At 35.3% G+C, this 60,948-nt stretch overlaps 3 protein-coding genes across 3 annotated transcripts; 1 reads left to right on the top strand and 2 right to left on the bottom strand.

Moving 5' to 3' along the window:
• Nucleotides 1–3,355: 3,355 nt before the first annotated feature.
• On the top strand, nt 3,356–4,885 carry LOC145107346 (tRNA (guanine(9)-N1)-methyltransferase-like protein). Its single transcript, XM_079044215.1, has 3 exons — nt 3,356–3,938; nt 4,092–4,451; nt 4,580–4,885. Exons 1-3 carry the CDS (start codon nt 3,441–3,443, stop codon nt 4,775–4,777), a joined length of 1,056 nt encoding a protein of 351 aa, XP_078900341.1. The 5' UTR covers nt 3,356–3,440; the 3' UTR covers nt 4,778–4,885.
• Nucleotides 4,886–5,272: 387 nt separating this feature from the next.
• On the bottom strand, nt 5,273–7,999 carry NF-YB6 (nuclear factor Y, subunit B6). The gene is made up of 2 exons (XM_079044216.1): nt 7,942–7,999; nt 5,273–5,868 (listed from the first exon to the last, which is right to left on the bottom strand). Exons 1-2 carry the CDS (start codon nt 7,997–7,999, stop codon nt 5,273–5,275), a joined length of 654 nt encoding a protein of 217 aa, XP_078900342.1.
• Nucleotides 8,000–9,034: 1,035 nt separating this feature from the next.
• Nucleotides 9,035–11,313, bottom strand: LOC145107345 (Homeodomain-like superfamily protein). The gene is made up of 2 exons (XM_079044214.1): nt 10,886–11,313; nt 9,035–9,992 (listed from the first exon to the last, which is right to left on the bottom strand). Exons 1-2 carry the CDS (start codon nt 11,242–11,244, stop codon nt 9,176–9,178), a joined length of 1,176 nt encoding a protein of 391 aa, XP_078900340.1. The 5' UTR covers nt 11,245–11,313; the 3' UTR covers nt 9,035–9,175.
• Between the last annotated feature and the right edge of the window lie 49,635 nt (nt 11,314–60,948).

Below are 60,948 nucleotides of genomic sequence, written 5' to 3'. Positions count from 1 at the left end.
GGAAAAGTGATTTAAACCTTGATTTGTACTTTGGAGCTGAAGGGGTAAAATGGAAAAAGTAATATTTCAGACTTTTTGCATGGATTATGGTTTTAGTTCGGCATGTGTTAAGCCAAAAGTAACTAGATAGAATTGTAAGGTTCGTCTATACTTTTTTGTGCATATAAAGAACGTCGAAAACAGAGTTGAAGCGAAAAAGTTATAATTGTTTGAAGTTGAATTGGAAATTGGGAATTTTGTCCTACGTTGAGAGTAGGAAAGTCCCTATGCTGAGTGTAGGTGTTGAATTCTGGACGCGAGTTTAATGACCTACGCTAAGCGTAGGTTATGTTACGTTGAGTGTAGTCGCTGCAAATCAAAACCCTAACCCTAAGGTTTTGAGCCATATTTAAGGGATCTAACTTCTTGGGATCATTATGACCAACCTCCATCACTTCATATCGTTACTTTGAAACCCTAACCACCAATTGCGAGTTTTGGAGTTTTTAGAGAGTTTTGTGTGCTCTTTGAAGGAAGAAAATGTTTGTAGAACCAAGTGGGAAGCTTCAAGGTGTGTAGATCTGGGATTTGCAAGCCAACATATATCTCTGGAGGTATAAAGCTTTCATCTTGATGCTTGTACATGTTAGATCCAGTATGGTTGTGAGTTTTATGCTTTTGTCCCCATAATCTTGGTCCTTGTGAGTATGAGTTACTCTAGACCATTTAAATGCCTCCTTCCGATATTTTTGAGGTTATAGAGTCATAATAATGAGATCTTGGGCACTCTCATCCATCAATGCATGAGTTCTTGAGCAAAATGTGACAATATAGACTTAGAGTTTGGTTTTGTGCTCTTCTTGGCCATGAAAAGGGATAAAGTCAAAGACTTTATCTATAAAGACATTAATTTAGATCAGATCTGGAAGTTTGAGGGTTTGGCTTGCTGTATTAGGAGCTTAATAGAAGTTTTTGGGAAATAGGGGCTCTACGCTGAGCGTAGCCTTCTGTACACTAAGCGTAGCTCTATGCTGAGTGTAAGTCAACTGAGGGTTGCCCGTTGACTTTTTGATCGATTTGACTTTTGGTCAAGCATGTTGGGACTTAGTGTAGGAATGGCAAAATGATATTTTGCCCCAAAAAGGTTTAGTTGTGAGCCTAGACCTTTTAAGAGTTGGTTATTACCTTAATTGTTAATTATGGTTTTATTGTGTATGTTTAGCAAGAGGAGACTTGTTATCATCGGTTCGAGTGTGTGGTTTATCTTGTCTTCAGGATTCAGGTGTTTCTTCTCACCATACTACCTAGGATGTTATTTGTCTTTATGATACTTGCATGGAAGACCAGGTGGTGGCCCCTAACATATGTATGAAAGACCAGGTGGTGGCTCCTAGCAATTGTATGCAAGACCAGGGTCTGGCCCCGACATATGTAGGATGCTAGTTTTCTTTGTGATGCTCGCATGGAAGACCAGGAGGTAACTCTTGTCACTTAGATGTAAAACCATGGTTGGCTCCTGACATGGCAAGGAAAGACCATGATTCGGCTCATGACTGATAGTGATTGTAAGACTATGGTTGATATATAACATTGCCTATCCTATGTATGGTATGCGGTATTTTGGGGAACTCACTAAGCTTTGTGCTTACGGTTTTTGGTTTAAACATTTTCAGGTACTTCCAGTTCAAAAGAAAGAAGGGCCCGACTTGAGTACACAACATCCCATGATGACTTTTTCCGCACTGATTGTTATTGTTTTATTCTGATGTTTAAAAGATACATTTTACCCTGATTGATTTTGGAACAAATAGTTGTATGGATTTGATGGTTTTAAACGGAATTTTTATCGGTATCTTTGGGACGTTACAAAAGCTATTTTAATAATAATATTTCTTTTTTTCAGAAAAGATAGTTGCTTGAATATTTAAAAATAATTTAATTTTAAATATAATGTTAAATATAAAAATGAAATCCAAATATCAAAATTTACACACAACTTACAAATAGATTACATTTAATTATTACAAAAAATATGTAAATAAATTGATTAATTATTGATAGTTAAAAATTGCTATAAATAAAAAAATAAATTTATTTTTATTTTTATTTGGAACTTACAGACATCGGCTATTGAAATCGGTGTTTTTATACATGTATATTTTTATCATATTATATGAAATAATTAAAATATGTTATAACAACTTAGGTGTTGTTTGTTTTTTGCCTGCAGATCTTCTTGGCCTCTTCTGTCCGCGCCTCGCAGGCTACGCGCAGACATTAGGCTTCGCATATTGTTTGTTTTTTTGAAGACTGCAGACCTAAAAAGATCTGCGCGTCCTCTTCTCGGTGCAGACGTGGATCAGAGTCTTCTAACATCTTCTAAGCTTAAAAATTCACATATATCTTTGTTTTTTGTTTTTTTAACTTAGATTTATTCCAACTTTATCTATGATAAACAATTTGGAAAAAAATTGTAATACTTCAAGAAAAAAGGTTTGACGACAAAAACATGACATTTGTGACAACTTTATAAATAAAAATTTAATTACAATAATGGTCGTTAGAACTGTTTATATAGATATAAAAAATTCTAATATTATCTTTTATTTTTTTGAGCCAAATTTTATAAAACATTATATAATGAAGTATCATTCATTTCTTGGGAAAAATATTTATAGCAAGTTTTTAATTGATTTAATTGAAAAGGTAAAATGGAAATTTTCATTTTAAAATCGAAGTTTATTTCCATCCATTTTATGTGTCAAATTCTTTGATCCTTGATTATAATGTTTATATATAACTTTGCAACCAAAACATGTTGGCTTTTATCAAATACATACATTAATTCGTATAATTTTATTTTCACTTTTATACAATAATACATAAAAGTGGATCTATATTTGTTAATCGGCTATAATAAAGTCATAAAATTATTGAAAAATCTTTTAATTTTTAAAAAAATCAGTTTATTTAGATTTTAGCAGCCCGCAGATGTTAAAAAACAATCAGTCTTCTTCTTTCAGACTGCAGACGTTTGGTCCACCTCTTCTACTGCAGAGCTCTGCAGATGTGGTCTGCAGACTACATACATTTTGCTTCAGAAAAACAAACAACACCTTAGTGTAAACAAGTATTAACTTATTTTTAATACCATATAGTATCAAAACTTAATTATATTATTATATTTTATGTAATATATTTGCTATAGTTTAAACAATTATTAACTTATTTTTAACATCATATACATATCAAAATTTAATTATATTATTATATTTTATGTAATATATTTACTATCCTTTAAATCAACATTTGCGCAAGCCAGAATTCTCCTAATATGCATAATGTAACAACTCCGGTCTCTTAGGCAACAAAACCATTTGGGCCAAAATTTGTTGTTGGATATGTTGGCAATGTTGCCATGAATCCAAAATCCATGAATCTCCAATAAAGAATAAGGAACCATGTTCACTCTAAACAATCTATTAACCTCAGGGCTCTTTAACCGGCAAAACTACCAAGTTAAAATCGCAAGAATGGATGCCATCGCCGCCGACGACCAAAATCTTGTTGTCAACCACTCCAGCGATAGCGCAAGCCACCTTTCTCCACCACCACAACCATTATCTAAAAACGCACAGAAGAAGCTATTAAAGCAACAGAGATTTGAAGCCAAAAAAGCAGAGAAAAAAGCCGCCATTAAAGAGGAGAAGAAACGACAGGGTGAGAGGAAACGGAAAGAATGGGAAGAAAAGCTCTCGAATTTATCAGAAGAAGAGAAATTGAAGATGATAGAGACAAGAAAAGGGATGAGGAAAGAGAGAATGGACCAGAGGACGGAGGAAAGAGAGAGCAAAGCCCTCAGGCTATCGGAGGCTAAGAAACACGGGCAGAACATCGTTATTGACCTTGAATTCTCCGATCTCATGGCTCCTAATGAGATTCATAGCCTCGTTAAACAGGTAATTCAAGTTTACCATTTCATATGGCTGTTTATAAATGTCATTCTCTCACTAAAGTTGCTAATTTGCATCTCCTATTGTTGTTGGTTTTGGTAGCAATTATCTTGAACTAAAACTTTCTTGTGTGGATGACTTATTGACATTTAAATACAGATAATGTATTGCTATGCTGTGAATGGAAGAAGTGTAATCCCATCTCATCTCTGGTTGACTGGGTACGAGGGCGAAATTGGAAATCAATTACAAAAGATCCCGGGATTTGATAAATGGATAATTGAGAAAGATAATGGTCCATATATCAATACATTTGAAACTCAAAAGGAGCATTTGGTGTATCTAACAGCAGATTCTGAAGCTATGCTCGATGAATTAGATCCAAAGAAAATCTATATTGTAGGTGGGCTTGTTGATAGAAATAGATGGAAAGGGATAACCATGAAGAAAGCTTTAGATCAAGGAATTCAAACAGCAAAACTCCCCATTGGCAACTACCTCAAGATGTCTGGTTCTCAGGTATATTGATGATTTTGGTTTGTAGAATGTTTTTTATAATGGAATTTCCATTTAATTAAAACTATTCGTTACCCTAGAATTGGCAAATTGGATTTGGTCTAATAAATTGTTTGTGTCTCTAAATCTAGGTCCTTACAGTAAATCAAGTGATGGAAATACTTCTCAAATACTTGGAAACTAAAGACTGGAAAGCTTCATTCTTCCATGTGATTCCTCAAAGGAAAAGATGTGAAACTGAAGCACAAGGGTCCCACGAAGAAGAAGCTGAAGAGGAAGAGGAAGAGAAATTTGATCAAGAGATTAAAAGGCAATGCATTGAAACATAGGTAGCTTTTCGCTTTAGGGGGTAGCGTTCTATTGTAACTTATTAATACTTTTGTTGTTTTCATATTTTGATTTTGTGTTCGAAGTTACAAATTGGTTTTGAAGCCTTCTATTGCAGATATTTACCTAAATTTGGGGTAATAAACAGCTAGATGAACTAATAATGCATTTGTAAAAGCGAATGTTAACCCATAATTCGATAAAACATTTAAACCTTAAATCTGGAGATTATGTTTCAACATATAGTGCCCATTATAGGTTATATTTCATTTTATTTGCTTTCAGATCCATTCTATAATACCAAACAGACAATTAAAAATCTTATAAAGGAAAGCAGATTACCACTACTTAATGAGCATGTTAACCGTTTTACATGCCTTTCCAAAGTGACCCAATGTAATTTTGTTTCACCATGAACAAAAAAAGAAAAAAAGAAAAAGAAAAAAAGAAGCAACAACAAACCACATGCATCATAATCTCATCATCACCACCATTTCTCACTCTTTACACTGAGCATACGGTTCAAAACCTGCAACAGTAGCTGCTCCAGAAGGCCCACCACTTGATGGGTCCTTTAAGAACCCACCAATGCTAGCAGGACCAAAGAACCCATTATGATGATGACCCATATGAAACCCATGCACAAAAGGACCCATCCCATATGGACCCGGGTCAGCGGTTCGTTTAATCAGTGGGTCACCCCTTATGGACCCACGTTCACCACCATCAAACTCACGGTAGCGGTGGAGATACACAGTCAGTGGCTCGATGTAATCATCAAACCCTAATTTGCTCATGGCCCACAAGACATCTTCAGCTGTGATGGTCTTTCTTTGCTCACGTTGGCATCGGTCATTGGCTTCACCAGTGACAAAGCTTATGTATTCGGATACGCATTCTTGGATTGTTTCTTTTGCATCATCGGAGATTTTGGCGTGTGGTGGGAGGATTTTTCGCATGATTCGGATCACGTTTGCTATTGGCATGAAGCGGTCTTGTTCTCGGACTGTGCATTCGTTGTCATCTGTGGATGTGTTGTTGGTGGTGTTGGAGATTTCGGGGAGCTTGAGCTTCATGTCCGGTTGTTGCATCCCTGTAGAGTAGGTAGTGTGACAAGTTTACAGATTAGACAGGAGGTGAGAATTCATAAGAGAACGTGAACATGTCTGATTAAACAAAACAGGTGGTGAGAATCCATAAGAGATACATCGGATTAGACAGAATAGACGGGAGGTGAGAATCAATATATTGTAGAGGCCAAGTCAACTTCATCTTTGTTAAGATGGAGACATAATTTACCTTCATATTTTGGTTGCAACGGGTGAATATAACCTTCTCATCATTTGTAAGTAATATAACAAATGTGATAAATCAATTAAAGATAATGATGGTTGATGGGTTCGATGGGTTTCTATGAGAAGCAAGAAATTTAGAATAATGTAAAAGGAAACATGGAAAAAAATATATGTAAGTGAAAATACAAAAAAACGTACACAACCTATTATCCAGCTATATTCGAAACAAAACCCATATATTATTTTGTTGTTTACAGAAAAACACACATTATTTTTACCTATTGATTTTATCTATATTTTCGGAAAAAACCTATTAATCGGTTAAGTCGACAATTGTGGATGATGACATGGGTGGTCCATGTCATCATCTGACATTTATCACGTATCTAGAAGAAAAACTTAGTAGAAATATAATGTGACTGATGACATGTTCGATAATCGAGTTATACATTTCGATATGTTATAAGAGTCCAAAGGATGTCATGGACCATCCATGTCATCAGTCACATTACTACCACGTCACTTATATCAAACTGATTAATAGTTTTTTTTTTTTTTTTTTTTACCAAAAATGGATAAAATCAACTAGTAAACGATAATGTCTTTTTTTGAACAAGAAAATAATATAAAAATCAAGATGGTATTGAAGAAACCAAAAAAAGTTTGGAGACCATATCATGAAAACGGGCTATAGCTAGGCAGTGACATTTTTTTTTATTTATTTATATTATTTATTTATTTATTTAAGAAAAGAGCTGGCAATGTGCTTTGGTAAATACACCAACAGATCGAGTATAAGTGAATTTACAAAGTGTTGTGTTCAATAAGGTGAAAACTATCTATAAATACAAAACTAGCTATAATTTTATTGACATCCGTCGTCAAATTCAAGATTTGAAGAAACTAAATTGAGTTTAGATACCATATCATTAATGAAATGTCCCTGAGATGTAAACTTATAAAGTATTATGTTTTTTGAAGTGAACATACTTACATTTTAGAGGAGGGAAATTAACATTCTTTCCAATACTTGATTAAAACATCAAATAATAGATTACTATCATTTGGTCAATTGTTAAAAGTCGAGAAATTTCGAAATGTTACAATGTAAAATCATATTAAATTATTAATACCAAGTCCTCTCTTACAGATTAAAAATAAGCATGGATTAAAATGGAGAAAAGCAAAAGGAGGTTGAAAGTTGAAAGTGGAAGGAGGCAAAGTGTGCAAATGTGACAGATTCGTGGTGTCAATATGAAAGACAGATAATCTTGCATGCATGCCACTTGTTCTACACTATTTGTCTTCTGCAATTAGCACATTTCACAGACTCAAGAAGTAACGAAGAACAGATCAAACAGACTTAATTCCATGGCCGATGAACAACAATACTTGCTCATAACACCTTAAAAACTTCAAACACACCCATCACCAATCCATATTATATATTATCTCTCATTAACACGATCCCCCAATTTATTTCTCGTTTGAAAAGTTCATTTTGTTTACTCGAAACAAAATGTTAATCCAGGGTATCTTAGTTGTCTGTGAAGTAATAAAGAATGTAGACGAATCTCTGAAAGATGTCGACATTTGTATATTAATTAATCGTTCACTTTACTCACAAAACTATGAATCGAATTATTGTCTGTAAGTTGAAGCACAACACTGAGGAATTAACGATACTTGACAAGATTGAAAGAACACATTTTGCATGCAGAAGTTAAATCAAAAACCCAATTCAAGATTTCTTGAAATGAATAAAGAAAAGACATAAGCAGGCCAATGCAGTTACAGGAAAAGAAAGATCCCCAGTAAAGTAGCAGAAACATTATATATTTATAAATATATTTATAGAGTAAATATAGTACCAGATGTAGGGTGGATGGGGAGCCTGTGGTAGCCATGGAAACCTCCTCCACGTTCCATCTCCTTTCTCTCTCTAGAAAGCTCTCTTTCTCTCTCTAGAATTTGAAAAAAAATAGAAGCGTTGATAACAGATAGAAAAGAGAGAGAGAGAGAGAAAGAAGAGAGAGAGAGAGTGCATGTTTTCTTAGGCAAATGTAGATGGTGGGGTGGTGGGAAAGATGAAGACACGTGGCATGGAGGCGCGGTGAACAAGAACAGTGTATTCGCCGGAGCCACCCCTTCGCATTCACTGCGCATTTGACCGCCACCCTCTTTGGCTAATGCATGGCCACACCTACCCTTTTTGGATTTATATGCTCCACTCCTCTGTCGTTTTACATATCCAAAAATCTCATTTTTCCAATATCAATATATATTCCATCTATGCATGCATTACTTTTACTCTTCTTTTCATAAAAACAAGTAAGAATTAGCAATGTGCTTGCGAATTGAGAGATTAACCATTACATTACATTATCATATCTTGATATTACAACAATCCATCTTAGAGAAAAACAATATTGATACATTATATTAATAATGGATCAAAGCGTTTAATTAAAATCACCAAACAAACACCACAAGATACAACGAATAAATTAGAATCAAAAGAGGAAGAAGGGAAAACAACAACAAAGGTAACAACGACGATGATGAATCATCATTGTGTTGCATATAATGAGGAAAGAACAACCCCGATGATAAAACAAGAAAAAACATCAACATTACTGCAACTTTTCTCTCATTCATCCGATTCCTTCCTTCTTTTTCCTTTCTTTCAATAACTTCATCCATTCTTGTTCCTACCATGGTGGTATCAACAGCCGCCGGAGATTAGGTGAGATGGTGGTGTTGGTGGCGTCGGGTGGTGGTTGGGTGAGTGTAACCAAGGAGAAAATAAAGAGAGAGAAGTTAAAATGTGGGTCAGTTGAAAAACTTTAAATTTACCATTACGTTATAATGTATGAGCATTAAATTGCATAAAAGTCAAAGGTCACCAAACTGCATTGTACATTGTATACCATTAATACCATCTTTTTTGCCATTAAAACAATATTTAAACCAACATCTCATACACTACTAGTATATATATAAAGTCTTTTTAACTTAATTTTAAGTCTACAAAACTTGATACACCAATAACAACAATGTAATACATATATGAAAATCTTCTTCTCGACTTCTCATACAACACCCCTAGTGCAACTCCTTCATGGTTTGATTTTGATCTTCTTCATGAGAATTCCCTGAAATAAATCCAGTTTTATACAACATTTCCAACTCATTAAAATACGTGCACACTTGACTCTTTCCACTACTCTCCTTTCGATTCTCCATTGTTCTTCTATAATACTTGTTAATATTATCCCACTTCTCTTTGCATTTTTTTGGAGTCCGATTATACCCCATACCAGATAATCCGGCAGCCACCTCCTCCCAGACACCACCTCTGGGGCATTTTCCGGTGAACTTCTGATTCAAAGCAGCTCGAACTGTTATCAGTGCTTGTACTTCAGATTTTGGCCATCTTTTCATATTTGAATCACATTGATCATGTTCTTCAAGATTACTACTACTGATTGGATCATGACATATGAGTTCTACATCATTATTATTATTACCTGGATTATCAGATTTACAAGTTTCTTCATTTTGATTTTCTTGGGTTGCATCAAGATTAGGGTTTGGGATTTCGATGGTTTGGCCTAATGAGTTTTGAATGAAGGTGATGAGAGCTAGGCTGCGAGATATTTCTTGTTTTCTGGCTTGTTCTTCCCGTTTTGCCCTTTCGAGTTCTTGTTTTTTCCATGTTTCTTCTCGTTTGATTCTTTCGGTTTCTTTCTGTTCTAGAATCTCCATCAGTTGTTTGTGCATTTCTTCTTGCTTTGCTATTACTGTTTTCATCATGGATTCGATGAATGACTCGAGTTTTTTCCTGGATTTTCTCTTCCTTTTCTTCTTGTTTACGGGTTCCTCAATGGGTTCTTGAAGTTTGCTGCTTTCATCTGATGAACTGAAACAAGAGAATGGAGTTGATGAATTGGTAATACTCAAAGAATCCAACATGTTTTTGGTTCATAAAGTTCTAAACTTGATGAACAGGAAAAAACTCTGAGACAATCATGAACAGAAGACATAATTTACTATTACCAGTTGTGTGATTGTTGATACTAACATATAAGCAGAAGAAATACATGAATCTACATTTATTCTACAATAAAAAAAAGTTCGATGCAATTCCCATTCAGATATAATATAATAAACCAAAAACTACAACACAAATTCAGCATAGCAAGATTATAAGGGAAACTTGTAACAATCCCAAGCTTGATAACCATTGGATCAATTCCACATTGATTCAACAATTTCCAATTCTATATGAGAGAAAAATCAAAACTTTCTTTTGGACAAAGAAGGAATTTCAAGAATCCCCTGTCTCAAAACCCCCTCTGACTAAGAAAAGAAATTCATGGCATATAATGCTTGCATAGTGAAAAACTCAAAGACCTTGCAAGTGCCAACATCTTCCATGTCAAGATCAATCATGAGAACTAAAAGAAAACATCTCGAGAAATAAGAATTTCCTCTGTAACATTATCCAGAGCATACTTTCTTTTCCTCATCTTTCATTGATCTCACTTTTAGAATACTTGATGTTAATGGAGTTGGATACATGTTTATTCGAATTCGAGTTTGAATTAATCAACCATTTGATGAATCTGTCTTCAACTAACTGAAGAAATGTCGAACATACTCCAGTCAAAACCCTATGTTATGTCTACGAAGAATATTTAAGGCACATAGTGGTAAACGGGAACACTTTAGTAAAGCTCAAACAGGGTAAAACCTAAAAATGAAATCGTGTACATGACTTAAAAGATAAGAAAATATCAACAAAAAAGTTACCTTAATGCAGCCTCAGTTTGACATTCTTTAGATGACAAACCTAAAGTAGAAGGCTTTGGGGGAATAAAACTACCATCGCCCATTTCTGTATTATAGAACTCAGCCTCCGGCTGCCAGCTAACCGGCTTTGTATCAAGAGGATCATCTGAAGCACAACAGTCAGTAAAACTGCGCCCATTGCATCTTATTGGACGGAGCTTTTGTGGCGGCTGCGGAGGAAGAAAATGGTGGTGGTCGATTGAGATTTTATGCTGATCGGTGAAGGCATCAGTTGTGGGTAGAGTGAAAGGAGATAAGTGTGTATCTGGGAAGAGGACGCCGTCGCTTGGCAGCCCATGGTCGCCGGTAAACACTTCCATTTGCCCCGTGGGGGTGAAAAGGTAAAGCGGCTGCGGACTGGATTGGTGGTGACTTTTTGTGTGGGTAAAAATCGAAGTTAAATTTTGTGTAAAGAGGCAATATAACCCCCTTTATTTTTCTTGTAATGTGCATAACTGACCCTGATATGAAAACGACCACAATAAGGTTAAACAATTATTCTTCAATTCGTGAAAAGTTTTCCCGACCTTTATATAATCCAATTGCAAAATCATTCACATCATGGTAAAATGGGTAAAGACTTTGCCTTGCAACCAGTGGTGAACAATTTTATCTAGTGGGGCACTAATGATCATTATGTGATGGAATCAGATTGATATTTTTAGCTTAGTGGTATAAGTGTTGTATTTTTTCTTGAAGTTAAGGATTCAAGTATCCAGGACATTTGAAATTAGAAGTAGTTTAGGAATATGTTAGATTTATCGTTCAAAAAAAAATCTTGTCAAAATCATTAATTTCTCGAAATATGGATGGTTAACCCTTTGATGGAGTCGAAGAGAATGAAAGGGACAAACTGTAGTCTACAAATAACCAGAGAAGCTGTCCAAACAGACTTTGTATATGAGGTAAGGGTGCAAAATCATCGAAACCGAACCAAAAACTGAAGAAAAAAAACCCAAAAAACCGAAAATCAACGGTTTGGTTTTTGCTATTTATAAAAAATGATTTTTTTTCGGTTCGGTTTTTTTTTAAATATAAAAATGAACCGAACCGAACTACCAATATATATATATATATATATATATATATATATATATATATATATATATATATATATATATATATATGTTTTAGTTTATTCCGAGATGGATTTGATTGTGATGTTTTTCGTGAAAATATTCTTGTAATGTTCTTCAAAAAATTTCGGCGATTTTTTTTTAATCAAACATCCCTTCAACTTCATGCATTAAAGTATTTATAATTTCCAAATTATTTTTATATTATATTTGAATAAAATATTCATAAGCACATTAATTACATGTATATAAATTGAACGTATATTATGTAGTACTTAAATAAAACCGTCTTATTTTTTTTAGATTATAACTAAAGCAATAAAGAAATATTATGTAGTACTTAAATAAAACCGTCTTATTTTTTTTAGATTATAACTGAAGCAATAAAGAAAGAAAGTATAAGAAAAGTACACAGCTTGCAAGGTTGACTAGTTATATATTAATGATTTATTACTCATTCATGTTTTGTCATAAATTAAAAGGTTTTCGAATAGCTTATAAACATGTAGGTGGAGTATCTGTTGATGCCCACAAAAAGTTGTATTTATGTTATTTGTTAACGGAAAAAACCGAAAACCAAAATAAAAAATCGAAAAACCGATAGAAAACCGAAAAACTGAAACAGCAAAAAAACTAACGGTTTGGTTTCTCTAAAATAAAAACTGAAACTGTCGGTTGAGTTTCGATTTTAGTAAAAAATTGAACCAGAACGAACCATGTTTGCCCTTAATATAAGGCTAAGGATAAAAAAAGATCTTTTGAAAAAAATCTCTTTGTTTATATTAAAATAAAGACAAAATTGCAAAATCGATCCTTATGTTTAGCTTAAAATTGTCACTTTGGTCCAAAATTTTTTGGACTAGCAACACTGGTCCAAAACTTTAATTTGTTGCGAGTTGGTCCATTTTCTTTTGAACATTTTTATAATGACGGTTTTGCCCTTATTTTTTATGATAATAAATCATAATTAATAAACTTACAAAACCAATTGTTATCCAACAACACAACATAAACATTTATAAGGCATTGTAATAGAGTCGGTATCTATATATTCATCTAAGGATATATCTTTCATTACAATAGTTATATGGCAGGTAGGTTTTTGTATCGCTTTTTACCCTTAGTTACCTATCTCATCGATCCTCACATACTGATCCTATAACAATGATCTTCTAAGATCTATCTTGAAGGATTAATGTAAGAAACGAATTGATTATACTGCTTTGGGGATTCGTTGGCAACATGCGTTAGTAAAAAAAGCAACAATGGGTGGGGGTGGGGGTGGGGGTGGGGGGTAGAGTGCATCAAATGAACATATAATTTTTTTTCTCTAGATCAATATAATTCATTAACACTTACATACTATAAGTTTGCTAGCGTTTCCACAAGACAGTTAGTCTGTGGTTGTCATCTCACTCCGAAAGACGACCATGCATCTAACGACTGCCTAAAACAGACAAACCATTTATGGTTGTCTAAAAAGGAGGGGGATACTATTGTAGTACTCTTGTATGTAACCTGTACCCTACCAGACATCAGTATCATCGAACAAAGTTCTACTCTCTGTTCTCATCTCACACATACCCTTAATATGATGTTTACCAATATCCAAACTTAATTGAACTAAACATCCCTTTTAGGTCTTAGTGTATAACTAGACAACATTACAATAGTCCTAGTCAACCTCCAACATAAATTTTCTACATATGTAATATCTTTACAATACATGGTATAACTAATAACAGTTTTAACTTAACTCGAACTAAGCATCATTTATAAGTCTTATTTCATCACTAGCAAGACTATAATGCTTTTTGTCTACTTCAAAAACCGTTTTCCTATTTATATCATATTATCGCAAAACAGTATATGACTATACTTTTATCCAACTTAATTGGAGCTAAACATCCTCCATACGTCTTAGTTTAAAACTAGAGTAGACTACAATCCATATAATCGACTTCCAATACCAACCCTGTTTAGACAACACTAACATAATCTAGTGTATATATTTAACAAAGAGTATCAAGCATTTAATATACATTAATTTTTATTTCTTGAGCTTTCAACAGAAACTCAACATCTTCTTTACTCACAAAAGACGTTGTAAAAGCAGAAGATTCATTCAAGAACCGAAGTATTTTGTTCAGATTTGAATTAAGAATATTGTATTTCTTCCCTGACATTATTGCATGATCTTCAACATCTTTTTCTTCACGATCAAATTCCAATTCAACAAACTCAATATGTTCATTTTCTTCATTATTCATAATATTCTGATCAGTGGATTGAGAAAAGAACAACGTAGTAATGGGTTGTTGAAAAATATTATCAAAACTAGGAGAGTTAAGAGGAACTGTTGTAGGTGAAATGATAGAAGTTGGTTATGGTGAAGAAGGTGGTGGTAAAACACTTGAGGAAACTGGAGCAACAGTCAAAGGATTCTCACCCATGTTAACATTTGAGTCCATATTAGATAAGTTCTTAAGGATGTGCGAAGACCTATCCTCCTCCGTATTGGACTTGGAAATAGAACCTTTAGGTGGCAATTGAAGGATTATACCCCCCATTTCATTAAACATCAGAAGTACCTGTTCAGACGTAGGAACTTCAAACGGACCCTCGGATGGAAATTGAAGGATCTGTGCAAACTGCTTCTTCAATAATCGTTTGTTGCCTTTTGATTCCATCTAAAATGTGACAACTTCACTCGTATTGTTGTATACTGTTATGGAACATGCAAGCGATAACCAATTCATCGGAATTGCAAAAGAAGATTTCAAAGCATGAGTAAGAACATGATCGTTCAAGCATTGAAGAAGCATCTTCAGTTCATCAGGATACGTCGATATTGTAGGATTAAACCAAACATTGTTCGATTGGATCTTCATATGAGGTACATAAATCTCGTCGTCAGTAGTGTTGAAGTGACCGATAGCAGTATGAGCGGTTATATTGAAGAAGTGTTATTTACGAAGGTTTAAGGTTAGAAAAAAATTTAGAATGTTATCAAACAAATTATTTATTGACAAAGAATTAAGGTAAGATGATATTTAGCAAATAAGTTAACAGTGATGGAGTATGATACTAAATAGCTTATGTTTATCCTTTTCTTTCGGCCAACAATAGTAAAATTAAAATGTGATGCTATTAAATTTCAGTAACTTATTTAACTTCATAAATCAATTCTAAACTCATAGAATGTGTTGATTCTTGCATCTTTTCAAATATAATGTGTGTGAGTTGTTACTCAATGTTAGCTTCACCAGGTAATTTCAAAACATTAGCAGATCTTAGAATGAACAAAATCTCGAGTTAAAAACATCTCTTTAAAACAAGGGTTAAATATTTTTTCGGATCATATTATTGCATAATTTCTTCTTGGTTGTTTAGCTTTTTTACAAGAAATATCAATAAAAACTTTTGAATTTTTTTCAAGAAACGACAACATACTAGAATTTTGTAAAATAGTTTTTGACATTAAACTTTAGTATTATATCATTTGAAAGTACACTTTATTATATATATATATATATATATATATATATATATATATATATATATATATTAAGCCACATGAGAAGTTTCAATAAGAAACTTTCCATGTTTCTAATTTTAACACTATATTTTTACTTTTTCTTAATTTTGCCACTAAAGTTTCAACAAAATTTTCCTTTTTATAATTTTGTCATTTTATTTTTACTTTTTCATATTTTTGCCACTAAACATTCACTTTTATTTCTTTAAAACCCTTTTTCTTTATTCTTTTATAATTTTACCACTTTATTTTTACTTTTTTATAACTTCACCACTAAAGTTTCAACAAACTTTTCCTTTTTATAGTTTTGGTACTTTATTTTTACTAATTTTGCCACAAAAGTTTCAACAAACTTTTCCTCTTTATATTTTTGCCACTAAACTTTCACCCGTGCAACGCACGGTCCTTTTCCTAGTTATTATGTGTAATGAAATGTGATTGTATTACTTATATTCGAAATCAAATTGAATATTTTTAGTTTGACTTTTCTTTCAGCTATTTTTATTAATATTTTTAATGATTACAATTACTTAAACCTAAGTTCATATGAATAAATAAATGAAAATAGAGCGTTATTCATGTATTTTAGCTCTTCATTTATGAATTTGCTATGTGTATCCAGATTACCAAATATTATATATATATATATATATATATATATATATATATATATATATATATATATATATATATATATATATATATATATATATATGGGATAGAGAATATACATTACAGCCCCACATAAGCGTAGGTACTAAACTTCTAAAATATGTAGTTTTAACTTAATAAATATACCCGATTTGGTTTTCACTTGGTAAATATACCATCCTCGATGACATTTCCTTCCTCCGTTATCGTTTTACCATCATTGTTTTATTACCTTAATTATCGTTTATTACTTCACCCCAGTAAATATTACTTTTTTCCACTGTCACGAAGGTCGAAGATAATCAATATTCTTGCTTTCTTATCAAAACTATTTCATCTATCTTGAATCTACATCACCAAGTCTTAATCATTAATCCCTTACCCGCAATCTTTATATAGTAAACCAATGTATTTTCATGAGGTTTAGTACCTAAGCTTAGGTGAGGCTGTAATGTATATTCACTTTTCCCATATATATATATATATATATATATATATATATATATATATATATATATATATATATATATATATATATATATAATGGAGATAAACAACGAACTCTTTTTGGAGGAGCAAACGACCGAACCAGCTAACTCCTTCATTTATATTAAAAGAAAAATTGATTTCATCGTGATTTGATTTGGTTTTCTTCTGCTATATTGTTAAGGCATTGGAGGCACACCACCATTTGCCATCTTTTATCTTCAACGCATAGTAAAGATGAACATGAACAAGTCAGATTCTTAGGAAAGAATGAAAGATCAATTTAGCCAACTCCGTAATGATATGTTCATCTTAATCCTAACAAAAATCTATCAACATGACTTCAAATTCCTGTCTCGGTGCTCTCTGATTTCCAAACATTTTTCTTCCTTAATACCTCTTATGCCTTTTGTTTCTATCTCAATATCCTCGCAAAATATTCCAAAACACACTTCAGATTTCTCGAAATCATCCTTACAAGACGTCGTCGATCAGTTTATCAACTGGAGAATGGGCTACTTGACCTCCCTCCGGCCTCACATCTAGAAATCCCTAATTTTTCTCGAAAATTTCACCATGATTCGATCTCTTCATGTCGTTTTCATCATCGATGATGATGATGAAGATATACAAGAAATTTTAGATTTGCATTGTTTCTTCATTATTTTTTGTTCTTACAGAAAACACATGGCTTGTGATGGTTGCCTTCATTGAAATCTTCTGCTGCTGAGTTTCCACCTTCTGTACCTGCAAAAAGGTTAGGTAAGTTTCACTTTTTATTGCAGGGTAACGTTAGTTATTTTACATGGTAAGAAGCCTTTGGCTTTACTTCTATTGACAAATACCTAAAATACCATGTTCAAGAATAAGAAAGGGCTTTTAGTGAAAAGTTTCCCACTTGTTCAGTTGTAGCAAAAAGATAAATTTGTTCCACTACAACAATTCTTGATGTACAAGGCTTGGTATATGATTTATTATATATAAACTATTATTTATTTTTATTTTTTACATTTTACACATTGACAACAATTTTGAGAGCATATCTATAATCTATATTTATATGATATCTAAGGATTGAAGAATTTCAATTCAAGTGTTGCAAGTATTCTTGGAGCCATGGCTAAGGTTGACAATAACTTTTACCTATAGGTAAATAAATCAAGAATTCCTTAATACTGTAGTAATTAATGTAGCTGTATTTTTTTTACTGATAATAGAATTCTTAGTAATCAAATCAATGAGCATGGAAAAACATATACCAGACTACCCATGACCTTTTCTCTGTGTCATGAAAGAAGGAAACCCAAACAAACGAAGATCCAACAACATGGAATTTTTCAGAGAGCTTCCTTCACAAGATGATGATGGTAAAATACTCCCCATAAGTGGCCTTTGGAACACAGCCATGGCACATCCTAATTATCCAGAGTTCATAAAAATAGGTATCTTCAAATGCATGTTAACACTCATTTGGAAATGCTTAAAGAATCGTCGATGGATATCTCATGACCAAAACATCTACATCCCTTATTATGTTGCACATATAATCAGATTATACACCATGAACATGGAAGATTTTACAAAAAAATTCAGTCAATGCAGGGGTAATCCTACCTGTGTTTGAACTTTTAAGGTGTAGTCTGACACTTATTTTTGCAAGTCGGTTAGAGATGTCCAAGTCAGAATTCAAACATGAATTCATTACTAATTGATTAGATTGAGTAATTAGGTGTGCTTGATTCAATCTGCAGGAATGAAGAACACGGGAAAAAAGAGAACAAGAAGAAACAAAGGAGGGGTATTTTGGTCCAACTTCTTGCTGTGATTTTTATTGAACTAAAAACTTACTATAACATCAAAATAATGTTCTTATTTATACTTATTTTTTATATCAGTATGTAACGGTCGGAATGCAGGTATTTACCCTTTCTACACTTAGAATAAAATTTCTTTTGCATGGAGGGTCCCTATGTACGCTAGGCGTACATACGCGTACGCTTAGCATACTAGGGAGGAATGGATGCGGGCATGCACCACGTAAGCGGGGCGTACGTGGCTTAACAGCAAAAATCTAATTTTAGGGCAATGACCTTATTTAAACACTCTTATGCTATTTAAACATTACCCTAAACAGCCTTCATTGCCTCTTATCGTCCCAAAACCCTAGTTTTGCAAAAGAGTGTGATCCTTGAGCTTAAAAGTGTTTTTGGTGGCCATTTTAGTGGGTTTGCAAGAAGGAGAAGGTCGTGGTCAAGTCTTGAACGTGTGTGAGCTTATAGATCCTGCATCTATTTCATCTTGGGGAGCTCTTGGAGGTAAAAAGTCCAGACCTTCCTTATTCCTTTCGCTAGAATGACTTAAGGCTAGTTATGAGTTCATTTTGGTCCATGGATCCTTTTTTGTGAGTTTGAGCAACTCCAGGGGTTAAAGATGATAGATCTAGGTCCATTTGTCTGGTTGAAATCATAAAAATGCTAATTTGATGGTTGTTATGGCACAATGCATGGGTTTAATGTCTTAAAGAGAGTCTTAATGGATAAAATGAAGTGTTGGGTTCCCACATGGCATGCAAAGGCATAAAGTTGCCAACTTTATGCCCTAGGACCTCTAATATGACCCAAATCTGGAGTTGGGCGAAATGACTTCGTGAATTAAGCTCTTAATGGTCATTTGTGCAAAACCAGCTTGTACATTGGGCGTAATGATTTGTACGCTACACGTACAGCCAAAGGATCCAGTACGCTAAGCGTACTGATGAGGTATGCTGGGCGTATGTTCCCCAATGGAGTTTGGGCATCGTTGGGTTTTTGAGTTATTTTGGCTCTATTCAGGCTTGAGCATGGATCCATTAAGAGTTACTAGGCCTTTTTCTTATTTTGTACCACATGTGGCATCGTTGGGCCTATTGGGCCTTATGGCCCATTATTGTTTTAGACCTTGGATGTTAGGCCTATTTAGGAAGAAAGGCTTTTGGGCCATATTGGAGGAATTTGGACTTAGGATTTTGGGCCCTTCGCTAGGTTGTGTATTAATCCTGATTAGTGTAATTTGTATATTTATACAGTGTGAGATTTTTGGATTGGTAGCCGAGCAGCAATTGTTTTCAGCAGACCGAGGTGAGTCTTCTCACCATAACTTCTGGTCTAAGGCACCAAGGCCGGCCCAATATCCATTTATGTAGTAAGCTAGTTGTTGTAAGTTACATTTTGTGATTGGGTTGAAATATACCCCAGGGCGGGGACCAATATGACATAACAGGTTGAAATATACCCATGGGTGGGGCCCACTGCGATATGTTTGGGTTGAAATATACCCCAGGGCGGGGCTCATACTTGTTTTGGGTTGGAATGAACCCCAGGGATGGGCCTATTTGTATGATTGGTATGTGTTATTTTAGGAAAACTCACTAAGCATTATCTTACAATTTGTATTGTGATTTCAGGTGCGTCTGGTTCTAAAGGAAAGGGCCCAGCTTGATGGCGCAACATGCACTCTCCATTATTTTCCGCATTCACTGATACGAACACTTTGATGATTTTGAATGATGGTTATTAGGTAATGGATTTTTAGTATCAAACTTATGGTTGTAAACCTTATTTAAAAATGAAACATATTATTTGGATTTTTGGGTTGTTACAAGTTGGTATCAGAGTCTTGGTTTGAAGGATTTAGGCATACTATCGGGTGTGTCAGAACTCTAACTGAGGAAATGGTAAACCTTTTTAAAAAGAAACAAAAGTCAAGTTTTTCCTGAAAACGGTTTTCTAAAATAAAAAGGAGAGTGCAATGCGCGAAATCGGTCGAGCTCAAGTAAGTGTTTCCCAATATATTAACCATGCTAGGAATATATTTATTGGAATTGATGTTGATTATGTTATTTGCTAAGTGTATGCTTTCAAAGTTGTATATGTTTAGGATTGCAGAGCCCTAGAATGATGGATTCTGCCTTATTTCCTGTTCCTTGTTTAGTTGTGGTCTTAGGATAGAAGCTTTATTTGACAGTCTATGTGATTCTATTTATGTATAACTTGCATGCATAGGGCAACCTGCAGTGTTGATTGAGGTTTCTGGTTCTGTGAGGATTGGGAAATCCTAGAAGAGTCTACGATATACGTATGTGTTGTATGTTGTAGGTCATGTTTTATTTATAGTTGGTTGAATTAGAGGTATCATGTATGGCCTTGAGGAAGGTACAGGTAGGTGTGGTAGGTAGTATTGGGCTCGTACTACTGAAAGCACAGAAATTGTACCCAAGACAAGGATAGACCTGAAAGCTATAAGGAGTCCAGTGGGGAGGAATCCCTCGAACTTCCTTATTAATCATTTTTTATGTTGTATTTTCAGTTGAGGTTGGTGACGACTACACGAGGAGGTTCAGGTTCAGGATCGGGTTCAGACTCTGGTGCAGAGCCTATTGATGAGAAGTTGTGCGAGATTATCACAGCTGAGGTTACTCGCGACATCCTTGATGCTACCCCAATGATTTTCGGTACCGTCAAGGAGGGGATTATGGATATTATAGTGGAACGGCTCAGGTCTTTTTGAGAAGAGATCGCTGCGGGTCAGATTGAGGCTCGAACTCCCTCTTTCCAGGAGTTCAAGGCGTGTGGTGCACCCGAGTTCCTTAGGGTTAAGGACCCCATCGCTAGTCGCTGCTGGATCACTGACATGGAGAATGCTCAACGCACGAGCTTTTGCCCCGATGCGGCAAGGGTGGGATTCGCATCCTGTATGCTGAGGGACCAAGCATGGGATTGGTGGGAGGAGGTTACCTGCGAGGTAGGGTCGGCGAGTGTGAATATGATGACATGGGAGGATTTTGTATGGAGGTTTGAGCGGGAGTTTGCACCGGCCATAGAGGTGCAACAGCTGGTGAGGGAGTTTCAGGACCTTCACCAGACCACAGAGACTGTGGCGGAGATTACCGCCAAGTTTAGGAGAGGGCGCTATTGGTTCAGCAGTACGCTGCGGATGAAGAGATGAGGAATACGAGATATCATGTTATGATGAGGGATAATATCCGAGAGTTTGTGAGTTTCTCAGGGTGCAAAACCCTGAATGACATGATTGAGAAGGCCCGTGAGCGGGAAATCGAGTTAGAGCTCCACATGAAGCGAAAGCCGGAGCAGGTTCCGACGACATTGGGTCAGGCTAAGAAGCCTAAGACCACCGATGTTCACAGCAGAGGCCAGTAGGGTCGGGGCCGATGCGCCAAGTGCGGAAAGCCGCACGGTGGACCTTGTCGATCAGTAGGATCAGGATGCTTTGGTTGTGGTCAGGCGGGCCGTATGAGCAAGGATTGTCCTAGGAAGGCCTTGATTTGTTTTCACTGCAACCAGACCGGTCATAAAAAGGCCGATTGTCCGAGGTTGTCTGGAGGAGCAATGGCGGCGCTTGCGCCTACTACATTGAGGATTATATATGGCCGCCAGGGCAAGGTGGAGACTCTTGCGGTGAAGAGCAGAGCGTTTCAGCTGACCACGGATGAGGCCTGAGCAGCGTCGGACGTCGTGACTGGTATGTGATTTATCTTTATCTTTATTGCTTTATTTACTATGCTTATGTTGTTATGATCTTGTATAGGGACCTTTTTGGTCAATGGATTATTGGATCATGTTCTTTTTGATTTGGGGGCTACCCAATCTTTTGTATCTCTTGCGCTCAGCAAGAAGTTTCAAGACACTTCGGGGACTTTGGAGTCCCTTCTGGAGGTGGAGATCGCTGATAATCGTACTGTGAGCGCTGCGAGAGTATTCCGTAGGAGTATTCTGAAAATGTTCGGCGAGAGGTTTCCTATCGACTTGGTACCAATTACCTTGAGGGGATTGAAGGTGATCATCGAGATGGACTGGTTGGGGCCCAATGGGGCCGTAATTGATTGTGAGCGGCAAATGGTGAGAGTTCGAACCCCAAGTGGGGGAGAACTAGTCATTTCCGGTGAGAGAGCTTCACATGGGCCAACTCTCTGTTCAACAACGAGGGTTAGGAGGCTTCTTCAGCAGGGTTGTTCTAGGTTTCTGGCTTATGTTTCGGATTCGAGGGCGGAGACCACGACATAATTGAGCGGCGTACGTATTGTATGGGATTTTCCCGATGTTTTTCCTGAGGAGCTTCCGGGAGTGCCTCCCGAGAGGAAAGTTGAGTTTCAGATTGATTTGCTGCCTGGTGTGGCTCCGATAGCCAATGCGACATATCGCCTAGCTTCGCCTGAGATGCAGGAGTTGTCTACGCAGCTACAGAAGCGGCTAGACAAGGGTTTCATTTGTCCGAGCAGTTCCCCGTGGGGGCACCGATAATGTTTTGTAAAAAAGAAGGATGGGTCGCACAGGATGTCTATTGATTATCGGGAATTGAACAAGATGAATGTGAAGAACCGTTACCCGCTTCCGAGGATCGAAGATTTATTCAATCAAATTCAGGTGCATCTTGGTTTTCCAAGATTGATCTTCGGTCAGGATATCATCAGATGAGGATCATGGATGAGGATATACAGAAGACGGCCTTCAGAACTCGTTATGGTCATTACGAGTTTGTGGTGATGCCATTTGGGCTCACCAATGCTCCAGCAACGTTCATGGATCTCATGAACTGGGTGTGCAGACCAATGTTGGATCGGTCCATGATTGTTTTTATTGATGACATCATGGTATACTCTAAGACCAAGGAGCAGCATTTGAGGGGGGTATTGGAGACCTTTAGGAAGGAAATGCTTTTTTCCAAGTTCTCCAAATGCGATTTTTGGTTGCGTGAGGTGCAGTTTTTGGGGCATATCATAAACCAGGGAGGTATCTTGGTGGACCCGGCCAAAATTGAGGTTGTGATGCGTTGGGAGGTTCTGAAGAACGCATATGAGATTCAGAGTTTCTTGGGTCTCGCGGGGTATTATCGGAGGTTCAATCAGGATTTCTCAAAGATCGCGGTGCCGTTGACTCGTCTGACCAAGAAGAATGTGACCTTTCGGTGGGGTCCGGATCAACAATTGGCCTTTGAGACAGAAATTATGCGAGCCCCCGATTCTTGCGTTACCTGAGGGATTGGATGATTTTGTGGTGTATTGCGACGCTTCTATTTCAGGTTTTGGAGTTGTCCTTATGCAGAGGGGTCATGTTATTGTTGGATTAGGTGTCTAAGCCCATAACTATTATTGGTATGTATTCGACCCGAGAGTAGCATGGTCCATTTGGGTTGCATATCATCAGGACAATTTGTTAGGATGGACTTTTGAGAGAAGAGGTTATATATGATTTATTAATATATTATAAATTCTAATATATTAATATGAAATCATATGTTTTAATTAGTATTGATCAAGAATTAATTTGGAATTAATTTAGTGATCAAAAGAGACCAATTAAAACTATGGGGACTAATTATGGTAATTAGTTGTACTTATATGTGTTGGGCTTATGATCCATGTTGGACCAAGTTTATGTATGGATACATAAAGAGTTGGGCCACATGAACCATGGATCATAAGACCCATGGATATGGATTTGGGTTGTACCCATGACTCTTAGAATTCAACACATATAAATACATATGTTATGACCTAAAAATCGCCTACCACTAGAGTGTGTGCATGTTCTTGGAGTTCATGAAGGTTTTAGAGTGCATGGAGATTCTCTCTCAAGTCCTACCTTTGTCCTTGATGTGTTGTGACTTCATTTGAGGCATCCACACTAATGGGGCTAAGTTCTTAAGGCCAAATACATCAAGACTTCCAGCCACACAAAAGGTATGTTACTCTATCTAGTATTTTATGTAGTTTGTATGACAATTGCATGCTAGCTATAGATTCAATACCTTGGAAACCATTTGCATGTATAATTAGTGAAAACATAGATCCAAGGTATTTAGGGTTGTATGTGCACCATAGGATGTTGTATTATACCAAAACCCAACAGTGGTATCAGAGCCAAGGCTTGTTTTCATGTTATACTTGCTGAAATGGCTGAAAAATCGAAAATTTTGGCTGTCTGGGCACTGGACTCGCCGAGTACACTGATGGACTCGCCGAGTCCATGAAGAAATTCATCCAACTCGTCGAGTTGGTTCATGCAATCGACGAGTTGGACCCCCTGACAGCATATTTTCGACTTTTAAGGTTGGAATTGGACTAGAAACATTACCCTAAGCTGTTTTTGGTCATATAAACCTGTTTTTTATGTGGTAATGTTCATGCTAATCCAATTTCAAAAGATAATTGTCAATAGATTCATGTTTTGTATTAGTTTAATGGTTAGGCTAATTTTATGAAAAAGTTTGATTTGAATTATCTTGTTCTTATGAGTTAGTCTAGATTAATAGAAAAGTTATGTGATAATTTGTTTTCGATCCAAATTAATCTTGAAGTTGTTCATAAAATGTGTTTTTGTAACTTGTCCTCAAGTTATATGAAAAGTCACATTTATGATTTTTAAAACTCATAAGATTTCCATAAGTTAGGAAAAATGAAGAGTCTTATTTTCTTGAATGATTTTAAAGTCTTCCATAACTTGTCCTCAAGTTATGGAACTTGAAGAGTTTATCCATTAAACTACTTTAAACTCATAGGTTATGAAAATTAAGAGTTTATTTTTCCTTAAATGGTTTTTTTAAAGTCTTCCATAACTTGTCCTCAAGTGATGGAACTTGAAGAGTTTTTTTTTTTATTAAAACTACTTTAAACACATAAGTTATGGAATTGAATAGTTTTGAATAGATTCAAACCTTGCCCTCAAGTTTTGGAATTTGTAAAGTTCCCCCCCATGAATACTTTAGTTCCAAGTTAAACCCTTAGAATTTTAATAGTTTAAAATTCAACCCTTATACTATTATAATATTATAGGTTTAATATATATATATATATATGTATAAGAGTAAAAGTCAGTCTTACCGTTAGTAGGCCTCATTCACGAAGCCGGTCTATAAGGGGGGTATAAGGTTACTGCCTATAAAATGGCAGTTTAATGGGTGTCCACTCTCACCCACCGCTTCCTTGACTGGTGGAGGGTCGTTAGCCGAACGGGTTTGACAGGACTATAATTCTCCCTTCATTAAAAGTATTAATGATAAATGCTAAGTAACTAAACACTTATAAATTCCCAATCTTAGTTACTTAGGAAAATGTGAATTTGGTGCTAACCCATGAAATTTACACTTTTTACCTTACCAAGTCGTTAGTGGAGCGTGTGTGGTTAACCGACACACTAACATGGACTAGTAAGAGTGGCGAAGGGTAACTTAATGTTTATCATAGATCGATGAAGCGTGTGTGGTTAACCGGCACATCGATTAGGTGATAATATTAAGGGTACCAAGTGAATTTGCATGGTTATTCACACCTTGTTTTGTGATCCTCGGCATCCCAGTCACAAAATTTGAGAGGGCACAATCGAGATTGAAACATGCCATTGAAAAGTTCAATGAATCTCAAAAGATCTAGGAGTTTCAAAACCAAATAAAACCTAATAAATTATTTCGTTTTTCATGGTGGAAATTGGTGAATCGTCATTCGCCTACCTTCAAATATTTTATAGCTTGGATTACGACATCCCTCTTCCAAGTTGTAAAATATTGTGTTGGGTCCTAGCCTTAATATTTCATATTGGGTGTTATATTAAGGACTTAAATAAACTAACTTGAATATCTCCCATTTTAGATGTCTGGTTCAGACAACTATGATCTTCCCAAATCTGTTTCCTCCACCTCCTCCAATTATTCTCCCTAACCCACAAGTTCAAGGTCACTCAAGCCCTATTGGCTAGGAATATATTTATTGGAATTGATGTTGATTCTGTTATTTGCTAAGTGTATGCTTTCAAAGTTGTATATGTTTAGGATTGCAGAGCCCTAGAATGATGAATTCTGCCTTATTTCCTGTTCCTTGTTTAGTTGTGGTCTTAGGATAGAAGCTTTATTTGACAGTCTATGTGATTCTATTTATGTATAACTTGCATGCATAGGGCAACCTGCAGTGTTGATTGAGGTTTCTGGTTCTGTGAGGATTGGGAAATCCTAGAAGAGTCTACGATATACGTATGTGTTGTATGTTGTAGGTCATGTTTTATTTATAGTTGGTTGAATTAGAGGTATCATGTATGGCCTTGAGGAAGGTACAGGTAGGTGTGGTAGGTAGTATTGGGCCAGTACTACTGAAAGCACAGAACCTGTACCCAAGACAAGGATAGACCTGAAAGCTATAAGGAGTCCAGTGGGGAGGAATCCCTCGAACTTCCTTATTAATCATTTTTTATGTTGTATTTTCAGTTGAGGTTGGTGACGACTACACGAGGAGGTTCAGGTTCAGGATTGGGTTCAGACTCTGGTGCAGAGCCTATTGATGAGAAGTTGTGCGAGATTATCACAGCTGAGGTTACTCGCGACATCCTTGATGCTACCCCAATGATTTTCGGTACCGTCAAGGAGGGGATTATGGATATTATAGTGGAACGGCTCAGGTCTTTTCGAGAAGAGATCACTGCGGGTCAGATTGAGGCTCGAACTCCCTCTTTCCAGGAGTTCAAGGCGTGTGGTGCACCCGAGTTCCTTAGGGTTAAGGACCCCATCGCTAGTCGCCGCTGGATCACTGACATGGAGAATGCTCAACGCACGAGCTTTTGCCCCGATGCGGCAAGGGTGGGATTCGCGTCCTGTATGCTGAGGGACCAAGCATGGGATTGGTGGGAGGAGGTTACCTGCGAGGTAGGGTCGGCGAGTGTGAATATGATGACATGGGAGGATTTTGTATGGAGGTTTGAGCGGGAGTTTGCACCGGCCATAGAGGTGTAACAGCTGGTGAGGGAGTTTCAGGACCTTCACCAGACCACAGAGACTGTGGCGGAGATTACCGCCAAGTTTAGGGAGAGGGCGCTATTGGTTCAGCAGTACGCTGCGGATGAAGAGATGAGGAATACGAGATATCATGTTATGATGAGGGATAATATCCGAGAGTTTGTGAGTTTCTCAGGGTGCAAAACCCTGAATGACATGATTGAGAAGGCCCGTGAGCGGGAAATTGAGTTAGAGCTCCACATGAAGCGAAAGCCGGAGCAGGTTCCGACGACATTGGGTCAGGCTAAGAAGCCTAAGACCACCGATGTTCACAGCAGAGGCCAGCAGGGTCGGGGCCGATGCGCCAAGTGCGGAAAGCCGCACGGTGGACCTTGTCGATCAGTAGGATCAGGATGCTTTGGTTGTGGTCAGGCGGGCCGTATGAGCAAGGATTGTCCTAGGAAGGCCTTGATTTGTTTTCACTGCAACCAGACCGGTCATAAAAGGCCGATTGTCCGAGGTTGTCTGGAGGAGCAATGGCGGCGCTTGCGCCTGCTACATTGAGGATTATATATGGCCGCCAGGGCAAGGTGGAGACTCTTGCGGTGAAGAGCAGAGCGTTTCAGCTGACCACGGATGAGGCCCGAGCAGCGTCGGACGTCGTGACTGGTATGTGATTTATCTTTATCTTTATTGCTTTATTTACTATGCTTATGTTGTTATGATCTTGTATAGGGACCTTTTTGGTCAATGGATTATTGGATCATGTTCTTTTTGATTTGGGGGCTACCCAATCTTTTGTATCTCTTGCGCTCAGCAAGAAGTTTCAAGACACTTCGGGGACTTTGGAGTCCCTTCTGGAGGTGGAGATCGCTGATAATCGTACTGTGAGCGCTGCGAGAGTATTCCGTAGGAGTATTATGAACATGTTCGGCGAGAGGTTTCCTATCGACTTGGTACCAATTACCTTGAGGGGATTGAAGGTGATCATCGAGATGGACTGGTTGGGGCCCAATGGGGCCGTAATTGATTGTGAGCGGAAAATGGTGAGAGTTCGAACCCCAAGTGGGGGAGAACTAGTCATTTCCGGTGAGAGAGCTTCACATGGGCCAACTCTCTGTTCAACAACGAGGGTTAGGAGGCTTCTTCAGCAGGGTTGTTCTAGGTTTCTGGCTTATGTTTCGGATTCGAGGGCGGAGACCACGACATAATTGAGCGGCGTACGTATTGTACGGGATTTTCCCGATGTTTTTCCTGAGGAGCTTCCGGGAGTGCCTCCCGAGAGGAAAGTTGAGTTTCAGATTGATTTGCTGCCTGGTGTGGCTCCGATAGCCAATGCGACATATCGCCTAGCTTCGCCTGAGATGCAGGAGTTGTCTACGCAGCTGCAGAAGCGGCTAGACAAGGGTTTCATTTGTCCGAGCAGTTCCCCGTGGGGGCACCGATAATGTTTTGTAAAAAAGAAGGATGGGTCGCACAGGATGTCTAATGATTATCGGGAATTGAACAAGATGACGGTGAAGAACCGTTACCCGCTTCCGAGGATCGAAGATTTATTCAATCAAATTCAGGTGCATCTTGGTTTTCCAAGATTGATCTTCGGTCAGGATATCATCAGATGAGGATCATGGATGAGGATATACAGAAGACGGCCTTCAGAACTCGTTATGGTCATTACGAGTTTGTGGTGATGCCATTTGGGCTCACCAATGCTCCAGCAACGTTCATGGATCTCATGAACTGGGTGTGCAGACCAATGTTGGATCGGTCCATGATTGTTTTTATTGATGACATCATGGTATACTCTAAGACCAAGGAGCAGCATTTGAGGGGGGTATTGGAGACCTTTAGGAAGGAAATGCTTTTTTCCAAGTTCTCCAAATGCGATTTTTGGTTGCGTGAGGTGCAGTTTTTGGGGCACATCATAAACCAGGGAGGTATCTTGGTGGACCCGGCCAAAATTGAGGTTGTGATGCGTTGGGAGGTTCTGAAGAACGCATATGAGATTCAGAGTTTCTTGGGTCTCGCGGGGTATTATCGGAGGTTCAATCAGGATTTCTCAAAGATCGCGGTGCCGTTGACTCGTCTGACCAAGAAGAATGTGACCTTTCGGTGGGGTCCGGATCAACAATTGGCCTTTGAGACAGAAATTATGCGAGCCCCCGATTCTTGCGTTACCTGAGGGATTGGATGATTTTGTGGTGTATTGCGACGCTTCTATTTCAGATTTTGGAGTTGTCCTTATGCAGAGGGGTCATGTTATTGTTGGATTAGGTGTCTAAGCCCATAACTATTATTGGTATGTATTCGACCCGAGAGTAGCATGGTCCATTTGGGTTGCATATCATCAGGACAATTTGTTAGGATGGACTTTTGAGAGAAGAGGTTATATATGATTTATTAATATATTATAAGTTCTAATATATTAATATGAAATCATATGTTTTAATTAGTATTGATCAAGAATTAATTTGGAATTAATTTAGTGATCAAAAGAGACTAATTAAAACTATGGGGACTAATTATGGTAATTAGTTGTACTTATATGTGTTGGGCTTATGATCCATGTTGGACCAAGTTTATGTATGGATACATAAAGAGTTGGGCCACATGAACCATGGATCATAAGACCCATGGATATGGATTTGGGTTGTACCCATGACTCTTAGAATTCAACACATATAAATACATATGTTATGACCTAAAAATCGCCTACCACTAGAGTGTGTGCATGTTCTTGGAGTTCATGAAGGTTTTAGAGTGCATGGAGATTCTCTCTCAAGTCCTACCTTTGTCCTTGATGTGTTGTGACTTCATTTGAGGCATCCACACTAATGGGGCTAAGTTCTTAAGGCCAAATACATCAAGACTTCCAGCCACACAAAAGGTATGTTACTCTATCTAGTATTTTATGTAGTTTGTATGACAATTGCATGCTAGCTATAGATTCAATACCTTGGAAACCATTTGCATGTATAATTAGTGAAAACATAGATCCAAGGTATTTAGGGTTGTATGTGCACCATAGGATGTTGTATTATACCAAAACCCAACAGTGGTATCAGAGCCAAGGCTTGTTTTCATGTTATACTTGCTGAAATGGCTGAAAAATCGAAAATTTTGGCTGTCTGGGCACTGGACTCGCCGAGTACACTGATGGACTCGCCGAGTCCATGAAGAAATTCATCCAACTCGTCGAGTTGGTTCATGCACTCGACGAGTTGGACCCCCTGACAACATATTTTCGACTTTTAAGGCCGGAATTGGACTAGAAACATTACCCTAAGCTGTTTTTGGTCTTATAAACCTGTTTTTTATGTGGTAATGTTCATGCTAATCCAATTTCAAAAGATAATTGTCAATAGATTCATGTTTTGTATTAGTTTAATGGTTAGGCTAATTTTATGAAAAAGTTTGATTTGAATTATCTTGTTCTTATGAGTTAGTCTAGATTAATAGAAAAGTTATGTGATAATTTGTTTTCGATCCAAATTAATCTTGAAGTTGTTCATAAAATGTGTTTTTGTAACTTGTCCTCAAGTTATATGAAAAGTCACATTTATGATTTTTAAAACTCATAAGATTTCCATAAGTTAGAAAAAATGAAGAGTCTTATTTTCTTGAATGATTTTAAAGTCTTCCATAACTTGTCCTCAAGTTATGGAACTTGAAGAGTTTATCCATTAAACTACTTTAAACTCATAGGTTATGAAAATGAAGAGTTTATTTTTCCTTAAATGGTTTTTTTAAAGTCTTCCAAAGCTTGTCCTCAAGTTATGGAACTTGAAGAGTTTTTTTTATTAAAACTACTTTAAACAAATAAGTTATGGAATTGAATAGTTTTGAATAGATTCAAAACTTGCCCTCAAGTTTTGGAATTTGTAAAGTTTCCCCCCATGAATACTTTAGTTCCAAGTTAAACCCTTAGAATTTTAATAGTTTAAAATTCAACCCTTATACTATTATAATATTATAGGTTTAATATTTATATATATGTATAAGAGTAAAAGTCAGTCTTACCGTTAGTAGGCCTCATTCACGAAGCCGGTCTATAAGGGGGGTATAAGGTTACTGCCTATAAAATGGCAGTTTAATGGGTGTCCACTCTCACCCACCGCTTCCTTGACTGGTGGAGGGTCGTTAGCCGAACGGGTTTGACAGGACTATAATTCTCCCTTCATTAAAAGTATTAATGATAAATGCTAAGTAACTAAACACTTATAAATTCCCAATCTTAGTTACTTAGGAAAATGTGAATTTGGTGCTAACCCATGAAATTTACACTTTGTACCTTACCAAGTCGTTAGTGGAGCGTGTGTGGTTAACCGACACACTAACATGGACTAGTAAGAGTGGCGAAGGGTAACTTAATGTTTATCATAGATCGATGGAGCGTGTGTGGTTAACCGGCACATCGATTAGGTGATAATATTAAGGGTACCAAGTGAATTTGCATGGTTATTCACACCTTGTTTTGTGATCCTCGGCATCCCAGTCACAAAATTTGAGAGGGCACAATCGAGATTGAAACATGCCATTGAAAAGTTCAATGAATCTCAAAAGATCTAGGAGTTTCAAAACCAAATAAAACCTAGTAAATTATTTCGTTTTTCATGGTGGAAATTGGTGAATCGTCATTTGCCTACCTTCAAATATTTTATAGCTTGGATTACGACATCCCTCTTCCAAGTTGTAAAATATTGTGTTGGGTCCTAGCCTTATTATTTCATATTGGGTGTTATATTAAGGACTTAAATAAACTAACTTGAATATCTCCCATTTTAGATGTCTGGTTCAGACAACTATGATCTTCCCAAATCTGTTTCCTCCACCTCCTCCAATTATTCTCCCTAACCCACAAGTTCAAGGTCACTCAAGCCCTATTGGCAAGAAAAGTCTATGTGTGCTCACATATTGACAAGCTGGGAGAGTTGGGTGTCAAGGTCTTGAGGAAGTTGATTGTTGACTCGGTTCTTCAATCACTCTCTAAGTCACATAGTGAGTTCCTTTAGAGCTGCTATATGACAGACCATGACATGACCCTTAATGATCTTACCTATTTGCTTGGTGCTGCTGAATCAGCAATGATTTGGAGCACTGGTAAAGCTGATTGGAAGATCGACTTCCCAAACTACCAAGGACATTGATAATGGTAACATTGGAAATCCAGAAAAGCTTTCTCTTCCCAATGGAATGGGTTCGGCCATAGTCAACTCGGTTGACCAAATGGTAAAGAGAAAGGCTAAATCTGAGATAGTCCCGTGTACCATTCCCAAAGAGTCCATATGTTTCTATTGCCAAAGGAAGGGGCATAGGTTGCGAAGCTGGCCAAATTTACCTGATAGTCTGTAAGGATGGTAAAGTTAAAAGTTTTGACTCTACTTCAGGTAAAGTCCACTATCTAACTCTATTAAGTTCCTATTTGGAGATTCTTATTACATGATGTGACTAGATCACATTTTGATGTTTTAAGAATCAAAGTGAAGAGGAAGCTTAAAGGAAGAATATGATGACTCTGATCGCGAAGATGGATTTCGGTCGCATGGTTCGGTGATCAGAATTTTGAGTTGTTACTTAAAGAGTTGTGATAGATTTCTTAGGAATACATAACAACATAGTTTTTCACATGCATTTGCATTGTAAGGATAAGTTTTTCCGCAAAGTTTTAAAATAAAAGGAAAGTTTTGATTTTATTTATTTTAAAATATCCTTACAGTGGCATTTGTGAGAAATTGTTGTTTATATGTTTTCATTGATAGCAATATTGGAAAATGGATTTGATTCTTTCGACTGTGGTTTTGTCAAAATTTACCAAATAAGGAAAGATTCTCATCACCCAAGTTTCGGTTGGGTAGAAACTTGGAATCATGAAAGTTGTATGATGAATGAGAATTTTCATCTTTGGAAAATTAAGACTAATTCCTTGTTTACATGTATATGTGAGTCAAGTGAAGGACTAAGGGATCGAGTACACATTCGTGTGCACTGGTCAAGTCCACCACAAAGATCGATAAGACTATTCGTCATGATTTACTAAGGTTTAGTAAATATGGTTATACTTACAAGTTTAAGTATAATTCTGAAACATTGCAAAAGTTTCGATGTATGGCAGAACGAATGAGAATCGAATTTGGCAGAAAGATAAAAGTTTCTCAAATCTGAAAAGATGGAAGAGTACTTTAGTATCATGTTTTATGATTATCTTAATGATGGCGAGACCATATCACAATTCATCCTCTAAGGACATCTTAGTGCATTCCTATGGCTAAGGAGAGGAATCATGAATTGTTGAAATGGTTAAATCAAGAAGACGAGTCATACTTCGTTCCTAAACAAGTCTTAGAGTCATACTCCAAGATTGTAACTTGAGTGACACGTCTTAAAGAAGGTTTATTAACACTAGTCAAATGTAAGAGTAAAAGGTGTCCTACTCTTGTACATTTGAAATTGGTAAGTTGTGATGTTTTGGATAAAACAAAGACCAACTAAGGCCAATTGTGTGAAGTGTGTGTCTTGATAAGAATCCACACTATCCCTTGAATATTTGTTTGTCAAGGAATGGTTCTTGGCAAGAGAGTCTTATATGTCAAGAGGACAGTGGGAGTCTAAAAGATCCTGAAAGAGTTTCAAAATCTAATCAAGAATAAAACTTGTAGTTTATCACTAGCACACGACTTGAGGTTTATAACCTATCGTGTTGACATATTCCTATTTTTGTGCCCATTCCAGTTAAATTTAGTTTTGCATTGGTTGCGTAACAACTTGGAAGACATGGTAGGCCCTTGTGCTGCCAAGTGGCAAGAAGTTAAGATTGCACAAGTTCGGTCCATAAGAGTTTGGATTTGTCACTAACCTTGTCTTGTGATTATGGTTGACAAATTCACATGGATAGGAACACATACACCATAAAATCTAAGTGTCATAAGGTTTCTCTCTGATTCATGAAAATGATGGTGAGGAAATGCTTTCAGTAAGTAGATTTTAAGTAGATAGCAATTGTGATATTTTCATTCTCAAAGTCGTTAGTGGAGCGCGTGTGGTTAACCGGCACACTAACATGGACTTGTGAGAAATGACAAAGGTCTAAACAATTGAGACTATGATTACGACATCCCTTTTCATAGTTCTGAAATTGTTTAGACACACATGTGTGCTATCTAAGGAAAGGTGTATGATTTTGATAAAGTTTTATCAAAGCATCTTGTATCCGAAGTCTGAACTTTGGTAAGAAAGTCAATAAAGTATTGATTTCTAGAAGTCCAACTGAGTTCTGGATACATGTCAAAGCTAGTGGGAGCATGAGTGTTATGCTAATAATCATCATGTTAGTGGGAGCATGATAATTATGATAAGTGTTGCAAGTTAACAATGTTAATTATAGAAAACAAAAAAGGGTTTCAATTCGTGAAGTTGCAGGGGTTGAAAAGTTGTTTGCTATAATTAAGGGAGAGGAAATTATACTTCATTCCAATTCTAAAAGCTTTGATTGTGAGATTTTAATCAAATTTAGTCATAATTACATTATTTGCGTTCTAAAATTCGATTATGATTACTGCATCCCCTTTCATAATCTGAATTATGAGAACATGGCAAATAGAAATAGAAATATTATAGCAAAAAGACTGGTCTAGTATCATGTCTTTATGTGAGACATCATGAATCGTGTCCCATATGCTTCGGATGTAGGATCGATTGTATGTGCTATAATATTCATTCTTTCTAAATTTTCCAAATGCTCAGGGCATTAAGAAGGGAAAAGTCTAGAATTGGATATGACTAAAATGATTAAGCAATTGTCAAGGACAATCTAAGGTTTACCAAAGATTGGTTGCTCATGGACAGTTGGAAGTATATTGTTAATTTTGGTAGGACCATATTAACATATTCTGAAAAGAGGCAACTCTTGTTCAGAAGTGATAGTCAAAATGGGAATCTAGAAAGGTTTCCATAGGTGGAAGTTGTTCTTCAAATCTGTGTAAGATTAAAAATCTTAATGCAAGAAGGATGTTCAAAGTAATGTATTTTGAATTTGAGACTTTGTTTCCATGGAATTGATCTCCAGTGGAATACTCTGTAATGTCTGTTGACAAGTCTGTGTGACTTTGTGCATAATCATTACGAGAGGATCAATGCATATAAGTTTAGAATCTAATAGATTTCGGTAAATGGCAGGAATTTGGAATTCTTACATTTACAATAAGGATATGGGATTGTGAAATGAGCATCATTGGAATCATGTTCAATTGGTCTATTTCACACAGTAAGGATCATAGACAAACATAGTGTGCATGCTTGGAGCATGGCATGACTATTGTTTTGATTCAAGTATAAAGTTGATTATTTGAAACATTATACAATGAATAATGAGTAATCAATATGGTGTTTAAATAAAAGGTGTATTATTTACTCTCAAAGGTGCTTGGGACCATAGAGTGATTAGTATTATTCATGTGTTTCACCTTGCATGTTTTGACTTCCAGAATAGCTAGGTTATTCTTTCCGAACGACTAAGTTATTCAAACCATCCACAGTCGATAATACGTTGGAAGTAGGTATTAAGGCAAGACTGTCATGAATTGGGTTTGTAGATGTCTAAGATGTTGGACATAGCAAAAGTTGCTGCAACATTCATGAGTGCTCCTGGAATGAGATTCGAGTATTGGATTAAACCCACGCTCACTTCTATCACTTCATGGATTTTATCTCGAGTGATCGTGAGACGATAGTATCTTATATTCTTCAAACCTAGAGCTATGAGTTGTTAACTATGAGTTGGTTATACATTGATTGTACGAAAACGCATTGGTAACTCAATGTTATAAAACGTGCCTTTGTGTATGATTCAACAAGTAGTAGAACAAGCATATGAGTCGAATTTTATCCATTCCATTTACCCTTGGAGGGATAAAATCGATATCTGTGGGCCCCTCGATGATTTAGTGATGACAAACGTAAGTGCTCGGCCGGGCCTGGACTGATTTGATTTGTTTAATTAGTCAGTCGTCATAAATCGGAAATTGGGAAACAACAGATGGACAGAGAGAATAATTATAATCCATGTCTCAGTCCATATGATATCTAGAATGGAGGAATATATGATCCCTTATCTAATGGACGCGTCATTGATTTGTTCAGAGTTCGACAGCGGCTTTAAGAGCTACGATTGCTAGTCGGGTTTTGGAGTCATACACAATAACAGTTTTAGACTTATCCAAGTGGGAGACTGTTGGATTAGGTGTCTAAGCCCATAACTATTATTGGTATGTATTCGACCCGAGAGTAGCATGGTCCATTTGGGTTGCATATCATCAGGACAATTTGTTAGGATGGACTTTTGAGAGAAGAGGTTATATATGATTTATTAATATATTATAAGTTCTAATATATTAATATGAAATCATATGTTTTAATTAGTATTGATCAAGAATTAATTTGGAATTAATTTAGTGATCAAAAGAGACTAATTAAAACTATGGGGACTAATTATGGTAATTAGTTGTACTTATATGTGTTGGGCTTATGATCCATGTTGGACCAAGTTTATGTATGGATACATAAAGAGTTGGGCCACATGAACCATGGATCATAAGACCCATGGATATGGGTTTGGGTTGTACCCATGAATCTTAGAACTCAACACATATAAATACATATGTTATGACCTAAAAACCACCTACCACTAGAGTGTGTGCATGTTCTTGGAGTTCATGAAGGTTTTAGAGTGCATGGAGATTCTCTCTCAAGTCCTACCTTTGTCCTTGATGTGTTGTGACTTCATTTGAAGCTTCCACACTATTGGGGCTAAGTTCTTAAGGCCAAATACATCAAGACTTCCAGCCACACAAAAGGTATGTTACTCTATCTAGTATTTTATGTAGTTTGTATGACAATTGCATGCTAGCTATAGATTCAATACCTTGGAAACCATTTGCATGTATAATTAGTGAAAACATAGATCCAAGGTATTTAGGGTTGTATGTGCACCATAGGATGTTGTATTATACCAAAACCCAACAGTTATTGCTTACGCCTTGAGGCAGCTGAAGCCTCATGAGGCTAGTTACCCCACTCATGATTTGGAATTGCGGGTGGTGGTGTTTGCCCTCAAGATCTGGATGCATTACTTGTACGGGGTCTGATACACTATTTACACCGATCATAAGAGATTGAATTATTTGATGGATCAACCGAACTTGAATATGCAGCAGATGAGGTGGTTAGACGTGGTAAAAGATTATGACTGCGAGAATTTGTACCACCCTGGGAAGGCCAATGTGATGGCCGATGCTTTGAGCCGTAAGGCGGCGTGTTCTCCGATCCCAGACATTTGTTTGAGGATGACGGTTACCTCACCATTGATGGATATGATTAAGGAGGCTCGGGTAGAAGGATTGAAAAAGGAAAATTGGAAAACTGAGCGGATTAGGGGGCAAATTTCGTTGTTTGTCAGAGACAATCGAGGATTATTAACTTAGTGTAGTAGGGTTTGGGTTCCAGCATTTGGTGGGGTGAGGCAGAAGATTTTGGAGGAGGCGCATAAGTCCAAGTTTTCTATTCATCCAGGGGCCACAGAGATGTACCGAGACCTGAGATTGAGCTACTGGTGGCCCTGCATGAAGAGGGAAGTTACTTGGTTTGTTGATTAGTGTTTGACATGTAGGAAGGTCAAAGCCGAGCATCAGAGGCCTCATGGAAAGGTCCAGCCGTTACCTATCCCCATGTGTCAGTGGGAGGAGATCACCATGGATTTTATTACGAAATTGCCCAGGACGGCATGGGGTGTTGATTCTATTTGGGTTATTGTGGACAGGCTGACCAAGAGTGTTCACTTTATTCCGATTGCTGATAGCATATCCGCTGAGAAATTAGCGGATATCTATGTTCGGGAAGTGGTATTCAGGCATAGAGTGCTGGTATCTGTGGTTTCAGACCGCAATGTTCGGTTCACCTCTAGATTTGGAGGAAGTTTCATGAGGAATTAGGCACTCAGCTGCACTTCAGTACAACTTACCACCCCCATACCGATGGGCAGAGTGAGCGGACGATCCATATGCTTGAGGATATTGTAACGTCCGCAGATCCAGGCTAGTCAATTTAGAGACAATAAGCATCAAAAATGAGTTTTTGATGGAAGATTATTTAGAAGGATTAATCTTTTCCAAGTGGTAGTATATGTTACAAGGGTTCCGTACATATAAAGAACGCCGAAATCCGAGTTATAACGAAGAAGTTATGACTCGTCGAAGTTTTTCGGCAAAACCGGCACGACACAACGCGACGTAAATAGTGAATTTACGATAGAAGACTTTTTAGCCTTAACAATATAAACAAAAGTCGTAGTATACGTTGAACCGAGAGTGTACATAAAAAGAACGCCCAAATCTGACTTCGTATGAGGAAGTTATGATTTTTCTAAGATTTGGCATAGCAGTGCACGACCCGAAACTCGAATTTTAGATCGAGCGGTTTTTGGCCAATGTTACATAAATGAGAATTGAAGATCTCATTAATAGGAACTCAACGCCAAAAAGACAGACGAAAACGGAGTCCGTATGTAGAAGTTATGAATTTTACGCGGTCATTTAACAGTATAATCTTCTCCTACTGTTAAATTTAAGATCGGTCGAGAATTAGCCGACGAAGTAAAAAGGAAAGTTGTAGATTTTATTTTTACCTACGCATGGATATAAATAACCTCAAAAACGAAGCTCGTATGCGAAAGTTATGGACGAAGCTTTGTCTCTGCTTTTCGAGCGCGACGAATTCGATACAGTTTTGTAAATCCGAGATAGATTGAGAATTAGCCAACGGGGTCTAAATGAAAGTTGTAGTACTCGTAAATACCAACGCGTGGATATAAATAACGTTGGAAACGGAGCTTGTATGCGAAAGATATGGACGAAGCTTAGTCGCTACTCTTCGTGCGCGATAAATACGATACAATTTTTGTAAATCTGAGATAGAAGGAGAATTAGCCGACGGGGTCTAAATGAAAGTTGTAGTACTCGTAAATACCAACGTGTGGATATAAAGAACGTAGAAAACGGAGCTCATACGCGGAAGATACCAAGTCTAGGGAACCTCCCTAGCACGAGAAGGAAGCCACGGAGCACCCGACGGCTCCGAGAAGAAAAGCTTTCGGCTCGGAAACGCTGCTCCAGCGAAGCCTGATTTTTAATAAAAACCCGTTGTAAGTGAGCTACGCCTATACTATATTTAATATAGCTTTTATTTAAATATAGTAATGTTATTAGGAACTTATAATAATTATTTGGGCTATTATTATGGGTTATATAAGTGTCGTCATAGTATCTTTTTAACCACTCGCGGTACGGGAAATCTGGTTTGGAGGGCCGCTTGGGTTGCTGGATTCAGAAGTGTTATATGCCAAAATGATCCTGCCCTCCGGTGTTCCATGTCTGGCCCCTATCTGTACATAGTGGGTGAAGAGTATTGTTTAACGCTTATATAATAGTAATAATAGCTAGACTATTAATTAGTCTCGGTGAATATTAGACTAAACTCTAGTGGTAATGATACTAGGTTTTGTCAAAGAAAATTTGTTTTAAGAGTAACGAAGCGCTGTCCGAGTACCGAGTCACCACCTTATCAGGTGAGTGCATAGTTACTTTCATCTTACACATAGATATGAAGTATTTTATATAAATTACGTGCTATGTGTGCATATTATCTGTATACTTACATGTTTTAAATGATTTAAACTGTATATGTATTTTATATCTACAAAATATGTTGGGTAAAACATGGGTAGATGAATTATGAGTTGGATGATGAGATGAGAGGTGATATAGACCACTAGATAAGGGTGAGAGGTGAACAATGAGGGAAGCCTTTTACCCAAGCGTTGGACCCGTCATCTAGTAGAGTATAGATGACAACCACAGACTATTCTAGACAGTCCAGTGGAACGCTAGCAGGCTCACAACCTGTAGGTGTTGTGAACGATGTGTTCACCCGATGTACTCTAAACCCGGGCGACTATGCAGACTTAGTGCCCGAATCTTGGCGATCAGGATCATGCAGACTTGGTGCCTAAACCCTGGCGATCATGCAGACTTGGTGCCTAAACCCTGGCGATCATGCGTAATTGGTTCCTAAACCCTGGCGACTATGCAGACTTAGTGCCCGTTGTGTAAATTATGGCAACGATGGACTTCGTGCCTATTCCTTAGGATGATCCTTAGGAATGAATGAACGAGGAATAGCTGATTCTTAGGGTAGATCCTTAAGAATAAGGAAGATAATGGGGATGGGTAATTGGGTTAATTGTTTGATGATTAAATATAATATAGTTATATTATTGTGGGTTGAAAACCCTATGTACTCACCAGGTTTCCCAACCTGACCCACTCAAGCTTATTTGCATCACAGGTGTCGATACGAAGCTGCTTTACACTGAGAGATTAAAGAGATGTAGATCACTAGTGTAAATGATTGTAAGTTCTGTTTATGCTTATGTTTATGTATTGACGATGACATCCCAAATGTTTTAAAATGAATAAAAATACATTTCTTCGGAAATGCTTTGATAACGTATTTATCATGTTTTTTTTGGGAACAAATTCCGCAACATTTTTATTAAAAGAGTTACTCTGATTTTTATAAAGCATAAACAAAATCGGTCTTTTCTGGCCGTGAAAATGGGGATGTCACAGTTGGTATCAGAGCATTAGTTTAAGCGAACTAGGAATATGGATTTATTTCTAGACTTAAACTTAGAATGCTAAGCAATGATTGTGAGGAGTGTGTCTTAGGTAATACATCTGAATAGACACAAGCACTAGCTTATTTATGGAAAATGCCTAACATGCTTTTATGTGCTAAATGATTTATGATGCTAAATGTCTGAATGGATCTATGGTCTGTTGCCGACCGGATCTGGAAACTTTATGTGTTCAGGTTTCTAAACGTTTAATTACGGGATTATAACTGGCATGTAACTTTTCGGAGTAATAGGGAGATTTACACGTCGAACGTAAATAAAATCTTTCCTATCTTAATTCTCGTCATTACACACTGAACATCTATAGATCGAATGGCTAGAACCCGAAGCGGAGTTGGGAACGCAAATGGAAACAGGAATCAACCTCCAGTGGTTGAGCAAATACCTGTTGTGGTAGCCGCTCCTAAGCCAATCACGATGGCCGGAGTACAAGCGATGATCCAGATGATGTTGGATTGTCAAATGGAGGAAACAAGGCGTTTACTTCAACGGAACCAAGAAGAACTTACGATACCTATTGAACAGCCCGAATTGAATGACGGGCAGTCTGAGGAAGGGAACTACAGCAGGACCGTTGGTCAAGTTGATCCGCCGGTGATTAGGAGAAACAATCAAGATGGAGGAAATGACGGACGTGGGTGCAAGTACAAGGATTTCATGGCATCCAAACCCCCGAGTCTTTCTGGAAGCCCAACGTCCGTGGAAGTTATGGACTGGATCTCCGAGATGGAGACAATGTTTGAGAGTTGCGAGTGTAGCAACAAACAGAAGACCGCTCTCGCGGTTCCTCTGTTCAAGTCTGGAGTACTGAGCTGGTGGAAGCTACTAGCTGACACGATGCCCAAGGGAGAAACAAGCAAGATGTCTTGGGAAGATTTCCTGGTGCAACTGAAAATGCAGTACTGCTCTGAGCAGGATCTTCTGGAGATCAACGATGAGTTCCAAAATCTGAAGAAAGGAATGATGAGTTTCAGTGAGTATGCTACAAGTTTTACGGAGAAGATGAAGCTTGTTCCCTACCTAGTTCCAACTGAACTCTCCAAGGTCAACAAGTTTGCCCATGAATTACCAGCGGACTTTGGTCCAATGGTCAAGCAAGCAACCACTTTGAAAACCGCTATCTGGGCAGCCAAGAATGTTGAGACCCGGATTAGGGAAAAGGGTTTGGAGAGAGCTGAAGTTGGCGAGAAAAGGAAGTATGAAGGATCTTCAAAGTCCAACAAGGAAAGAAATTTCTCAAAGCCTGAAGGAGGAGGAGGAGGTGAAGCTAAGTGGTGCGAGAAGTGTAAAAAGAAACACTTCGGGAAGTATAGCGAGGAAGTGACTTGCTACAAATATGGAAAGACAGGGCACTACGCCAGCAAGTGCGCATCCAACAAGAGGGTGTGCTACGGATGTAACAAAGAAGGACATATTTCTAAAGATTGCCCGAAGAAAAACGAGGCAGCAAGGCCAGATACGCCACCAAGGCCAAGGGCATTCCACATGATCCTCGACGAAGCAGAAAACAACGCGAGGAATTGAGGATGAGGACTTCATATCCGAAGATCGAGTTATGCAGTAGCCATGCAGATAGTATCATATGATGTAGCCTATTAGAGACATAGTCTAGGGTGAACTTGAACACCTATGTAATCGTTTCAAGGAATAATAAAAAAAACCTTCGTTTTGCTATCTGATGTGTTAAGCTGTTGTGTGGTTTTCTTGTATGGTGACTTGGAAAACTGCGAGACAATACTTGGGACGAGTATGAGTAGGTGTGAATGGTAGTAGAGGCCTATACTACCGGAAGCACAGGACTCACACTTGGATCAGGGAAAGTCACACGGATACCAAGGAGCTAGTAATTGATTTCGTTTTATTCAAGTATGTCGTTACCATTGTTTCGGTAAAGATTAAGAAGATGATTGTTATTCCGACCCTAGTGGTCATACCAAATTGAGTCCGAATACGACGAGTATGTTACGTGGTTCCGAGAACCAAGTTCGATGTAGCACCTGACTTAAGCCGGGAGAATTAATCAAAGCGATCAATAGAGGTTTCGCGACGGTTGCTTGTAGCTAGAAATGCAACCTTTTAAGATGAGATTAGAACATGAAGGAAAGTATAGTTTGTTCTGGAAGACTCTAAGAGACCCGAGTCTAAGCGTTGCAACATACGATGATAGGTCATTAAAAGATGACACATTGACCCATTGTAGTAATTAGAGAACTTATCTTAAGTTCATTAAGAAGAAGAAGGAGTCTCCAATAAGTATTGAGTTTATAACTCGAAGGTTACAACATAGTATGAAGAGCGGGTGAAAGATTAAGCACCGTATGTAGTAAGAAGTCCCAGAGATAGATATTCATTCAAAGGAACATAGAAGTTACAATTATTACCTTGGATGAAGAGATAATGTAGGGAGTCATTGTACAAGTCCTGTTTTGTTGATGATTCCGGGACGTAATCATCCTAAGGGGGAGATAATTGTAACGTCCGCAGATCCGGGCTAGTCAATTTAGAGACAATAAGCATCAAAAATGATTTTTTGATGGAAGATTATTTATAAGGATTAATCTTTTCCAAGTGGTAGTATATGTTACAATGGTTCCGTACATATAAAGAACGCCGAAATCCGAGTTATAACGAAGAAGTTATGACTCGTCGAAGTTTTTCGGCAAAACCGGCACGACACAACGCGACATAAATAGTGAATTTACGATAGAAGACTTTTTAGCCTTAACAATATAAACAAAAGTCGTAGTATACGTTGAACCGAGAGTGTACATAAAAAGAACGCCCAAATCTGACTTCGTATGAGGAAGTTATGATTTTTCTAAGATTTGGCATAGCAGTGCACGACCCGAAACTCGAATTTTAGATCGAGCGGTTTTTGGCCAACGTTACCTAAATGAGAATTGAAGATCTCATTAATAGGAACTCAACGCCAAAAAGACAGACGAAAACGGAGTTTGTATGTAGAAGTTATGAATTTTACGCGGTCATTTAACAGTATAATCTTCTCCTACTGTTAAATTTAAGATCGGTCGAGAATTAGCCGACGAAGTAAAAAGGAAAGTTGTAGATTTTATTTTTACCTACGCATGGATATAAATAACCTCAAAAACGAAGCTCGTATGCGAAAGTTATGGACGAAGCTTTGTCTCTGCTTTTCGAGCGCGACGAATTCGATACAGTTTTGTAAATCCGAGATAGATTGAGAATTAGCCAACGGGGTCTAAATGAAAGTTGTAGTACTCGTAAATACCAACGCGTGGATATAAATAACGTTGGAAACGGAGCTTGTATGCGAAAGATATGGACGAAGCTTAGTCGATACTCTTCGTGCGCGATAAATACGATACAATTTTTGTAAATCTGAGATAGAAGGAGAATTAGCCGACGGGGTCTAAATGAAAGTTGTAGTACTCGTAAATTCCAACGTGTGGATATAAAGAACGTAGAAAACGGAGCTCATACGCGGAAGATACGGACGAAACTTAGGGGCTACTTTACTATAAAATCCCTATAAATAAAGGGTGAACTCTTCATGTTTTCTTCACACCATAAGCCTTTCTTTCTCTCTCTAACTTCTCTCTAGCCTCCCTAAACCCCTCCCAAGTCTAGGGAACCTCCCTAGCACGAGAAGGAAGCCACGGAGCACCCGACGGCTCCGAGAAGAAAAGCTTTCGGCTCGGAAACGCTGCTCCAGCGAAGCCTGATTTTTAATAAAAACCCGTTGTAAGTGAGCTATGCCTATACTATATTTAATATAGCTTTTATTTAAATATAGTAATGTTATTAGGAACTTATAATAATTATTTGGGCTATTATTATGGGTTATATAAGATTCGTCAGAAAAGCTATGCTGACCGATGCCGATCGGATCTCGAGTTTCAGGTGGGAGGTTTCGTATTGCTGAGGGTTTCACCTTGGAAATGTGTCATCCGCTTTCGGAAGAGGAGCAAGTTGGGACCCCGATTCATTGGTCTATTCAGGATTTCTTCCTGAGTTAGCAAGGTTGCTTATCGGTTGGATGTCCCTGATGAGCTAAGTCATATCCATAACATCTTCCACGTGTCTCAGCTGCAGAAGTGTGTATCAGATGAGGTTGCAGTTATTTCATTGGATGATATTCAGGTGGATGAGAGCTTGAACTATGTTGAGAAGTCCATTGCAGTTTTGGATAGAAAAACTAAAGCTCTTCGTAACAAAGTGGTGAAGCTAGTGAAGGTGCAATGGCATCACCGGAGGGGCTCCGAATGGACCTGGGAGCCGGAGGACGAGATGCGAGAGCGTTACCCAGATTTATTAGCATTAGCAGACTTTGAGGACGAAGTCTAATTCAAGTGGGGGAGATTTGTAATGGTCGGAATGCGGGTATTTACCCTTTCTACCCTTGGAATAAAATTGCTTTTGCATGGAGGGTCCCTACATACCTTGCGCGTACATATGCCTACGCTTAGCGTACTAGGGAGGAATGAACGCGGGCATGCACCACGTATGCGGCGCGTACCAAGCAGTACGTAGGGCGTACGTGGCTTAAGACCAAAACCCTAATTTTAAGGCAAGGACCCTATTTAAACACTCTTATGCTATTTGGACCTTACCCCAAAAGCCTCCACTGCCTCTTATCGTCCCAAAACCCTATTTTTGCAAAAGAGTGTGACCTTGAGCTTAAAAGTGTTTTTGGTGGCCATTTTAGTGGGTTTGCAAGAAGGAGAAGGTGGTGGTCAAGTCTTGAACGTGGGTGAGCTTATAGATCCTGCATCTATTTCATCTTGGGGAGCTCTAGGTAAAAAGTCCAGACCTTGCTTATTCCTTTTGCTAGAATGAGTTAGGGCTAGTTATGAGTTCATTTTGGTCCATGGATCCTCTTTTGTGAGTTTAAGCAACTCCAGGGGTTAAGAATGTTAGATCTAGGTCCCTTTGTCTGGTTGAAAGCATAAAAATGATAACTTGATGGTTGTTACAGCACCATGTATGAGTTTAATGTTTTAAAGAGAGTCTTAATGGATAAAATGAAGTGTTGGGTTCCCACATGGCATGCAAAGGCATAAATTTGCCAACTTTAAGCCCTAGGACCTCTAATATGACCCAGATCTGGAGTTGGGCGAAATGACTTCGTGAATTAACCTCTTAATGGTCATTTGTGCAAAACCGGCTTGTACGTTGGGCGTAATGATTTGTACGCTACGCGCACAACCAAAGAGTTATTGGGCCCTATTCAGCCTTGGGTCGGGACCCATTTAGAGTTATTGGGCCTTTGTTTATATTTTGTACCATAGGTGGCATGGTTGGGCCTATTCGACCTTGTGACCCATTATTGTTTTGGACCGTGGATGTTGGGCCCATTTAGGAAGAAAGGCTTTTGGGCCATATTGGAGGAATTTGGACTTAGGATTTTGGGCCCTTGGCTAGGTTGTTTTATAATCCTAATTAGGGTAATTTGTACATTTATACAGTGTGAGATTTTTGGATTGGTAGCCGAGCAACTATTGTTTTCAGCAGACCGAGGTGAGTCTTCTCACTATAACTTCGAGTCTAAGGCACCAAGGCCGAACCAATATCCATTTATGTAGTATGCTAGTTGTTGTATGTTACATGTTGTGACTGGGTTGAAATATACCCAGGGCGAGGCCAAGTTTAGTATGACATAACGGGTTGAAATATACCCCAAGGCGGGGCCTACTGCGATATGTTTGGGTTGAAATATACCCCATAACGGGGCTCATACTTGTTTTGGGTTGGAATGAACCCCAGGGTTGGGCCCATTTGTATGATTGGTATGTGTTATTTTGGGAAAACTCACTAAGTATTAGCTTACAATTTGTATTGTGATTTCAGGTGCGTCTGGTTCTAAAGGAAAGAGTCCGACTTGATGGCGCATCATGCACTCTCCACTATTTTCTGCATTTACTGATATGGACACTCTGATGATTTTGTATGATGGTTATTATGTAATGAATTTTTAGTATCAAACTTATGGTTGTAAACCTTATTTAAAAATTTAAAATTTTATTTGGATTTTTGGGTTGTTACACAGTAATTCCAAAATATAAAAAACTTGTACTAGCATTAGAAGATTTGGTTTATATATTGTTATTATCGGTAAAAGTGCTATTAAATATATTTTACACATTCAAAGAATAATATGATTATATTCAAAGAAGCATATGCATTTAAATGACTTATGCATATACTTATTCAAATGCATATGCCTATATTTATTCATATGCATATGCAAATATTTATTCATATGCATATGCATATATTTATTCTTATACATATAGTTATTCATATGCATATACATATATTTATTCTTATACATATAGTTATTCATATGCATATGCATATGCATATATTTATTCTTATACATATATTTATTCATATGCATATACTTATTCTTATGCATATGCATATATACTTATTCTCATGCATATACTTATTATTATGCATATGCATATGTCATATACTTGTTGTTATACATATGCACATATATAAGCATAATCATATGTATTTAATTGTCAAATGTATACACTTATTCTTATGCATATGCATATGTATGTGTATATGTTTACTCTTATGCATACATATAGAAGCATAAAAAATGTTTTTTAAAACTATGCATGTGCATATGCACATGTTTTTTAAAATATACATATTCATATTTTTTTTGTGCAAATATACATTTTCAAAAAAATATGCATATGTACATTCATATAATTTTTTTTTTCAAATTTTTTTTGCAGTTGTCTTAGATATATGTATACATACACATGTGAAATCTGATACCTAAATTCACTATAAATAAAAAGTTTGTTGGTTCTCTTTGTCAATTTAGTTTATATATATATATATATATATATATATATATATATATATATATATATATATATATATATATATATATATATATATATATATATAAAACGTGTGAATCAATGTCATCTACTAAACAAAACAATGCATAATCGAAAAAAGAAAAAAAAGCTGACCCGTTGCAAAGCATGAGTTTTTTCACTAGTTGGGAATTAACATACATATTGACTAGATGAGTTCACGAATCGGATGAAGACTCTCAATACGATGCAGATCACGGCTCGAAGTAACTCTTAGGCTTGGGAGATTGGGGTGAATGATGAGTTCACGGTCAAAGAGCTTAGATTTCATTTGGATCATCAAACCTTACCTATAGGTGGTGGTGTTACTACATGGAATAAGTGTGTTCCTATTAAAATTAATGTTTTTATCTTCAGAATGCTTTACAGGTTACCAACTAGATGCAATTTGGTTAAGAGAGGGATATATGAGGAGTCAGTGATGTGCCCGTATTGTAATAAGGAGGGGGAGGATGACGTACATTGGTTTCTCAAATGCTATTTGGCGGTTCAACTTTAGCATAAGCTTGCATGCTGGTTGGATGAAACTTTGTCTCAATTTGTTGATATGGATGATCTTTTCGAATGGATAGATGCTCAAGGTGTGTGCAATTTTCGTAGAGTGATCATGGATACCGTTTGCTTAACTTTAATATAGGTGCTTTGGACGTACATAAATGTTTTGGTGTTCGGGAACGAGAAGTTTAGAAGAGATATGTTTTTTGATTCAATTGTCTTTTTTTTATTTGGTTTTGTAATAGAAATCATAAAGCCAAAAAGAATTGGAATCCTTTTCATGAATTGATTGTTTTTTTTCTTATTCCTTTCCTAACTTTTAGCTAGTTTTTAACTCTTTCACTGTTAAAAAAAACATACATATCGAACTAAACTACACGAACTAGTAATTTTACTCTTAAAGTTAAGTAGTAAATACATAGATGATAGACGAAAGCGATTAAAAGATGTAGTCATGCAGTTTTGTTCGATGGGGAACTAAGCCACACGTACTAGTAGTTTTACTCTTAAAGTTAAGTTAATAAATACATAGATGATAGATGAAAGAAGAGTAAAAGATGTAGTCATATAGTTTCGTTCGATGGGGATGAGATGACTTATCATTCTTAGATGGACATCAAAATAAAGTTTGTTTGAGTTGATAAGTGGACCCAATCTCACCACTTTATGCCTAGCCTTTCCACTTTATTTGCGTAATTAGACATCTCAATAAAATATTCAAGACATAATTCTAATTATTTCTTCCTCATTTTCATAGTGGACTCGGTTGGTTTGGTTATCCAAAAATAACATTTACTATTTTCCATTCATAAAAAAAAAGTTACTTTTGCTTAAAACGTATCTCGAGAACTCAAACTTTGATCCTAAAATAAACGAATACAACGAAGTGTTTCTAATAATAACATTGAGTTTTATAACTTTCCCTTACTTTATGGAACATATAATAAAGTATATAATGGGCTGAGAAGTTGACATATGGGAATGAAAATGACAATAAATCAACAATTTCATCATTAAGATTCTCTAAGTTGCTTCTTCATTACATATTGTTGTTATTTTTTACTTCCAAACTATTAAAAAATTAATAACCAAAATGCACAAAATAGCAATATATTAATTTTTATTGGTTTGTTATAGTTTTTTATTATTCTATCATGTTATATAATTATACATCTAAACTTTTTTTTATTCAAGAGATTATAATTTGATTATTTTATACAATTAAATCAACGAATAAATAGCTAAGGGTTGTTTGATATATATATATATATATATATATATATATATATATATATATATATATATATATATATATATATATATAAGATAATGACTTAAAATGGTAACATATTTTTCGATTTGTACACATTTAGTCACTAAGTTTTTTTTTGTTCATATTTTACCATTGAACTTGTTGAACTGTTCAAAAAACATCCTTGTGACTTGCTATAGGAGGTGTAGCCGGTTTTCCGGCGTTCTTGTGAGTTCCGGCGAGTCTCCGGTCATCTTCTCTGGTCAAACATTAATTTTTCCGGCAACTTTGTCATCTCCAGAAACCAACAAGTTTAAAAGGTTCCAAATTCGTGGGTTTTTAAGAAAGAAAAAGACCATAGCAGATCTGGTGTTCTTGGTTACAAGAAGCCAAGAACTCATATTTTGATTTCAAAAGAAGAGGGCTATGAAGATGAAGGGGCTGTGAAGTTGAACACGAAAACCATCAGAAACCCAAATCTAGCACTATTAGAAATCCCAAAGCTCGATTTCAGATTTAAGTTAATGTGTGTGTGTGTTTTTTTTTATATTTGAGTTTTGGGTTCATAAATCGAAACGAGAACAAAGAGGTTTTTTGATCAGAAAATCAAACGAAGATGTTTGGAGATCTGAAAATCGAATGAAGAGATCTGGGTTTAAACTCGAATGAAGAGATCTAAAAATCGTTACAAACCTTAAACATCATTTGATTTCAGATCTGAACACTTCTGGAGCTCTTTTTTTTGGGAAGAAGATGAACATGATGAAGACGAACACCTTACTGAAAATCGATGAACACACCATGTTTGAAGGTTTTCAAGGGAAGCTTCGAGCATCAGATCTGGTTTGAAGACAATAAACATCATATATGGGTTGGAGTTTGAAGATGATGAACATCATATATGGAACAACACTCAGATTTCAAAACACGATGTAGCTTCAAACCCATTTTCCAGAACACGATCCTAGGCTCAAGAAATTGTTTTAGGTTTGCTTAAGAACACTATGGTTGGAGGTTGAAGACGATGAACAGTGATCTGATGGAAAATCATGAATGTCGGAGTTTTTGAGTTCGCCGGAAAAATCAGGAACGCCGGAGAAGATGACCAGAGCTGTCAAATACGCCGGAAACCGGCTAAACCTCCAATAGCAGGTCATAAGGATGTTTTTTGAACAGTTCAACAAGTTCAATGGGAAAATGTGGACAAAAAAAAATCCAGTGACTTAATGTGTACAAATCAAAGAATATGTTACCATTTTAAGTCATTATCCCTATATATATATATATATATATATATATATATATATATATATATATATATATATATATATATATATATATATATATATATATATATGAGAGCGTTCAATCGAGAACATTTGAGAACAAAAATTACCTTTTAGTTTAACAAGGTGACAATTTTGTAATTAACTCAAAAGATAGATGCAAAACAAATAAACATTTAAAAACGTGAGGGCAATATTGTAAATGCAAAACGAAACTGAATCCTTCGTCACATAACTATTCGTTCCCCCTCATTTCGTTCCCCATAATTTCTCTCTCTACTTTTCTGGAAAGAAAACCCTCGAAAAAACCTTAAATCTTCACCGATAATCATCATAATCGAACAACAAAAGCTTGATAAAATCAAAAATGTCGTCAACGACTGATTTCCCGAGAACAAATGCTTCGGATCAAGGTAAAAATCGACACATTCCTTGATTTTGTTTTGAGCTTACAACAATCGGAAAATAAACTTTACACTAGTATTTGAAATGTCGTTATCTGTTTTCAAAATATAAACAGTTACTGAATGATTTTCGTTGATAGCACTCGATTTTAAATGTTATCAAGTGTTTTATGTAGTTTTTTTTTAAAATTTTATACTCTATTTTTCATTTATGAGTGTTATCTATTGATTATGACGATATAGATTGATCATTTGTGATTATCTACTAACTATTGACCTAATAAAGTTGAATAATAGTGGATTTTATCTGTTAGCTAGGGTTTTTTTATTGTTATGCTCTGTTTTTTATTAATGACTGTTTATTTTGTTTATCTACTGATTACGACGATATTTATGCATGCTGGAAAAACCAAAAACATATGAAAAAATATACAAAAGAAAAAAAAACTAATAAAAAAACACTCGATACAGGTAATATTATATTCTAAATCACATATGATTAACATTGTGTTATATTATTATATTTGACGGTCTTTAATCATATATGATTTTTTGATGTTTACTCATATATAATTTTTTGATAATATCTATATTAGTAACATATGATAGAAATCATATGTGATTTACATTCAATTATGATCAACGAATTTTTATTTATAATGACTATGTTCAACCTCGAATTCATTTGATTGAATTCATATGTCATTTAAACCTTTTATACTCATAATAGTTTTAATAATATATGATTAAAATCACATATGATTAGAAAAAACAAGTTTTATTCATTAATCACATGTTATTATTGTCATAAAAAAGCATATTATGGTTTAATCGCATGTGATTATCATCTTACATATATATCAAAAACATATTCAATCACATGTGATTACAATCTGTTATGAACAATCTTACATGGCAATAACTGTGTTCAATCATATATGATTTGCTGATGAATTTGAACTTATAATGAGTTTATACGTATAAAAAAGATTGAATCACATGTGATCACAATCTTTATAAACAATTTATTATTTATTTGTCATGACTTGAAATAATCATATATTATTTTCTTATAATACATGTATTTGTACATTTCAGAAACCAATAAAGAGACTAGTACACAAAAATTTACAAAAGCAACAGCCAGAAGACCAAATCAAAATGGTAACACTTAAATCATTCAATAATCAGTTGTGATTCATATATTTTATGTGTATAATCAAATATGATTTTCTAATTATATATGTATTTTTCTTCAGAAAAAAACAAGGAAAGCCTACACAGAAAAAACCTACCAAAGAAAAACAACAAGAAAAATCAACAACAAAGATAGTCGAAAAAGGTATATTTCAATCACAAATGATTAAAAAAAACAACACTTTGTTATTAATCACATGTGATTAGTACCTATTATGTAACAAAACAGGTTCAATCACATGTGATTATTATCTCTTATGAACACTATACGTACACAAAAGATATTTAATCACATGTGATTAAAATTATTAATAACATGTGATTTACATATATTAATAACAATATGTTCAATCACATGTGATTAAATATATATTCATAATAATTTATTCTTTTTTTATCCTTTTTCTCTCTAAAGGAAAAGGAAAAAGAGCAAATGAAGAAGACACAACAGAACGAATGTATAAGTTAAAACACGACAAATGTATCATTCAATCACATATGATTATAATATGTATTTGAAATTACATAATTATCAATTATTACTTCATTATTAAAACTTGTTGGTCAATTATAAATGTATCAATATATGATTATTATTTTCATAACAGCTGTCGTACTACCTGAAAAAAAAACCGAGTCAAGGAAGAGAAAAGCCATAGCTTCAAAAACAAAAGATCAACTAGTTGATGAAAATGAAGAAGATTCGGATTCTAAAACAAAAGAGATAAAGAGAAGAAAGAAGAAGATAGTAAAGAAGCATTTTGATACAATCAGAAACATTTATAAGTTTGTGATTAACAACTTCATACAAAAAAATAATTTTATTAAATCGTATGTGATTTAATAATTTATTAAATCACATGTGATTAATATCTTTTATATACGAAAAAATCAATCACATGTGATTATATAAAAAAAATAATTTATTAAATCATATATGATTTAAAAATTAATCACTTCTGATTCTTAAATAATTTTATTAATCATATATGATTCAAAAATCGATCATCGTGTGATTAATATCTTTTATATACAAAAAAATCAATCACATATGATTATACAAAAATTTATTAAATCATATATGATTCAAAAACCAATCACTTGTGATTATTCAAAACACATTTCATGTCTTTTTCAGTTAACAGGCATGTGATTAAATTATCAAACATGTATAATAACATCATTAATTCTTATTATAACATATGAATTAAATTCATTAATTGATATATTTGATGATAGGTGTACACCTGGAGCTTTGCTATCAGTTATACAATGCTTCAATGAAGTACAAAAAGATTGCGTGAGACAGATGGGTTTTGGGGGGATATTAAAGATGAAGATGACAGAGGTGCCAGGGGCATTAAGCTGATTTGTTCTTAAGAATTTTAACTCAGAGACAAAGAAGATAGTTCTTCAAAGAGGAGTGATTGATGTCACTAAAGAATCGATGAAAGAAATTCTTGGATTTCATTTGGGAAGAAAACATTTTTCAAAACTTCCATTCAAAACAAAAGAAGATAAATGTTATGAAGAATGGACAAACCAGTTTGAAGACAAGAAGATGATTTGACTTCAAGATATAAAGATGAAGATTGTTTCCACCAACAAGGCATATATGAATTTTAGGATGAATTTCATAGCTTTGTTGATCAACTCGCTGATAGAATCAAGCTCTTCAGGAAAAGCAAACACCAACCCATTAAACTACATAACAAGCAAGTCGAAAATAAGCAACATCGACATGTGTTCTTATCTGATAGACTGTTTGGTTAAAAACAAACAGTCTTTTGATCCATCCAATCCAACAAGCAATTTTTATGGACCATGTGCTTATTTGGTGGTACGTTTAATATCTTTTATTCTATTTAATTATCTTTAAAATCACATATGATTTTTATTTATTTATAACATATGTTCTAACATGAGTAGATATAATCACATGTGATTTAAATGTCAGATTCTTAAATCACATATGATTGTAAAATCATATATGATTAATAGAATTTTTTACAAAATTAAAACATGTATAACTATAATCACATGATTTAAAAGTATATTTTTAAATAAGTTTAAACCTGAATACATATAATCACATGTGATTTTAAAAGCAATCTCGTTAAATCACATATAATTGTAAAATCATATGTGATTATTAATGTTTGTTACAAATATTAAAACCTGTATAACTATAATCACATGTGATTTAAAAGTATATTTTTTAAATCACACATAATATATAGTAAATTAATAAATCACATGTGATATATATATATATATATATATATATATATATATATATATATATATATATATATTTGTAGTTGCTTTATCTAGACATAATCAAATCTGATGTAGTTATGGTTGAAAGAACGCATCCAGTGATTAAATACGTATTGAAGGAGGTAAGTGTATTTTAAAAAATCTCTATAAAATCACATGTGATTAAATACGTATCTTAAATTACATGCAGGTATGGGAGAAGAAAATGAGAATGTTAAAGGAGGAGAGGAACAACAAAGAAAAAATAAAGATGAGGGAGGTGTAGACATTGAAGGAGCAGGTAAGTAATATTTTACTGAATCATATATGATTGTTAAAAATAACTTTTTACAATCACATGTGATTAACTACAAATTTTTATTATATGCAGATGATGAGGAAGATGAAGCTGATTATAATGATCAAGGTTTGGATGACATGAATTTACATGATGAAGGTGTTGAAAATGATAAAGATGGTGATAATGAAGAAGAACAAAATGACAATGAAGAAGAACAAAATGTTGAAGGAGGAGGTAAACAACAATATAAATTAATAAAATAGATATGATTACATATATTATAATCAAATGTGATTACATATATTATAATCACATAAGATTGTAAAGGTATGTTATCATATGTAATTATAATGTATGTAATCACATGTGAATACATTCACAAATTAGTAATAATTTTTTTTAATTGTATTCAGGTGTGGAGGGGAAGAATATAAAAGGGAAGAATGCTAAGAAAGGAGATGGAAGAACTGGTGAAGAACCACAGAGAGTTGGAGAAGGTAAATATGAGTATATATTTGTAAAATAGATATGACTATAAAATAATTTTTTGTTAATCACATATGATTACATATGTAATAATCACATATGATTACATATGTTGTAATCACATATGATTATATTCAAAATAACATTATAATCTATTTGTACATATATAATAATCACATATGATTACATGTATTGTAATCATACGTTATTATTATCACAAATGTTGTAATCATATGTTATAATAATCACATGTGATTATATTCACATAGCAATATAATATCTTTGTACAATATTTTTTTAATCACATATGATTACATATATAATAATCAGATTTAATTACTTAAAGTATAATCACATGTGATTACATACGCTATAATCATATGTGATTACATATATTATGGAAGGGGAAGAATCTAGAACGAATGAATGTTGAGAAAGGAAAAGGAATTACCGGTGAAGAACAAAATAGTGTTAGAGAAGGTTAATATAAGAATATATTTCTAATGTACATATGACTATAAAATTATATGATTAAATATGTAATAATCGCATGTGATTACAAACATTATAATCACATGTGATTATATTCACATAACAAAATATAATATATTTGTACAATATAATTTGTTAATCACATATGATTACATAAATGTAAAAATCACATATGATTACACATGTTATAAACACATGTTATTACATACCTTATAATCACATGTGATTATATTAACATATAAATATAATATCTTTGTGTAATTTATTTTTTTAATCATATATGATTAATATTTTTTTGAATTATATATCAAGTGTAGAGGGGAAGATTGGTGACAAGAAAGAAGGAAAAAGTGGACAACAAACACAAAATGTTGCAGGAGGAGGTAAATATGAATATATTTTTCTATATTATATATTATTCTGAAAAAATATATTTGTACAATCATATATGATAACTAACATATTTTACTTATATGCAAAATTGATAGGAACAAATGTTGTTCAAGGAGAAGGTACCGATCATATTTATCTGATAAAAATATAGTATTGAAAGACAATTACTTTTTATGTATTAAATAATTTAAGTTCTGTTGTATGTAATTTGTACAATTTAAAAATCTTTTGATGTAATTGATAAGCACATATGATTAAATCATATGAAGTTTTTCTTTAATTATTGTCTATAAATGTTGATATGTTTTCGTATAATCACATATGATTATTGAAAAACATATCAATATTTATCTATAATCACATGTGATTATATGATTATAACCACAAATAACTAAATGATCAAAATCACTTACGATTATAATCACCTATGATTACATGTTCAAACGACTATACTAACTTATTATACTAATTACATATCTACAAAAACTCTTCTTTCAATATTATTTATAAAATGTTGATATGTTTTAGTATAATCACAAGTGGTTATTGTACCTTTATAACTAATCATACGTGATCATAATCGACAAATAGTATTTAACTTTACTATAATCATAACTTTTAATCACATGTGATTACAATACTTAAAAAGACAATCAATCGCATATGATTAAAAGCTATAGCCATGTTATGTTTTAATCATATGTGATAAAAAAATATATATGTTTTAATCATATATGATTATAACCAATAAAAAAAAACACAAAAAAGACATTAAATCACAACTGATAAAAACAAAAAAAAAGTAACGATTAATCATATGTGATAAATACTAACTTATTTCGTTTATGTGATTTTTGAAGAAGATGTGAACAAAACAATAACAAATGTTATTGAAAGTATTTTTGGAAACACATCAGAGTTTAACAATACCCAAATCTTAAATGATGATGAAGTCAATTCGGCTTATGACAAGACCATGAAAGAATACAAAGAGCAAAAAGAAAAGAGTAATATGCCCTCGTATAATCTCAACATAAGCCAGTTGACACCCCCAGACATGACAGAGGTAAATATTTTTTTGTGTATTTGTACAATATCATATCTTTATGATGTCACACCCCCGAACCGACACGGTGGAAACGTCCGAGGGCGGATGACGTCATTGTACATTATAATAACAACTGAATATGAATGAAACATAACAACACAAACATTCATTGGGAATTCAAGTTTACATTGTTTACAACTTTGTTTGCTCAAAAGTTAAATACAAATAACTGAAAAGTAGAAAACATGCAACATCGATGCCGACCCTCAAAATGGTTTGAATACTTGTTTACTGATTTCCTGAGAATACAAGTGATTTTGAAAAGTATCAACAATTAAGTTGGTGAGTTCATAAGCATTTTGTATGAGAAGGATTTGTAACGGTTTCGTGTAAAAATGATTTTGTATACTTCTAGAAAATCCGATATTTTCTTTAATATGAACTGTAAATGTATGTATTTCCTTTGTATCACTTCCTTGTAAAATGATAATGTACGTTTCCAGAAAATCTGATATTTTCTTAGATATGAACTGTAGATGTATGTATTTCCTTTGTATATTTTTCTTGTAAAATGATAATGTATGTTTCCCGTATAGATCTATACACAACTATCTCGCTCTCCCTCAAGGAGACTCTGGTTATAATGCATGACTTAAGGTGTACACTAGGTAGGTACGGTGAAGGAAACGTATCACAAGAGCATTAATAGATTTACATGAACTATGAATCATTTTTCTTGTAAAATGAAATAGTTATACCTTTTGAAAAATTATATGGTTCTTCTGATTTGAAAGTGTGGTTTTGTGACTCCCAAACTATACCAATTATAGTTTATCTTGTATGTTTGTTGAGACTATTTATATAATCTTTTATATAAATATAAAGTTGTTATCTTGTCTAGTGTCAAAGTATGAAATTAAAACTTGATATCTTTGGGTTGAAACCCACCAAAGTAGTAAATGACTAAAATGTAACTATTTTTGCTAGAAAAACTATCTTTTAGTAAAAAGTTTCCAAAACCTTGTAGTTTCACAATCATATTTTCTTGATGATATTTGTAACATAATATAAGTTATGTTTTTGGTTAACTTTGCATATCAAAACTAATTTATCACAAATATTGTATAAAAGTATTGATAATCCTAACTTGAGAAAATAATGGTCTATACTTCAACATCAAGAAGTAACAACAAGTATTTATGTAGTAAATAAAATTTAGCTTATATCCCCCCTCCCCCCCCAAAAAAAACATGAAAAAGATTGAAAGTGTGGGGGTATGAACTCGCCTTGAGTGGATTTGTGGGTTGTTTGGAGTGATGAAGTGAAGATTTCAAGACTAAACTCTTGGATAAGATTGTTGAACTTCCTTGGAAAGAGTATTATCCTAAGTGTTTAACACATATTAATGTGTGTATAGAGGATGAAACCAACATAAAATTGTACATAAGCACTAGGGTATTATGAAAATACTTACCAAAATCTAAGGATGAACTTGAAGCTTAAAATCCTTTGAAACTTGAAAATGAATCCTTGAGAGAAGAAGGGAAGTTATCTGGAAAAAAATGAAGAAATGGTGGGATTTCTGGAAAGGGGTTCTTCCTTAAGATAAGGAGTAGAATGATTTGATGTTTACTTGGGTGACTGTTGGTTAATGCATGGGTATTCGTTGGGTATTGTTTTGCATGGGAAAAGATCACACTTTCAAATCATAAAGTCAAACCTTATCCTCTTAAATCCCACTAAATTCACTTTAGGATGGCACATGGTGGTGTTTTCGGCCATGCATGACCGAAATCTCCTCATTCCCTTTGAGATTTCGGTCCTAACTCCCTCACACAAGTAGTTTTCGGCCTTATTGTGGTCCATGGGGGTGTTTTCGGTTTTGGTATCACCCACTAAGGGTGTTTTCGGTCTAGGCTTTACTCATTAAAGGGTGATTTCGGCCTTAGTGGGGTTCTAGGCCAAAACTATAAAGCAATATGTGGTCTATGATTGGTTTCCATCTATTTTGGCTTATTATAACTTGTCATATGTTAATTTCGTACATGGTTTGTCATACATATATGTATATACTTATACAAATAATGCCCCCTCTTGGCCTTCAAGGGTTTATTGCAACAAGGTTACATTGTGAATTCACTTGCACATGGTTACAGTTTAGACCTTGCTTGATCCAAATTAAAAGAACAAATGAAAAAAGAGGCAAAGGAGAAAGAAAAGAAGAAAGATGAGAATAGATACAATCTATTTAAAAAAAAATACTTTGTAGATTGGTTCAATGGAGATGAAGAAAAAATAAAATTGAAAGATGTTGATCTGGTAAGTTATTCAAAATCAAATTATTCTTTATATATATATATATATATATATATATATATATATATATATATATATTCATAAATATGACAATAAATATTTAAATGTAGATATTCTTTCCTGTTTGCTAGGAAGATCACATGTTTGTCTATATTTTCAACGTAAAAAATGCAAACATTGTCATCTTGGATAATAGCAGATCAGATGCAACTGTCGAAGGAAAGTACATGTCTGTACTTAAAAACCTGGTGTGTAAAAAAATCAAATGTGATTAAATAAGAAAGTCATATATGATTTTACAAAATATGAAAAATAAACAATGTCTTAGTCACACATAATTACATAAAATAAATCACATGTGATTACATAAAACAATCACATGTAATTATATTAAAAAAAATAAAATTTTCTAACCACATGATTAATTTAAAAAAATCAAATGTGATTATATAAAATATGAATAAACATTTCAAATCATATCTGATTATACATTTGAATTCAAAAATCATCAAAACATTATTTTATGGTTGTAATCACAGGTGATTATGTAAATATTAATAATATCTTTTTATGTTTAATTTGATGTGATTAACTTTCTTTTTTTTTTAATTTTTAGAAAAAATATTTCACAAGATATTTACAGGAAATAAAACATCCAAGATCACTTGTGTTGGAAGACCCAAATCTAAAGCCAAATTTGTTGGATCTCACATGCAAAACAAAAAATAAAAAAACAGATTGTGGAGTGTTTGTATTGAGATAGATGGAAACATATATGGATCAAACAGATGGGTCTTATAAAACTGGTTTTATGAAAGAAGGACCACAAGATGCAATGTTAGATTTGATAAGAACAAGATATGCTTATACAATCATGCTTTCTGAAATTAACCTCATGAAGCATGATATCATAGAGTTAGTACATGCATACAACAAACAAGACGAAGCTAAAAGAAAAATGATG

Source organism: Lactuca virosa, chromosome 4, assembly GCF_052849685.1.
Source record: "Lactuca virosa cultivar CGN04683 chromosome 4, Lactuca_virosa_CGN04683_v6, whole genome shotgun sequence".
NCBI classification, from domain to species: Eukaryota; Viridiplantae; Streptophyta; class Magnoliopsida; order Asterales; family Asteraceae; genus Lactuca; species Lactuca virosa.
The sequence above is the reverse complement of the archived record's forward strand: the minus strand, read 5'-3'. Positions and strand labels throughout refer to the sequence as shown.

What these genes read in the sequence shown, in the direction of transcription:
- LOC145107346 (XM_079044215.1), top strand. Translation starts at nt 3,441, where the DNA reads ATGTTCACTCTAAACAATCTATTAACCTCAGGGCTCTTTAACCGGCAA. An exon ending in TTCATAGCCTCGTTAAACAG is followed by an intron (nt 3,939 to 4,091) that starts GTAATTCAAGTT and finishes ATTTAAATACAG; the next exon opens with ATAATGTATTGCTATGCTGT. An exon ending in TCAAGATGTCTGGTTCTCAG is followed by an intron (nt 4,452 to 4,579) that starts GTATATTGATGA and finishes CTCTAAATCTAG; the next exon opens with GTCCTTACAGTAAATCAAGT.
- NF-YB6 (XM_079044216.1), bottom strand. Translation starts at nt 7,999, where the DNA reads ATGGAACGTGGAGGAGGTTTCCATGGCTACCACAGGCTCCCCATCCAC. An exon ending in CCCCATCCACCCTACATCTG is followed by an intron (nt 5,869 to 7,941) that starts GTACTATATTTA and finishes CCTACTCTACAG; the next exon opens with GGATGCAACAACCGGACATG.
- LOC145107345 (XM_079044214.1), bottom strand. Translation starts at nt 11,244, where the DNA reads ATGGAAGTGTTTACCGGCGACCATGGGCTGCCAAGCGACGGCGTCCTC. An exon ending in CAAACTGAGGCTGCATTAAG is followed by an intron (nt 9,993 to 10,885) that starts GTAACTTTTTTG and finishes CTCTTGTTTCAG; the next exon opens with TTCATCAGATGAAAGCAGCA.